The sequence below is a fragment of the Cajanus cajan genome, chromosome 9, assembly GCF_000230855.2.
Source record: "Cajanus cajan strain Asha chromosome 9, NIPB_CcT2T_4, whole genome shotgun sequence".
Lineage (NCBI taxonomy): Eukaryota > Viridiplantae > Streptophyta > Magnoliopsida > Fabales > Fabaceae > Cajanus > Cajanus cajan.
Window position 1 is genome coordinate 36,054,221 of NC_138525.1, and position 72,089 is coordinate 36,126,309.

Sequence of the window (72,089 nt, forward strand, 5' to 3'; positions counted from 1 at the left end):
CTTGGTGCTCTAGCAGAGTAGGGAAGCTAAACCCTTCATTTTTGAACCATTTCAACTTCAGGGTTTTGGGAGGGATGATTCTCCGACCCGCATACCACTTGAAGTAATATTCCTGGGTTTTCTCATCTGCAAACCATTTGGAAATAAGTTACCCTGAGGGCAGAGGACGCTTGCTCCCCCTCACTTCTAGCTTCTTGGGTCTTTTGGAGGAAGAAGCCATGGTTGGGTTTTGGTAGAGATGAAGAGAATGAGAAAGATGAAGAGGTTAGGGTTTTTGAGTTGAGAGAATGTGAGTATATGGAAAATTGAGAGGGTTTGGAGGTTCTTAAAGCCCTAACACGTTTCTGAGTGGGGAGAGGTTACTCAACTGAAGAATAATGGAAAGTTAAGGATTTGGCGCGAATAAAACCGTTCAAAATGCTTTTGGAAAACCAAAAATCACGTAAATAATTGATTATCCATACAAATAATCGATTATTTGTATTAGTAAAAACCTTTAAAAACCCTGTCTACACTTAATAATCGATTATTTTTGGAATAATCGATTATTCCAGAGGGTTGTTTTCCTCAACTTTGCCCAGATAATTGATTATTTCCAAGATAATCGATTATTCCAAAGGCTTTTCATATTCTGCTTCCCAGATAATCGATTATTGCCCCAAATAATCGATTATTACAGAGGCTCTTGGAATTCTTCATCTCCCAGATAATCGATTATTACCCAAATAATCGATTATTATTATGGGCTCACTTGAAATAATCTATTAAATTTTAAAATAATCGATTATTCCAGAGAAGTTTTTCTTCTCATAAATTTAACTTTTCAAACTACTCCAAATCTAATTCAATTCTTGAACACTCTCTTTTATACATCAATGTTTCACACTTATTCCAAACAATCACACAATCAATCTCAAATCACAATCAATTCAAGCAAGATTCATTGACTATTCCTAGTTCAATTCTTAATTGATTAAATCTTTCCCTTGGTAGAGGTTTTGTAAATATGTCAGCCAATTGCTTACTAGTTTCAAAAAACTCTACAACACAATCATTTCTTTGAACATGATCTCTCAAAAAGTGGTGTCTTATCTCTATGTGTTTTTTCCTAGAGTGCAAAATTGGATTTTTGGTCAGATTTATTGCACTTGTATTGTGACATCTCAGAGGTATTTTATTCAACTCAGTTCCATAGTCTCTTAGTTGTTGTTTCATCCAAAGAATTTGAGCACAACAACTCCCGGTAGCTATATATTCAGCCTCAGCTGTACTTAAGGCAACACAAGCTTGCTGTTTGCTATGCCATGAGACAAGTGCACTTCCTAGTAGGTGACAAGTGCCACTTGTGCTTTTTCTATCAAGTCTACACCCAACATAGACTGAATCTGAGTAGCCTATCAGACTTAGTGAGACTCCCTTTGGATACCACAAACCTACATTATTTGTACCTTTCAGATATTTAAGAATTCTCTTTACACATTTCAGTGACATTCTTTTGGATTTGCCTGAAATATTGCACACAAGCACACAACAAACTTTATATCAGGCCTACTAGCTATCAAATATAAGAGTGATCCAATGATACCTCTATACTTTGTGTTATCAACAGCTATGCCTTTCTCATCCAAGTCAAGATTGCATGTGTTTGATATTGGTGTTGCAGCCTCCTTACACCCTTCCGTACCAAACTTTTTCAATAATTCATTGCAATACTTGCTTTGACTTATGAATATACCATCACTCATTTGTTTGATTTGTAACCCCAAGAAGAATGTAAGCTCCCCCATCATTGACATTTCAAATTCTCCTTGCATGGTTTTAGCAAATTCTTTGCATAAAGAGACATTAGTAGATCCAAACACTATATCATCCACATAGATTTGGACATACATTGTATCATTTTTAAAGTTTTTCACAAACAATGTGTTATCTACTTTCCCTCTTACATAGTCATTTTCAATCAAAAATTTGCTCAACCTGTAATACCATGATCTTAGAGCTTGCTTCAAGCCATAAAGTGCCTTTTTAAGTTTGTACACATGATTAGGATTTTTAAAATCCACAAAACCTGGTGGTTGCTCCACATACACTTCTTCTTGTATCAACCCATTGAGAAAAGCACTTTTCACATCCATTTGATAAAGCTTGAAATTCATTATAGAAGAATAAGCAAGAAGTAATCTAATGGCTTCTATCCTTGCTACAGGGGAAAAAGTCTCATCATAATAAATTCCTTCTTCTTGATTATACCCCTTAGCCACTAGCCTTGCCTTATTTCTTATAATAATTCCTGACTCATCAAGCTTATTTCTAAAAACCCACTTGGTTCCTATAATTGGATAATCAGTTGGTAATGGCACTAAATCCCATACTTGATTTCTTTCAAACTGATTTAGTTCTTCTTGCATGGTCATTAACCATGTTCATCTTTTAGTGCTTCATCTATGCTCTTAGGTTCAACTTGTGACATAAAAGCCATAGTATTACAAATATTCTTAATGGCACTTCTAGTTGACACTCCCTTACCAATATTTCCAATAATATTATCCATTGATAAGTCCCTAGAAGTTTTTCATTCCTTAGGCAATTGTTCACATGTATCCTTAGTGGTTTCATGTGATTCACTCTCTTTAGGATTTTCATTAGGTTCACTCTCCAATAGAGGTTGATCAAGTAAATCAGTCAAGTCTTCTATTTCAGTTTGCTTTGTCTCTTGTTTGTTAGTCTCATCAAACACAACATGAATTGATTCTTCAACAACTAGAGTTCTCTTGTTATAGATTCTATAGGCTTTGCTATTTGTAGAATATCCTAAAAAGATTGTCTCATCAATCTTTGCATCAAATTTTCCAAGTTGCTCTTTCCCATTGTTCAGCACAAAGCACTTACACCCAAACACTCTAAAGTATGAAATGTTAGGCTTCCTTCCATTGTAAATTTCATAGGGTGTTTTCTTTAGTATGGGCCGGATCAGAACTTTGTTTAACACATGACAAGCTGTGTTAATGGCATCAGCCCAAAAATATTTTGGCAATTTTGTCTCATTTAACATAGTCCTATCTAGTTCCTCAAGAGACCTATTCTTCCTCTCAACAACCCCATTTTGTTGAGGTGTCCTAGGTGCTGAAAAATTATGGTTTATACCATGCTCCTCACAGAATTTTTGGAACAAAATGTTTTGGAAGTCACCTCCATGGTCACTTCTTATAGAGGTTATGTTTGAATTCTTTTCATTTTGAACAAGCTTGGCAAATTTCCTAAAGGCATTAAAAGCTTCATTCTTATTTGCAAGAAACATAACCCATGTGAATCTTGAATAGTCATCTACAATAACTAACCAATAGTAGTTCCCACCTAGACTCATGGTTCTTGAAGGACCAAACAAATCCATGTGAATCAATTGCAAAGGTCTAGTAGTGGAAATCTGATTTTTACTTTTAAAGCTAGCCTTCACTTGCTTGCCCTTTTGACAAGCATCACATAGTTTGTCCTTGCTAAACTTGAGTTTAGGTAATCCTACCACTAATTCCTTCCTACTCAGTTTATTTAAATGATCCATGTGAATATGTGCAGCTCTCCTATGCCAAAGCCAAATATTGTCTTCTTTGGTTATTAAGCACTTAGTATTTGAAATTGCTATGGAGTGTTCTAAGTCAAGCATATATATGTTGTCAATTCTTTTTCCAATGAATCTGATTTCCTTTGTCTTTTTTTCACATATCAAGCAACAAGTATTATCAAATTCAATTTTAAATCCTTTATCACTAAGTTGATTTATGCTCAGCAAATTATGTTTCAACCCTTCAACAAGCAATACATTCTCAATCAATGTTTGGGAGGAGGAGTTACCATTATTACCATCACCAAGAATTATCCCTTTGTTGTTGTCACCATAGGTAACATACCCTTCATTCTTCAATTTCAGACTTGAGAATTTTGAAGGATCTCCAGTCATATGCCTTGAGCAGCCACTATCAAGATACCATAGTAAGTTCTTGGCCCTCAAGCATTCCTACAACAAAGATTCAGAAAAAGGATTTAGGTACCCATGTGAAGGGTCCTTGTAGGTTAGTTCTCAGCTTTTGGCTCTTTTTAATCCAAACCATTTCTCCATTTGGAACTCCATATTTCCTAGAGTAGCAATTCCTTAATGTGTAACCTTTCTTACAACAATAATAGCAAGTTGTTTGTCTAGTGAAATTTCTTTTAAATTTTTTGAAATCTTGGTTTTTCTTAAAAACTCCTTTTTTTGACTTGAATGGCATGCCCATGCTTTGATTAAAACCAAGTCTACTCCTATCAAAAGTGTTTCTTTGTTTTCCCAAAAGAATATTCAAATTTGCATTTCCATTTGTGAACTTTGCAAGAGTGATTTTTAAATCAGCATTTTCCTTTTCAAAAGTCTTGCAATTTTCACAAAAACTTTTTGAGGAAGAGGAGGTTTCACAATGAGCTTCACTAAAGTTGAAAATAGTTTGAAGATTTTCATGCTCATGTTTCAAATCCTCAAGCTCTTGTTTAGCTTTAATTAAAGCATTTTCATACCATGACAACTTGTTTTTGAGCTTTGAATTTAAAGCATCTAAATTCACAGCCTCTTTATGAATTTTTATGAAAGCTTCGTGGAGTTGATCATAGTCTGGATTAGATTCAAGGTCAGAATCACTTACTATTGTGTCTTGTTCAGCTCCAGCCATCAAACACAAGTTGTTCTCTTCAAATTCAGATTCATCACTTGTTGTGCTTGAGTCATTGTGTTCCCAAGCAATGTAGGCTCTCTTCCCTTTGCCATTTTTCTTCATTTTCTTTTCCTCTTGTTGTTTCTTCAAGAGGTTTGGACATTCAACTTTTATATGTCCTGGTTTCCCACACTCAAAGCAATTGTAGGAGGATGTACTTGCTTCCTCTTTCTTGTTAGCCTTTTTATTGAACTTGTAGGGGGAATTCCTCTTTTTCCTTATGAATTTTCTGAACTTCTTCACCAGCAAGTTGAAGTTCTCAGCTTCGGAATCTTCAGAGCTTGATTCTTCACACACCTCTTTGCCTTTGGTTGATTTCAAGGCCTTTAGTGATACTCCCTTGGCCTTTTTTTCCTTCTGTTCATTTTCCTCAAATATATGCAGCTTTTGCTCATGCTCTCTTAGATTCCCAAAGAAAGCAGCAAGGGTTAATGAGGTCAAGTCCTTTGATTCTTCTATAGTTGTCACCTTTGCTTGCCATGATCTGTCCAAGCATTGCAGCACTTTCAAATTCAACTCTTCTTTTTCAAATTTCCTGCCAAGGTCAACAAGGTGATTTATCAAGTGTGTAAATCTCTTTTGAAAGTCAGAAATAGATTCACCATTGTTCATTCTTAACAATTCATATTCTCTTATAAGAGTATGCTTTCTAGATCTCTTTACATCACTTGTTCCTTCATGAGTGACTTGTAAAGTATCCAACATTTCTTTAGCAGATTTGCATTGTGATATTCTGAAAAATTTATCAATAAACAATGCAGATGTAATGATGTTTTTGGCTCTATAGTCATATTATCCCTTTTTCTTTCATCATCACTCCACTCACTCCAATGCTTTTCTCTCTTCTCATCATTATCTTTGGTCATAGGGATATAGGGTCCATTTTCAATTGCATCCCACACAGCAATGTTAATTGCTTCAATGAAAATTCTCATCCTAATTTTCCAGTAGACATAGTTTTCACCATTGAAAACAGGAGGTGTATGAATAGACACACCCGCACCATAGGGTAGGATGCTATTGACCATTTTTGAAATCTTGAATAACACTCAAGAACCTTGCTCTAGTTACCAATTGTTAGAAAAGAATGGCTCAATCCAAGAGGGAGGGTGAATTGGATTCTATGACACTTTAAAAATTTTCAAAGTTTTTAGGATCTTTATTTCAATTTAAACTTTTCTAAAATGAATTTTCAAAGAAGTTTCTCAAAGACTTGTTAATGAAGAATGAATCCTATATGTTTTCTTGATTACCCAATAATGACATTCAAAGTTAAGAACAATATGTAATAGTTTGATTCAGTTCAAACCAATGTTGCTCATGCAAACATATTAATCAAGAACAATCTTTTCAATATACAACCAAGATACTACACAAAGTAAAAGATAAGGGTAAGAGAAGATTGCACTAGTCTTTTATCCTGATTCAGCCACTCCACATGTGACCTACATCCAGTCCTCAATCATAACCTGATCAAGATTTGTTCCACTATCTTAATGAAGAAGTTTTACAAGCATACCACACATGCATACACTCCTACATTCAAGATAACCACTTTCTTGACCTCAAGAAAGCACCCGTTGTAGAAACCCACTACAAGAATTCCTTACCACTTGAGAAACCTACTCAATATTTACAAGTATTCACAAAGAATTAAGGAACGAATTCACCTAGAATTCATAAGCAAATCTTAATCTTTTTCCTTTCAAGAATGTGATGATGATGATCTTTTCTCAAAGTATTCCAAAGACGTTTCTCTTCTTGGTTTCACAAAGAAAACTCCCCAAGAATGTCACAAAGACTTCACAAACATGTTTTTCTAATTTTGATTCTCAATTCTATCTCTGTTTTGAATTTTCAAAATGTTCAAACTATTTATAAGTTTTTCAGAACCAGATAATCGATTATTTTAAAGAATAATTGATTATTTTGTTCTTCATGATTTCTGGAAATCAACCAGGAATAATTTAAGCGATTATTTTGCTGGATAATCGATTATTCTAGAGAGTCATTTCTGGGATAATTGATTATTTCACAAATAATCAATTATTGCAGCAAGGTATCATTTTTACCTGTTGCTAGAATAATCGATTATATTTAATGATAATCGATTATTTTGAGTTAGTTTTCAAAAATCTTATTTTAAGTCTCAAAATAACTTTTTAACCTTTTAAACTCATCATCATACACACCCCTAATCAGATTAGACAAAGATTAGCTCATGCACAAAGCACACACAAAAAATAAACTCAATCAAAGCAATCTATAAGCTACTCCTATTACATAACATTTTTCTTTGACTTTGTTTTTGACTTCTATGTTGTTGATGTCCTTGGTCAGCTTTGTTCCACACATTTGTTATCATCAAAACCTTTAATCTCCAGAGGTGATCTCAATAATCTCAATTTCCCCCAATCTCAACAGAAGTAACCATGCTCAAATGAGTGAGAATTATATGATTCTTAAGGTTGGTATAAAGAATCAAATTCAGATTAATTGGGTATTTGTAGTTGAAGACACAATGCTAAAAATAAGAAGGCTGATAGATTACAAGTGTGCATATGTTGTATTCATAACCAAAATGCTAGCTCATTACAATGTACCTCTAGAAGGAGAAGCTAGAGAATCAACAAGAGATATCTATGATATTAAGGATAAATCTTTAAAGATGATGAAACTAGTTAAGACCAATACAGGCTGATTATCTAGAGAAGACGCACCCAATTTGGAAGTTATAGTGAACCTTCTCAACTTGAAGCGAAACCACAAGTTGAAGCTGAAGAGCCTAAACCTCTGTTAGCATTTGAACTTGCAATGTTAGCTAAATTGGATGACATGAGGGAAGCTCAAAGGCGAGACTATCAAGAGCTCAAGCAATGATTTTAGTCTATTTTTGAGCACTTAGATGCAATGAACATCCCTTATCTAGATGAATAGCTCACTCACACACTCACTAGGAACTGCATTACATTTATGTTTTTGTTATGTTTCAATGTAATTTATGAACAATTTGAATTCTGGTTTATAATTTATTTTTAATTTGGTCTTATGTTGAACAATTTACATTTCAGTTTTTTAATGGTTAAGGTTTGGTATATCTTTTATATAGATGTTTTTTTTATGTTCTATATATCATTGATTTCTTCGAATTAACTTTTTTTTTTTGTTTGGTTAAGCCAAACAGGGGTAGAAAATTGATGATATAGATTTTGTGGTTATATATGTGATTATATATATGTTAAAAATTGATGATATATATGTGATTATATATATGTTCTGTTTTGTGATGAGAAAATTGATGATATAAACATGAAGACAATGGATGATATTTGATCTTTATGGTTAATGGATTATATTGGATTACGCAAGTAAAATTTGCATAATGCTTTGTATTGGAAGTATTTGTTAGCTCTGTTGGTTCAAGCAACACACAATGTCACACCCTCTACCCCGTATACCATAACACATAGATAACAAAATTTGAAGAACATAATCTTTCATAATTAAAATATCAAACGTGTTCAGATAGAGAGTACCACATGTAGACCCCTAAAATTGTCCGGGTCGGAAATAAAGCTTGAAGACTCTTGAGGACTGAAGAAAAGTCAGCCAGAAGGACTCATGGAAGGCCCTAGGAGGATTCTCTGTAGGTCTAGAGGTCTTGTAATAAGCTCAAAATAAGGAAGTGGAGGGAATGAAGCCCAATACGGCCTCCCAAAAGTTCAGTACGGCCGTATTGAACATTTTGAACTACAATACGGCCGCACTGAACTCAATACGACCGGATTGAAGTTCACTACGGCCGCACTGAACTCAATACGGCCGTATTGAGGTTTCTTGAACTTCAATACGGCCGCACTGAACTCAATACGGCTGTATTGAGGTTTCTTGAACTTCAATACGGCCGTACTGAATTCAATACGGCCGTATTGTAGTTCAAAAACTCAATACGGGCCGTATTGACCCCCAGAGGCCGTACTGCGCCTCATCCCTATAAATATGACGTCAATTGGACGTCATTTGACACTTTTACACTGAGTTTTAACCCTCTTCTTGAGTATTCTAGGTTTTTTTGAGCAGTGCTCTGCCTAGAAATCACTCGGAGAGTTGATCCGACAAAGTTCTCGAGTTCTGAGCTTTTTGCTTGAGTCTCGAACTGAGTCGAAGGGAAATCCTCCGGATTTCCATAGTTAAAATTTTCTAGGAGGGAGCGAGCGGGCTTGTAGAGCGAGGGAACGCCAAAAAGCTTCCCAGTTTTACTTGAATATAAAAGCACGCTTCAAAGGTTTCTTCTTAAGACCTTCCTTTTACTGCTTTCTGTGTGTATATTTAACTGTCATCATATAGATAGTTAAGTTATAATTGTTTAGAATAAATAGGGGTAATTTAGTAATTTCGCACTATTATTTTTAGAAATAATCTGTCATAGGGAACCCGAAAGGGGCGCTGTGGGGTGCTAACACCTTCCCCACGCGTAACCGACTCCCTTACCCGACTCTGGTTGTCATGGCCGAAGTCGATTTTTGAATCGATTGCCTTAAACTTCTTTTTCCAATGTTTTGAGTAAAACATTGGTGGCGACTCCATGAACCCTTCCTTTTTATGAAAACCGCTAATCCATGGAGGGTCCCGCTTGGGATTAACATGGATTGGTGAGCCTTTTAATAAAATTGCTCGTTTGACAAGGTCTCAGTTTGAGAATAAGTCATTCTAGCAATCCATATTTTTAAACAAATAAAAGAGTCCAACCATCCTTCGCGAATGCCGAAAGCCCGTTTCGGGCCGGTGGCGACAGATGGCGACTCTGCTGGGGAAGCCTCGAGAGTCAGTCCCATTTAGTGACAGATTATTTTTAACAAATAATAGTTAAAATTACTTCATTACCCCTTGTTTGTATGATAACATGCTTTATTTATATGGCTTTAATAACTGTTGTATGTTTAGTTTCTGCAATTGTTTGAAATATAAATTGCACACAAACCTTTGCACACAACAGTTCCCTCTATACCCGGGGGCATGAGTGGTAAGCCATAGGGAGTGGATGTTAGTACGGCCGGTTGTCGAATGGGTCTATAGGTGCCCGTAGACCGTTGTCGGAAAACATCACTCAAGGTGATAACCATGAACTCAAGTCCGACAGTGCGTTGGAGCTTTCCATCGACTTACGACGAGAGGAATTGGGTCCCTATAATGGGGGCACCTTGGGGGCCTCAGACCGGTGAGAACAGTTAGAACCACCTTGAATATGCACTTTTCTGCAGGATACCCCTACCTCGTGATTCGCTCGTGACTGTTCGTGGATGAGTGAATTGTTTGTGTAAATGCTTATGTGCAATTGTTTGTGCATTAATAAATAACCTCGTGATAAGGTCTAAGAATAAATCCCCATGCATGAAAATGCCATGACATGAGAGAAAAGACCATGTGTGAAAATATAATAAAAAACGAGGAGCATGTACATCATTGCCAATAAGACCTCATGCATCCTCATCAATTATTCATTTTAGGATCACCAATACCCTCTCGATGTGAGTAAAAGGGACCCATGACTATTGAGATTCTCCGTTGGGGAGAGATCATAGGCTAGGGAGGGTGATAAACCTTCATCTTAAAAAGGCAGCGCCTTAAAGATGGAGTCTTATCAAGCTCACATCGAGAGTGTATTCATACCATAAATAAAATTAGATTAAACATTCATTTTAGAAAGTGGCTGGTCATCTCTCTATCCTCACGCGCGCGCAGAAAATCAAGAAAATGGACGCGTTGGAGGAACAAAATAAGAAGCTTACAGCTGAGCTCTCACAGCTCAAGGAGCAAATGGCGCAAATGATGGAACTCATGCGTCACCACAACATACAAGGGGCTGAGCACAGTGACCATGAGTCCCATCATGTTGGAGGAAGAGTGGAACAAGAGCTGAAAAGTGGGAAGCTAGCTAAACCTTCCCAATCATTTAAAGCTAAGAAGACCTTTGGGAAGAAGAAGGAGAGAGGAGTCAGTGCCATAACCATTTCCTCATCTTCCTCTACTTCGAAGTCAGGAAAGTCGCAATACAACTCTGTGAAGAAGTTTGATAAACTTCCGACCACATATAGCGACCTCCTGCCGAAGCTAGTGGAAGCACGTCTTCTAGCTTACGTTCCACCAAGGAAGATCGACCCACCTTACCCCGATTGGTACAAGCCACAAGACAAATGTTTATACCATTCGGGGGCACCAGGGCATTCAACAGAGAACTGCCTAGCTCTCAAATACAAGGTCCAAAGCCTTATTGATGCTGGATGGGTCACTTTCGATTCGACAGCGCCCGACGTGAGCAAGAACCCTCTGCCAAAGCAGGAGTAGAGAGAAGGGCAAGCCACGATAGGACCCCTCCACATTTTTCTTTTCTCTTTTAGGGACTCATGATCAGTACCCGAGATCATGAGAACCTTTTCATGTAAATAAGGGTTTTTGCACAGTTTTAATACATATCAATAAAGAGGCATTTTTCACACATCACTCTCTCTTTTGTTCTTTTCTCTCTTTCCTCATTAACATTAATAATTCTAAACCTAAACAGAACCAATAAAATAATTATGTCTGTAATTGTTCGCTCTGACCGGGATCCGAAAGTTGAGGATGAATGGGTTGAGTCGGATAGCGATGAGGAGGCCATCTCTCCGGATCTGCAAAGACTACTAGAAAGAGAAGCTCGCCTACTCCAACTCGTCAAGAGAAATTGGAGACTGTGAATTTGGGGCATGGCCGAGAGATATAAGAGGTCAACATTGGGACCCATATCAGTGATGAAATAAGGACACATGTTTCCGCTATGATTATAATAAAATCATTCTTCATTGCTTCTTTTCTTGCTTATAATAAAATTCTAAACCACATTATTTTTAACCCTGTTTGAATAAACATGAATGAGGTTAAAATCATCTTAATAATAATAAACCCGCATCATTTTTTTATGTGGAAGTGTGTGTGACAACTTGGAGCACCTTCCCTTGGCCTCGACAAGTGCCATCATGGATAAAAATAAATCCTTTAAAATAAAAGAAGCTCGGCAGAAAACCCAAAAAGGGGGATGCGCAAAAATAAGAGCAAAGAACCCGCTAGGAATCCCACGAAAGGGTGACCTAGGCAAAAATTAGGGTTGCAAAATAAACAAAAAACAAAAGTCCGCTAAAACACCACAAAAGGGTGTTTCAGGCAAAAATAAAAAAAAATAAAAAAAAAACAAAAGAAATCCATGATGGTACCACGAGCCGAATTCAAGAAAGGTTCAAGGGAAGCTATCCAAGTTGTCGAATCACAACACGACTTTTTAACTTCATAAGTGTTTAATCAAACAAGCCTAAACACATAAGCCTACCTTGGCCATCCATTCTTACAAAAACCATTTTTGAAAAATAAATCCCCTCTAAAACACAAACTTCAGAACAAAAATATCTTTCTTTTCTTTTCTCTCTTGTCCCAAAAGATTTTAGGATAATCTAGTGGAAGCACGGAGAAATAAATCATCACTGATAATGGATCTAATCTGAACAACAAAATGGTGGAAGAACTGTGCCAAGAATTCAAGATCCAACACCATAACTCTTCCCCATATCGGCCAAAGATGAATGGGGCAGTCGAGGCAACCAATAAGAACATCAAGAAAATAGTGCAAAAGATGGTTGTCTCATTTAAAGACTGGCACGAGATGTTACCCTTCGCTTTCCATGGTTATAGGACTTCTGTACGCACATCTACAAGAGCTACTCCATTCTCCCTCGTCTATGGGATGGAGGCAGTGCTACCCGTCGAAGTCGAAATACCTTCCCTAAGGGTAATCATGGAAGCAAAACTTTCCGAAGCAGAATGGGTTCAAAGCCGGTATGACCAGTTGAACCTCATTGAAGAAAAACGGCTGAACGCCATATGCCATGGTCAAGCCTATCAGAGGAAGATCAAAAAGGCTTTTGACAAGAAAGTCCACCCTCGAGTCTACCATGAGGGAGAGTTGGTAATGAAGAAATTGCTACCAACTCAAAAGGACAAAATCGGAAAGTGTGCCCCAAATCACGGAGGACCATACGTGGTAAAACGAGCCTTCTCAGGAGGAGCACTGATCCTCACAGACATGGATGGAAAAGAACTTCGATACCCAGTCAACGCTGACGTGGTAAAGAAGTACTATGCTTGAAGACGTTGCTTGCATAGGCCCGCTAGGATGAAAACCCAAAAAGGGCGTCCTAGGCAAAAGTTAGGGCAAAATAAAAAGCCCGCCAGTACAAGGGTACTAGGCAAAACAAAGGCGAATTTATCCCAGCTAGGATATGTCCTAGGCAAAAATTAGGGGCAAAAGAATAAGATACAAAAACAAAGCAAGCAACGATCACTTGAATCGAAAACCGAAAGGCGGCTCAAGTGATTATCTTCTAGAAGCAAGCGTCTTGCAGCATCTACACTCCTGGCTCAGGCATCTCACCCGAAGCAACTAGGGGAATGTAAAGAGCAACAATTACAGATATAATTGTTAAGCCCAATGTATATAGCCTACCCTGGCCAGCCATTCTTTAGAAATTCCTTCTGTATATCTTTCTGTAAAAACACTTGTGAATATCAGTAAAATATCTATTCATTTTCTCTTCTCTCTTGACCATGTGATTATGCCTCTAAAATTGGTATTTCATAAAAATTGTACGAAATTCCTTTAATAATCAGTCAATAAAGAAAATTGGAGGGGTTCCTATAAAATCTGTAATCTCCTGCATAAAAGGCTCACAAAAATCCTCCCTCGCGTCTATGACAGAAACTCCTCCAAAGAAGAAGAGGATAGGGAGAGCCATTCATTTTCTAAAAAAAACATCAACAAAATTAACTTGCATTTTTGTGCATCACACACACATTAGTTGCACATTCAAAGACCTTATCATGAGGCAATTGCATAAAATAGAAAAAATAGAAAATTGCTTGTGTATGATAGCAGTCAACAAAGGCCAAAAAAAAAACGACAAAAAGGAAAAAATACAGAAAAAGCCAAAAAATCGACAAAAAAGGCAAAATACAGAAAAAGCCAAAAATCAACAAAAAAGGCAAAATACAGAAAACCCAACAAATTGTACAGAATAACTGAGCCTGGAGAGGCTTGCCGAAATAATACTCTCTCAGAATAATTGAGCCTGGAGAGGCTTGCAGAAACAATACTCCCTCTTAGAATAATTGAGCCTGGAGAGGCTCGCCGAAATAATACTCTCTCAGAATAACTGAGCCTGGAGAGGCTCGCAGAAATAATACTCCCCAGAGAAACCTCAGCTTAAGCTCATGGAACAAATCCCCAGCGAGAGCTATCAAAGCAAGATCGTCAAAATCCCCAATGGAAGCGCGATCATCCAAGCAAAATATTCAGTCAAAGGACTTGAAACTTCCTCAGTGGAAGATAGCTCTCTGACTCAAGCGCTGAGTGAGGCTAAGCCTGCAGAGGCTTCCTAAATAATACTCTGGGATACATAAGATCCCCAAATCCCCAGTCGCCTACTCAAGAGGCACCCCTACAAAAGGAGAAAAATAAAAAAATATCAATAAATATCCCCCAAGCGGAATTCGGCATCCAGCCAAAACACCGAACATCAAGATGATTTGCCTAACAGAAGAGGCCAGTCAAGAATTGAATGACAGAATCCCACAGCGGATAACAGCCTACACAGAGGCAGCAAAAATCAGAAAATCCAAAAGAGATACCCGAATAAGGATAACCGGGATACTCCACCAACGTCAAAGGATGTCACCCACACATAAGGCATCGCTCAATTCAAGAAGAGCATCTGTGTCTGCACCCCAAGGAGTCAGAAATTCCCCATGGGTACCAACTATGCAAATGCAAGTTGGGGCACAAGAACCTATGAATGACTGCACATCCCCTAGACGGATCCCTGCGTTATCCAGCCCTCAGTGGCACAAAATCAGAAAAACCATCGAAGCAGCATAGTGGACTGTGGAGACAAAAAATCATCTCAGATCCCTGGAGAGGGTAAACTCGCATTGCCGAAGTGATCAGAAGACACGGACGCAGACCCTGGAGAGGGCAAACTCAGTTGCCTAGGTCGTCAGAGACAACCGAAGCAAAGTCTGGAGAGACGGTACTCAAAGTCTGGAGAGACGGTACTCAGAGTCTGGAGAGACGGTACTCAGAGTCTGGAGAGACGGTACTCAGAGTCTGGAGAGACGGTACTCAGAGTCTGGAGAGACGGTACTCAGAGTCTGGAGAGACGGTACTCAGAGTCTGGAGAGACGGTACTCAGAGTCTGGAGAGACGGTACTCAGAGTCTGGAGAGACGGTACTCAGAGTCTGGAGAGACGGTACTCAGAGTCTGGAGAGACGGTACTCAGAGTCTGGAGAGACGGTACTCAAAGTCTGGAGAGACGGTACTCAGAGTCTGGAGAGACGGTACTCACAGTCTGGAGAGACGGTACTCAAAGTCTGGAGAGACGGTACTCAAAGTCTGGAGAGACGGTACTCAAAGTCTGGAGAGACGGTACTCAAAGTCTGGAGAGACGGTACTCAAAGTCTGGAGAGACGGTACTCAAAGTCTGGAGAGACGGTACTCAAAGTCTGGAGAGACGGTACTCAAGGTCTGGAGAGACGGTACTCAAGGTCTGGAGAGACAGTACTCAACCATCAGCGTCGTCAGAGGCACGTTGGTGTTCAACTTCCGGCTCAGGCGTCGAGTGAAGTTGACCCTGGAGAGGGTAAACTCAGCTACCGAGGTTGTCAGAAGCGCCGAGGTATGCAACAACCTGGAGAGGCTACTCAACAATTTTCCACCGGAAGACGCTACAAGTCAGAAGGTTGGCACATCACCCGGACAATTGGGTCAACTCCTTTACTTGTCAGCTGGTACACTAAAAAGCCGCTTGACTAAGTAAAGGGGGGGCAGCTGTAGACCCCTAAAATTGTCCGGGTCGGAAATAAAGCTTGAAGACTCTTGAGGACTGAAGGAAAGTCAGCCAGAAGGACTCATGGAAGGCCCTAGGAGGATTCTCTGTAGGTCTAGAGGTCTTGTAATAAGCTCAAAATAAGGAAGTGGAGGGAATGAAGCCCAATACGGCCTCCCAAAAGTTCAGTACGGCCGTATTGAACATTTTGAACTACAATACGGCCGCACTGAACTCAATACGACCGGATTGAAGTTTACTACGGCCGCACTGAACTCAATACGGCAGTATTGAGGTTTCTTGAACTTCAATACGGCCGCACTGAACTCAATACGGCTGTATTGAGGTTTCTTGAACTTCAATATGGCCGTACTGAATTCAATACGGCCGTATTGTAGTTCAAAAACTCAATACGGGCCGTATTGACCCCCAGAGGCCGTACTGCGCCTCATCCCTATAAATATGACGTCAATTGGACGTCATTTGACACTTTTACACTGAGTTTTAACCCTCTTCTTGAGTATTCTGGGTTTTTTTGAGCAGTGCTCTGCCTAGAAATCACTCGGAGAGTTGATCCGACAAAGTTCTCGAGTTCTGAGCTTTTTGCTTGAGTCTCGAACTGAGTCGAAGGGAAATCCTCCGGATTTCCATAGTTAAAATTTTCTAGGAGGGAGCGAGCGGGCTTGTAGAGCGAGGGAACGCCAAAAAGCTTCCCAGTTTTACTTGAATATAAAAGCACGCTTCAAAGGTTTCTTCTTAAGACCTTCCTTTTACTGCTTTCTGTGTGTATATTTAACTGTCATCATGTAGATAGTTAAGTTATAATTGTTTAGAATAAATAGGGGTAATTTAGTAATTTCGCACTATTATTTTTAGAAATAATCTGTCATAGGGAACCCGAAAGGGGCGCTGTGGGGTGCTAACACCTTCCCCACGCGTAACCGACTCCCTTACCCGACTCTGGTTGTCATGGCCGAAGTCGATTTTTGAATCGATTGCCTTAAACTTCTTTTTCCAATGTTTTGAGTAAAACATTGGTGGCGACTCCATGAACCCTTCCTTTTTATGAAAATCGCTAATCCATGGAGGGTCCCGCTTGGGATTAACATGGATTGGTGAGCCTTTTAATAAAATTGCTCGTTTGACAAGGTCTCAGTTTGAGAATAAGTCATTCTAGCAATCCATATTTTTAAACAAATAAAAGAGTCCAACCATCCTTCGCGAATGCCGAAAGCCCGTTTCGGGCCGGTGGCGACACCACACCCATGCACTACAAGAAATTTTAAAATTATAGACGACCAATTAAAATCCATGAGTAATCCAAAAATTCTGTGGGTAACACTTCATTTCCGACGGATTACAGATGGACAATAATCTGTCGGTAAATTGCTTGTCTGAAACATTTATCGACAGATTATAATTCGTGGGTACCTTTCCGATGGAATTACCCACGGATTTTATCTGTGGGTAATTACCCACGAATAAAATCTGTGGGTATTGTTGATAATATTTTAAAAAAATCATTTCGAAATTATATTAAATAACATCCTTATCTAGTGCAACATCCCTCATATCTCACCTTTTAGCAGTTCCACTCCACAACACTTCACACAACTCCAACCCGACAAATCAACATAAGACTTTTTAGCGTGCCTTATCGTCACTTGCACATTTTTCTTGAAAACTTCCCAGAAGGTCACCCATCCCTAAATTACTCCATGTCAAGAATGCTTAACTATGAAGTTCTTAAGGAATAAGCTATCAAAGACTAGATGCATCTCATTAGTATAAATACTATAAATTAATTCTTTTAAGTTATCTTTAACTATACAATATCATACATGTACAATCTTTGGATTCTCTCATTCCAGTATATTTCAAGAATTACAATAATACTATAAATTTTATCTAAATTAAAAAATATTAATATTTTAGTCTATGTATTTCACAAGTTATAATTTTATTATATATAATTAAAATTTATAATAAATTATATATAAAAATATATATTATGGATAAATCAATAAATCATATTTAAAATTTGTATAAACATATATTAAATGAAAATTAGTAACTAATCAAAGAATAATTAACTTCTATATATAAACCACAAATGTCTTTCTTGTGCCATAACGCTTTTAGAGACTTTTCTTTAACTAGGACAATTATATATATATTTTTTATTTTTTTACCTATTTTAGTTTTTATTTATCATTATTACTTATAAATTAATTTTATTATTATTAACATAAATTATTAATAAAAAATAATTACCCACGGATTTATTCGTGGGTAATTACCCACAAATTTATCCGTCGGTAATTATTCGTGGGTAATTTCGTGGCTAATTATCTAATTTAATTTTTATTTATTATAATTACTTATGAATTAATTTGATTATTTTTAAAATAAATTATTAATAAAAAAAAATAATTACCCATGGATATATCTGTCGGTAATAACGTGGTAATTTCATGAGTATTGTTGATAATATTTTTTAAAAAGCATTTGAAAATTGTATTAAATAATAATCTTGTTTTATTAAAAATAATAATTTCAAAATTGGTAAAATTATTATAAATGTTAAGAAATTATCTTTTAATTTTAGACTATCATGCATCAATATCATTTCACTAATTATATACTTCTCAATTTAAATAAAATTAGTTATATAATATTAAAATATATTGATAGTAAATTATTATTTTATATTATCATTTAATCATAAATTTTATATATATAATAATTGGTATGGTAAAGTAATTAGCATGAGTAAATTAGTTAAGTATTTAAGAATTTAATTTGTTAAACTTTTATCATTAAATTTTTTAAAGTTACCGACAAATTCTTTTTCATTTTCTACGAACAATGTTCTAGACAGATAATCTGTGGGAAATATCTGTTTGAAACATCATAATTTTTCCACGGAAAAAATCCGTGGGTAAAATCCATCTGAAATTTCAGACGGAAAAAATATGTGGGTAATATCTGTCGGAATCATTTATGTTTCGGACGGACACATATCCGTCAGAAAAATTCATCGGTAATGTCATTTTTCATACGGATATTTATCCGTGGGAAAAAGTCTGCCGGTAATAAGTGTCTTTTTTGTAGCGATGACTTAAACAAATAAAAAAATCAGCGGAAATTACAAAGAAATAATGCTAAGGTTTCCAAAATAATAAGAACAACATCCTATTCTAGTCCTATCTATGCCCCGATATCACATGTCCTATCAGAGCAAAGCCCAACATGTGACACCTTCTACCCCAACATACATATACAATAATTATAAAAATAAAATTCTTCATCATTAAAAACCAAATCTCCAACCACATAAGGGTAAAGAGTTCACATTCATAAACTTAATCCAAATCATATGTCAGTGAAATTACAAAGAAATAAAACTGAGTTTTTCAAATAGTTCAATGGAAACCACACCCTAAACTAGTCCTAACTACGCCCCGATTAGGGATGGCAAAAATACCCGCACCCGCGGGTATTTGCGGGTAAAATCTGCTACGGATAATAAATGGATAGGCTAATTGGGTACTCGCAGATAATGGGCACGGATAATATTTTACCCATTTATTGTGATACCCTCTACCCCATAAACCATAACACAAATAACAAAAATTGAATATTGTAACAGCCCAAAATCACTAGGCCAGAGGCCTAATTGATTTCCCGGAACGGGCCATTTCAAAAGTGAAACGAGCCGTTCCGAAACAAGAAAAATGCCCAAAATTGGAGAAGCAGAACGGGCCGTTTTGGTTTGGAGAAAGGGCCGTTCTAGTGGGAGAACGGGCCGTTCTGCTGGTTTTAAGAACGGGCCGTTCTGGTTTTGGAACGGGCCATTCCAGGTGAGAATTTTGCGTAATTTTGAAGGGCCCAGAACGGCCGTTCCACTTTTGGAACGGGCCGTTCCGGTAGGTGAGCCTGAAATCCTATAAATAGCGCCTTCACCTCTCATTTTCATACATCTCTCATTCTATCTTCCTATTATCTTCTGTTCTCTCTTCTTTCCCTCTTCTTCTCTCTGAAGACAAAGGGGCATTTAGAGGAGGAGACCAAGAGATTCTTGTTTTAGTTCAACTGCTATTTATCCAGGTACGGGGGAAAAGGGGATTATTTATATGTAGAGCTACATGAGGGAATTTGGTAGAGGAAGAATCCTTTAGGATTATGAGTAATTTTATAATTATTTCTATTTGGAGAATTATTAGTTCCATTAAGAATTATATATTGAGGTTTATGAATATGCTAATTTGTAAGAATGATGATCTGGGAGAGAGAAAGAAACTGTAGAAAAGTGCTGGTGAGCTAGGTTTTGGTATAATTAGAGATTTTACTATTTATGTTGATAATTCCATTGATTATTATTACATTTATGAATGTTATATTAAATTGGTAATTATATTGATTTAATATTGTATTAAACTGGAAAATTAATTGAGTTTTATATTATTGTTATATTATCGTTATAATGAGTATTCATGGTGAATTGCTTGATGGGTATGTGAATCGTCGCATTGTGTGAACTTATCAGTATGTAGTATAGAATTGTGATATGAGATGAGATGTTGTGTGGATATGATTATGATTGTGACTGTGGTACTTCACACTAATGACCAGGGATGAGACGAACCCTGGGAGGTGATGCTTCAGGGACGAGCGTGCCCCTGGCATGGTGTGAGATGAGTGAGACAATTAACATGCATCACTTATGTCAAATATGGAAGCCCTGGCATATAGTTAATTGCAAGAGATTGTGTGGATTGTAATGTGATTATGGTTCCTCGCACTAATGACCAGGGATGATACGAACCTTGGGTAAGTGATGCTACAAGGACGAGCGTACCCCTGGCATGGTGTGGGATAAGTGAGGCAATTAACTCGTATCACTTGTGTTAGTTGTGGCGTGGTCTTGACATAGTGTTAATTGTAAGATTTATGTGGATTGTGATGGATTGATGTGAATGAGATATGATTGTGGTTCTTCACACCTATGACCAAGGGTGAGCACGACCCGAGATTGTTATATGAGTATCGTGACCTTGGTTAACATGTCAGGGGTGAGCACGGCCCTAGGTTAGGGGTAACATGACCTTGGCACAGTGTTATATCAGAGGTGAGCACGACTCTGGATTGTTATGTGGGTATTGTGACCTTGGTTAACATGTCAGGGGTGAGCACGGCCCTAGGTTAGGGGTAACGTGACCTTGGCACAGTGTTATATCAGGGGTGAACACGGCCTTGGGTTGTTAATTGGGTAGCGTGACCTTGGCATAGTGTGAAGCACAAGATTTTTGATGAATGGTGTGATTGAGAATTATAACTTGATGATGATGCATGATTGATTGAAATAAGATATGTTGAAATATTTATGAGTATTAGTTATAATGAGATAATATGTCGTGTTTTCTCATGTGCTATATATATAGATGTTTTCTTTTCTCACCGTGCGATTTGTGGAGGTTTTAGGTGAGAAGATCCGACTGCGAGTGGCATCTGGAATGCCAACAGTTAAATTAGGGGTAAGCTCTGATATTGTGACATCGGGGCAGAGGACTTTTAGGACAGAATTTGTATATGGATTTGGAATTGTAAATATCATTTTGAAAATAATTTGTAAACTCTTGTGTTTCATTTTCTAAATACTTATTATTGTGGTCATTCAAGAACATTTTTTAAAGTTTCATCTCATGTGAACCCTTTTACCGAAATTTAAAACATTTATTTGTAAAGTTACAATATGTGTTGGGGTAGTAAGGGTGTCACATTTAGTGGTATCAGAGCAGGTCGATCCAATCGACCGTGAGTTATGAGTCTACTATGCTTGTTCGGTAGATGAATGATAGAATGAATTGATTGTGGAGTTTATTGATATGTTGGTATGATGATTGATTTTGTTGATTGCTATTTAATTGTGTGTACTCTATCAATGTTTTGTATTATGAGAAGGATAATGATGATGTTTCCCTTGTGTTGTTGGTGTTGTGTTTAGTTGTGTATTACTTTTTTCAGAATTTGGCTGAAAGACATGATATTGCTTAGTTGATGTTATTCATGATTACTCATTGGTTTTGATACTTCTTACTTACGTAAGAAGTAGTGGATGAATGTTATCGCTGGTATTACGAGCATATGTGCCAGTAGTAGTGGATGAATCCTTGCTAATCAACTAGAAATTATTGGGACCTTAGATTTGGGTGAGACATTGATTTGTCGAGAGTTTACGGTTAATGGAATTTCTTGAATCTATAGTGGTAGCGATTGAAGCCAAGGAGGTTGTATATGAGAATTAGATTTTTGATATTTTGATGAGAGGTTGGAACGTTGGAAATTTCCTTAAGTATTGGTGCTTACATATTAACCTTTTTATGGTTTAGGTAGCATGTGAATTTTATTCTCTAAGTCTTTTGTACCGAATATGTGAGCTGTTAGGATTGTAGTGAAAAGCTTGAATATGAGTTTAAGGTGGAGATAAGTGAGTTTGGAATGGTTGAGGTATTTTGTGGAATGTTAGTACACTATCGCTATATGGTATAGGGAATATTTTCGCTGCAGTTTTGTTGTGCCAATATGAGTATCGTATTGACAGAATTAGATTTTGTGGTCTTCATTAAAGTGGTGGCTTTGGATATTATCTTCGCAATGGAACTGGAATAAGATAAAACAGAGGTCTATAACTTTCGTTATAACTGCTTTGGTGATCAAAAGTCTAGTTGTAAGCGCTGAATATATTTGTTATGGTTTTTGAATTTTTAGCTAAGAAGATGATTTTTTTTAGAGTCTTATGACTTCATAAGAGTTATAACTTATTCCCTTAGATTTCTTTTGAAATAGGTTTAAGATCATTTTGATGAGTATAACTCTTTGTGTGTCATTTGCTTTGACATTGTTGAAGGGAGGTATATGTTGTTATGCTGTTATGATCTTCGAGGAAGGTGATTAGGTTTGGCTTCACCTTAGAAAGGAAATTTTTCCACAACAAAGGAAGTCCAAACTTAGTCCTAGAGGAGATGGCCCCTTTCAAGTCCTACAATGTATCAATGATAATGCTTATAGGCTTGATTTACCCTCTAATTATGGTGTTATCCCTACTTTTAATGTAAGTGATTTAAAACCTTTTGTAAGTGCTAGTGATGATGAGGATGAGTCTTTAGCTTCGAGGAAAAATCCTTTTCAAGAGGGAGGGGATGATGGAAGAGCATGGACCAAGGGTCTAACCACTAGAGTAATGGCTAGAAGACTACTTGAAGATTTGACTGCTTCAGAGCTTAGTGGGCCCAATAGGCATGGTAGGCCTAGGGTGTTTTTCACTTGGGCTTTACATGAGTGACCACCACTTTATTGCATATTAGTAGTGTAGGAATTTACATTGATTTGGTCTTGTATTTTGGACCCTAGATTAGAATTTTGGGTTTTAGGCTTATTGGGCCTAGTTTTGGGCTTCATGGGCCTTTGGGCTTTTGATACCCAATATTGGGCTCATTTTCATTCTTGTAATTTTTCCTTTTCATTGTATTTGATTTGCCATTATATTTAGGCCATTAGACTAGGCATTTTAAGGGAAGACATAATAGGCATGGATGATTAAGATGTTAATTACATTTAAGAGTCATTAGGGTTGCGTTTGAGTCACATGTTTTGTGCCAAGGGTGGCTGCACATTGACTAAAAAAATGAACCCTAAATGCATCCTAAATGTAATTAAGCATCTAGAAGGGGACGGCCACATGGATGACATGGCTTGGACATGCCATTTGAATTCAAATTTCAAAATTTGAATTCAAAATTGGCGCCAACATGTGTCTTTGAATGTGGCACCAATTTCATTACTTCCGTGACCTATATATGCATCATTCCTTCTAAATTGTAGTCAATTTTGAATATATAGAGAATTTCTGAAAAATTGTTTAGCCTATTCTCTCTCAAAGGTCACCGGATTGCCTTCAACCTAGCCTAGGAACCTTACCATTCCTACACTTGAAGTGAGCAATCCTTTGAGTCTTAAGCTCGGATGCTTCCATCCATAGTTTAGGAGGTTCTAACCATTGAATTCCTTGCATTTACTCCTTCATTTCAATCAGATCTCCAAGCGCAAAGAAGAAGATCTTGTGTTGAATGAAAGCTAAGGAAGATCATCCATTCACTTCTCCATTTTCACCATCATAAAGTGATGCTCTAGGTACATCACTGGCTTCACCTCCGTGGAGAAGGTGTGAGCGTAGTAGTGGCTTCGCGCATGTCAGCGGGGATGATCACAGTTGCAGCATCTCCAGCTTGTGCGGCCATTATAGTGGATGAAGAGGTTTTTGAGAGATTTAGGGTTTGTGAATTCAGAGAGAGAGCTTAAGATTTCTAAGTCTTGAGAATATGAATTGTAAGGAGTAAGCTAATGAGTACAAGGAAAGATATATGGTTTTTGAAAATAGAAAAATATTTCTGTTTTTATTTTATTATTATGACGTGCCATCCTTTTGTCTTCCTCGTGTAGAGTGACATGCAGCTTGCATTTAATTTAGGGTAAAGGATCTGTCTTTTCAGATAAAAACCCCAAACGATGGTTTTGTCATTTATTAATTTAAATGTTTTAACCTTTAAATGCGGAGAATGGTTGTCTCCGACTGCACTACGTTTAATGATGAAGGTCATTTATTAAGAATATGCTAGACTGAATTTTCATATGCAGGGACTAAATATTCAGACTCAGGGAAAACTATCTAGACACTTCATCAGACGAAGATTTTTAGATGCAGTAATTTCTTACTGCACTCTGAGGGATATCCAGACGTAGTGGTTTGCTGCGTTTGTTTTCCTACTGTGTTTTAGACTAAACTAGATGGTGAATATATTAATATTCCAATGTATCAGATGTGATCTACTTTTATAACATATAGAACATGCTTCATTGAAGTAGATGAGTTGATATCTGTTTTACTTATACCAGTTGTTCATCCTTCTTGCTTTTCGACTTCTCATTTGTCCTTCGTTCTTCCATGGATCGTATTCTACCCCTTCAATGTTCATTTTTTAACCCAAGGGGTCACGCTCTGATACCAATTGAAGTTAGATGAAAAACATATTGCGTGAAGTCTTCTTTGTCTTGTTAGCAGCAATGTCTGACTTTAGCTGAAACCTAGAAACTTTTTGTCCTTTTCCGGTCATTGTAATTGCAGAGCGTTGTCCTTATCTAAAAAAGTAATGTACTTTTTCTGACACATGCATGTTTTTACTTTTGGTGTGCTTTCCTTCTTCTTCTTTTCGTCCTTTAATCATGCGATCACGTTGAGAGATTTTATATGATCATAAAGGATGCTTGATTTGTCCCTTGAGACTTTATTCTTCAAATCCTTGTATGGTAGTCTTCGTCTATGTTTGATAGTCCATGTGCATCTCAAGTCTTGATCTTCTTCTGAGCATTAGTCATTAATGCTTTAACTTTCTATGGTCTGGTTAATCATTGTAGATGGACAAACTTTTTTCTATCTAGAATACTTTTCAGCCTGTGCTATCCTTCGTCTGATATGTTGTTGACTTTCTTTTGATGTTTGACCAGCCTTCGTTTGAGTTCTTGTATTGCGCTCTAGGTTGTCCTTGATACACCTTCGTTTGATATTCGATTCATTATCGTCTGGCGCACATCTATCATTTGTTTAGTCTATCATTTGTCTTTGTTGCATTTGATCCTTGAAGTATTTAGCCACTTTTGTCTTGTTTGATACTTGTTTTGGCCTTCCATTTGGTACTTCAAGACTTCGACTGGTAGTATGCTTCATCTTGTATTTTCTGTCTTTTCGTCTGGCTTGAAGCTTTTCTTCCTTTCTCTTGGCACATGCACATTCTCTATTCTTCAACTTGCTTGTACTTATGTTTTTCTAAAACACTAACACACTTGTTAGAAATAACAATATGTATTATATTTGTCTCATTCAAAACCTTGTTGGGAATTGCTTCGTCAGACTTAACAACGTTTTAAAAAAAAAATTTATTTGTTTCAATTTGACTGTCATTTTAAAATATCAATGTAACATTAAACATATTTGTTCTATCATGCCCTTAACCATTATTATTGCATTATTTAATTTTTGTGGAAATCCAAAAGTTAAGAACATTGAGAAGTTATATAATTTAGAGTAAATTTTACTTCCTTCTCTAAGACATACAAATATTACATTATTCTCTACTCTTAGGTTTTACATTGCTCTCTCCTATTGGGTTAAAAGTTACAAGATCTTTCATTGACAGACTTTAATATATAATATTTTATCTATTTTTTTTAAATTTCTCGTTAAAGTTTCTTTAACTTTCGTTAAAATTTTTTTATTACCAAAACACCTTTTACACTAATATCTCCTATTGAATATAAATATTACACCACTCTCTTTTTTTATGCAAAAAATAGACTTTTCACTTAAATAAATTTAAATATATTACACTTTAATAATTTATCTCTTAATTTACATATTTAAATATTATTTTAATTTTTTTAACAAATTTTGATAAATTAATTATATATTTAAAAAATTAATCTTTAATTACTAATTTTACAAAATATTTTAATGTTATATGTCGCAACCCGAAAATTTTCGACCTCGCGACATATGGTTTAGACATCCTTTTAAAAGTCTCATTAATTAAGGAATGCTCGGACACCAGACTAATTCTTAATTAATGGTTTTGAAAATAGGTTTATGGAGTCGCCACCAATATTTTACTCAAAAACATTGGAAAAAGAAAAGGTTTTTAAAGATCCAACAATGGCCTTGATAACTAGAATTGGGTTCGGGGGTCGGTTACGTGTAGGGAAGATATTAAACACCCCTACAACGCCCTTAATCGGTACCCTATGATAAAGTTAACATGATAAGAATTAATAAATTAAATATTGAATCCCCTTTATTATTATTTATTTACATATTTAAAATTTAAATTATACGACTAACCCTAAAATATCTACATGATTGCGTTTGTTATAAACAAAAGATAGAGATAAAGATGAGAAATAAAGGATATAGAAGAAGATTGACTGAAATACCTCTTGAACGAGCTCTATTGAATCTTCAAATATGGAGAAGGTGCTTTGTGGCGACCTTTCACACTACAGTATGCCTCACAAATATCAAGAAATACAATAGGAGGGAGAGAAAAGATAGAGATGCGACACAAATCTCAAGAAATACAATAGAGGGGAGAGATATAGAGAATTTTCATGCTCAAAGGAGTCTTATTCAAAATTTCTCTGGCTGTCTTGAGAACTGTGCCCGAGGCTTCTATTTATAGGAATTAGAAGGGGGCCAGAACGGCCTGTTCCAGATTCGGAACGGCTCGTTCTGGCCCAATCGTTATGTGCAAATTACGTACCCTGGAACGGCCCATTCTGAAAATAGAACGGCCCGTTCCAGAGTGGAAATTAACACAAAATTTCCTTTTCTAGAACGACGCATTCCAAATTTAACTTGTTTGGAATGGCCCGTTCTGGTATTGGAACAACCCATTCCACCCAAGACTCTTTAGGTGTTTTAGTTACGTTGGAACGACCCATTCCGATTTTGGCCTTTAGGCCTTCTGATGTCCAGTCTTGTTGTTTGCCTGCTTCGGAAGCTCCTTCCCTTCATAACGGAGGTCCATTTCCTTGTTTGTGTGCCCCCGGATGAAATTGGGTGTCTAAAACTACCCCTCTTTACTTGTCTTTTGGAGTAGCTATGTGTTGCTTTTCCAAAGGCAAGTAAATACGTAGAAATTTTGTCTGGGTCTCCTCCTCTTCTCTTTGGTGTTGGCGCTTCTACGTTCCTTCTCTTGGATAGGTGTATTTGCTCGTGTCCTCGTCCTTTAGAAGAGTTGAGTGTTGGTTGCATACTCTATTGGGTAACAAGGCTGACGAACTGTACACCTGATCTTCGATCTTCAAGTAGATGCTCCATTGTTTCTCTTGTGATAGTGCATTCTTTTATTTGTAGCTTGTTGAAGAGGGAGTATTTTCGTAGCTCAGCTTCCCTCACGGCTTTGTCATATACCGGATTGGGAGATGACTACAGTCTCTCCAAACCTTTCCCTCACGGCTTTGTCGTATACCAGATTGGGATGCAAGTACAGTCTCTCCAGACCTTTCCCTCACGACTTTGTCATATACCAGATTGGGATGTGAGTTCCCTCATGACTTTGTCATATACCAGATTGGGATGTGAGTACAGTCTCTCCAGACCTTTCCCTCACGACTTTGTCATATACTGGATTGGTATGTAAGTACAGTCTCTCCAGACTTTTCCCTCACGGCTTTGTCATGTACCAGATTGGGATGTAAGTACAGTCTCTCCAGACCTTTCCCTCATAGCTTTGTTGTGTACCGGATTGGGATGTGAGTATAGTCTCTCCAGACCTTTCCCTCACGGCTTTGTCGTATACCAGATTGGGAGGTGAGTACAGTCTCTCTAGACCTTTCCTTCACGGCTTTGTCATATACCGGATTAGGAGGTGAGTATAGTCTCTCCAGACCTTTCCCTCACGGCTCTGTCGTATACTAGATTGGGAGGTGAGTACAGTCTCTCTAGACCTTTGTTGTATTTTGAGGAAACTGTAAGTGCCCTCATTGATTTGCTTGACTTATGGTAGATATTGCCCCAAGGATGTTGGGCAGGAGGTGTGTCGTAATGCCTCTAATTTCCTTTTTGGCTTTTCTTGTTGGTGTTGTGGGATGAAAGACTGCCCCTAGGTGGATGGGCAGGAGATGTTTGATGTGCCCTTGTGTTTGTGGGCAGAGAAATGGATGGCTAGTAGGGATTCCAGTGTTCCCCCTATCACGTGAGTATTGTGATGCCTTTCCAGGCGCTTGTTGCGGAGTCCTTTTGATTCATTGATGATTGATTCATTGTTGATGGATGGTTGTGGATGCCCCATGGTGAGCATGGATGCATGGATGCACATGAAAATGCAAGACAGGAATGGATTGGATTTTTTTATTATATTTATTTTATTATTATTATAATTTTTTTTATAAAGTGAAGTTATACCCTTTTGTGCACACTTGTGCCCTATGCATGCTATGCAATGATGCCTCTATGCTAATGCTTAAATGCAGATTGATTTTACTTTCAAGAAATTAATCTATGTGCATTGATCAATGACATGGATTGTTAGCCTTTTAGCAGTGTCACATTTAATGTTGCTTTTTTGAACCTGAGGTTTGTGTAGTTCGGCCCTCTCGCTTGTACCGAATATGATATGTTAGCCCTTAGATCAGGTGTACCTAGACTCTGTTCTAGGACACCTCCATCTTTTCCTTGTGAGTGTTCACTGTGCATATTCCGTGTATCTCTCAAATTTATCTTAATACCATGTAGGTCAAGAGGAATGAGAGGAAGGGGATATATACATATATTTTTTGTAAAAGTTTTGTTAGAAAGGATTTTTTTCAAAAAAGGTTTATAGAAGAATGGCTGGCCGAGGTAGGCTAGTGGTTTAGGCTGATGAACAAGCACATTCAAAGTGAGGAAATCATTTTCCGCATTAGCTTATTATTTCCTTCAGAGTTAAGCGATGACTTGGGATTTCATATTGATTAAATGATCTTCTCGAGCTGCCTTTCGGTTTTCAGCTCGGGATGCTGCTTTGTCCTAACTTTTACCGAGGTTACTTGAGATGTGTTCCCTAGCGGACATTTTCTTTTTTCTTTGATCCTTACTTTTTCCTAAGCTACCCTTTTTGTTTGTGGGTCTCCTAGCGGACCTTGCCCTAATTTTTGCGCAGCCCCCTTAGTGGGTTTCTTGCCATGCTTTTTTCTTTGCAACATTTGTGATCATCTTTCATTCTTTCATTAAAGGGGGATGCATCTTGCACTGATTTCAACAAACATTGCTTCTCGATTTTTATTTTATTTTATTTTTTGCCTAGAATACCCTTTGCAAGTTTTCATTCTAGCAACTTCTTAACAAGTAATGCTTCTCTCTTGTTAAAATCATCTTTCAAGAAAGCTCTATTCATTGACTCAGTGTTTGAGGGATTCGTCCTCCTCAAGTTCTATTCCGCTTGGATTTCACGGTTGTACGACACGACTTTATCCTTTTAGGGCAAGAGTTAGCATCTTGATGATTGTGAATTTCTTTATCCTAAACTCTTTATACATGGCTCACTTTCCATTACTTCCGATTAACGCACATAGGTTGATTTCTCTTTTTATTCTTATTTATTCTTTTTTTTTCAAGAAGGATATGTTTTAAATGAATGCAATGCAGAATGAAGTGAAAGTTAAGAATAATAAATATCAGTCTCATTCATTTGTTTATTTGTGAATGCTCAAATAGATTTTGACAGTATTAACATATCAAAGCAAAGACCCAACCATAGTATTTTTTTAGATCGATTTGGACTTTGTCGTATATTAGAGCATTCACTTTTCTTAACTTTCTCTATATGTTGCTAATACCTAATCTTAACCTAGAATGCATGCCATTTTTGTTTTTGCCTAAACTTTATCATGTTTTGATTAACTATGAGATATGATGCATGATACGAATATACATATATTTTTTAAAGGTATTATACATATATTTTTTTTTTAAAGGAAACTACTTATATGATGCTATATATGATATGATGACCTAAGAATGTACAAAAGGGGTATAAATTTCTCTATTTTTTTTATATTTTTATTACCAGTTTGCTTGTTTAAAAAATTAATCCACTCTTATTAGAACAAATAATGCAAACAAATGCACACACACATGCTCAATCAACATACACCCGCAAACAGTCACGTTTAAATCCTTGGTCTGTGGTCCCTGCAAGAAAAGTGCATTGTATAGGACAGTTCTAATCTCACTGGTCTTAAGGCCCCCAAGGTGCCCCCATTATAGGGACCCGGTATCTCTGTCACCGTCACCTGGCAAACTCTAAGGCCTATCGCAGTATTTCGAGCTAGAGTAACCGGTTATCAACTTGAGTGTGATTTCGGACAAGGCTTGCAGGCTCCAAGGCCAAACTTGGGCCGGTCGTACGTCAACCACTCCCTATGTTTAATACCCTCATGCCTCCGGGTGTAGGGGGAACTGTTGTGTGCAAAGGTTTGTGTGCAATTTATTTCAAACATATGCATAATTTAAACAGGAAAACCGATATTAAAGTCAAACAAATAAAGCAAACAAAATAAAGGGGAAAAATATTTAAATTAATATTTTTATTTTATTAACTTCATCAATTAAATGGGTCTGACCTGATTTAAACATCCCTAGTGGAGTCGCCATCTGTCGCAACCCGAAAATTTCCGATCTCACAACATATGGTTTAGACATCCTTTTAAAAGTCTCATTAATTAAGGAATGTCCGGACACCAGACTAATTCTTAATTAATGATTTTGAAAATAGGTTCATGGAGTCGCCACCAATATTTTACTCAAAAACATTGGAAAAAGAAAAGGATTTTAAAGAGCCAACAATGGCCTTGATAACCAGAATTGGGTTCGGGGGTCGGTTACGTGTAAAGAAGGTATTAAGCACCCCTACAACGCCCTTAATCGGTACCCTATGATGAAGTTAACATGATAAGAATTAATAAATTAAATATTGAATCCCCTTTATTATTATTTATTTACATATATACGACTAACCCTAAAATATCTACATGATTGTGTTTGTTATAAATAAAAGATAGAGATAAAGATGAGAAATAAACGATATAGAAGAGGATTGATTGAAATACCTCTTGAACAAGTTCTATTGAATCTTCAAATATGAAGAACGTGCTTTGTGGCGACCTTTCACACTACAGTATGTCTCACAAATCTCAAGAAATACAATAGGAGGGAGAGAGAAGATAGAGATGCGACACAAATCTCAAGAAATACAATAGAGGGGAGAGATATAGAGAATTTTCATGCTCAAAGGAGTCTTATTCAAAATTTCTCTGTCTGCCTTGAGAATTGTGCCCGAGGCTTCTATTTATAGGAATCAGAAGGGGGCTAGTGTAACACCTCAATTTCCTTAAAAGGATATTTTTATTAGTAATGGCATTTTCGTAATTATTGATGGCATTTTCGTAATTTTAATAAAGGGACAAGGGTATTTCTGGGTTTCGGAACGGGCCGTTCCAAATGCAGAACGGGCCGTTCCAAAAGAGCGAATATGCTATTTTTTTCAAGTTCCAGAACGGGCCTGGAACGGGCCGTTCTGGTATGGAGAACGGGCCGTTCTGGTATGGAGAACGGGCCGTTCTAGAAACAAAACGGGCCGTTCTGCTGAATCTCAGAACGGGTCGTTCCGGTTTTGGAACGGGCCGTTCCAGTTGAGAAATTTGCCCACGTTTGAAGGATCCGGAACGGGCCATTCCGAAATCAGTACGGCCGTTCCGGTTGCGCCAGGAGGCCTATAAATAGGGGCAGGGGGTTGAAAATTTGGTACAGAGGAGAAGAAGTGAAAATTTTAGAGAGAGAAAGAAAAGAGAAAGAGAGAGAGAGAGAAGAGAAAGAGAGAGAAAGAAAGAAAGAGAGAGAGAGGGAAAGAAAAAGAGGGGATCCAGAGGAGGAGACCCTGCCCAAGTTCCAACTCCGCCTATCCAGGTAAGGGGGGGGAGTGAGAACCTCGCTCAAGGGTGTGGGGATAATTGTTGGATAGTTGTTTGTCGGATTGGCCCCCAATCCTTTGTCGTTATTCTGTTTAATTTTTATTTACTCTACTTTGCTTTTTGTTGAAGGTGCCGTTGTTCTGTCTAAATTTCTATTTACTCTACTTTGCTTTTTGTTGAAGGTGCCGTTGTTCTGTCCAATTTTCTATTTATTCTACTTTGTTTTTGTTGAAAGTGCCGTTGTTCTGTCTGATTTTCTATTTACTCTACCTTTTTCTTTGTTGAAGTAATAAATGAATATGAAATTAATGTTAATAATAAATGAGGTTTAATATGAATAAGAATGCTCTCTGAATCTCTGTGAATACCTATGCGGACCTTATGAGGAGTATTGATGACATGACCATGTGAAATATGGACAAATGACATGAGACCTAAGAATTGACTATTGAGACAAACTATGATTATGAGACTATGACAAATGAGGACATGATGTACTAAATGAAATTATGTAACAAGTTAAATATTGAGTCAATGAGATTATGATGGTATGACATGCATCATACGCATATATTATTCCAGGTGTGCCGCTGAGGCCGCATACCAGTGATGTAACCAGGTGTACTTTAGGGTCACCGACAGTTGATGATATGCTAACCAGGTGTACCTTAGGGTCACCGACAGTTGATGATATGCTAACCAGGTGTACCTTAGGGTCACCGATAGTTGATGATATGCTAACCAGGTGTACCTTAGGGTCACCGACAGTTGATGATATGCTAACCAGGTGTACTTTAGGGTCACCGACAGTTGATGATATGCTAACCAGGTGTACCTTAGGGTCACCGACAGTTGTGCAGGTGTGCCTTAGGGTCACCAGTGATGATATGTGAAACTTCCTTATGGCGCCACATGCATGTATTTATGAGTTGAGTTCATGACATCATAGCATGATAAATGAGTATATATGTGATATTGATTATTTATGTGTATTATTTACATATGACTTGTATTTGTTGTGTGTGTGTGTGCTATCTAACCTTTATTTCTGCATCTGAAACTGAGTGAGATGTTTCTCACTCCCTTGTTGTTTTTGTATATGTTTTAAATTATGTTGCAGATGATCAGCATCATGAGGATGTTGGTGATGAGGCTTAAAGGCTTCAATTGGGCACGCTCTGATAGGATGTGACATCGAGGCATGGTTATTTTTAGTTTAATATGTTATTGTTTTAATAACTTTAGTTTCTCTTCTTTGTAATTTCTAACGAAGAGATAACGTAGATAAAGTTTATAATTCAAGGAAAATGTATGTTAAGAATTGTAATTTGAACGTTCTTGATAAAAGACCAGAATGAATATCCTTGTTATATTTTATTACATGATTTGGAAAATATAAATTGATTCCTAACTAGGAGGCACTGCCACCTTTACCGGAGTTAATTTATATTTCCTTTATTATTATTTGTATATATATGATTTCTTGTTTTACACTAAATTGTATTGAAAATCTTAACTTCTTCTCTTTTATAATTTTTACACTGGAGTTATGATTTATGAGTTACGAATGTGAATCTTCTACCTTGTTATATTTGAAATATTTGTCAACTATGAAAGATTTTATTTACCCAAAAAGAAGAAAAGGAATATTTTATTGTTACATTTGTTGTATATTAATAATGGGGTAGAGGGTGTCACAGCTAGAATGGCCTGTTCCGGATTCAGAACGGCCCGTTCTAGCCCAATCATTATGTGCAAATTACGTACCCTAGAACAGCCCGTTCTGAAAACGGAACGGTCCATTCCAGAGTAGAAATTAACACAAAATTTCCCTTTCCAGAACGGCCCATTCCAAATTTGAATTGTTTGGAACGGCCCGTTCTGCTATTGGAACGACCGATTCCACCCAAGACTCTTTAGGTGTTTTAGTTACGTTGGAACGGCCCGTTCCGATTTTGGAACAACCCGGGCTACTAAAACTACCTTATTTGGCCTTTAGGCCTTCTGATATATTGTCTTGTTTGTCTGCTTCGGAAGCTCATTCCCTTCATAACAGAGGTCCATTTCCTTGTTTGTGTGCCCCCGAACGAAATTGGGTGTCTACATTGTATATCAATATATATATATATATATATATATTTATATTTATATATATATATATAAGTATAATAAAATGGAACAGAAATTTAAAATAATATTTAATCAATGTAGGTAATGCAATATTTTTATAAATATTTAAATAAAATAGTATTTTCATTATATAGTATTACAGGGATCGAGGCACTTCGTGCTTCTATTAAAGATAAAATAAAAATTAAGTGATAAATATATGTTGATCTAGTCTTATGATTAGTCTATTAATTATAAGATTTTGATTTTGATAAAAAAAATATTATTTTTAAAATTTTTTAAAATGAAAGGGTGCAGTGTTCAACAAAATGTGGAGACTATGGTAGTTACTAAAATGAATATTCCTTTTATATATTAGTATATATATATATATATATATATATATATATATATATATATATATATATATATATATATATAAGGTAATGTATAAGTATTAAAGATATTATTTAATTGATATTTTTAATAAAGTATTTATAATTACTTAATAAAATTTTGAAATTAAAACTATATCTTTAAATAAAATATAATTTTCACAAAATATAATACTTATATATATAATAATAATTTATATTTTTATAGTTATATATTTATATCGATATATATATATATATATATATATATATATATATATTAATTAAAAGTATATTCTTGATGAATGATTATTAAATTAAAAATATATTTTAAAATGATGATTAATCTTTACTGATATTAAGTTAAATACTGAAAATTAATGTAATAGGAAAATACTAATATAATACTCTAAGAGATAAAAATATAATTAACATAATATTTTAATATATAAAATATGGATAATATAATACTTACATAACATTAAGTTAAAAGGACTAAAATATATATTTTAACATTACAAAGATAAATAGTGGAATATTCACATTTCTTAAAAAAATAACATAATTTACTCTAACATTTATTTAATTTATTTTTAAATCAGACATATTAATTATATTTATTAAATGTGGTATTAAAATCTTAAACAGTGAAATAAAATAGAAAAGAGTAAATAATAAGATCCGGAAGAAGTGAATTATTTGTTTAAGCTTTAACAAATTCAGTTTGAAAATGGTTTCACTAGTCAACGCATTAAATATACTCGTTAACTCTCCCACACGTTAACTTTCAGTTTCCCTTTTCTTTACCAATGCACTGTCAATGTCATCGCAGGTTTATCGCAGGTTTACCTGTAACGTCCACATTTGCATGTTTAAGGGTACATACAAAATAACAATAAGTCAAACACAAGAGTTTTGGTTCCGAATACACAGCCAAATACGTGTGTTCAAAATTCAAATCAGTGTTTTGTGACAACCAAAAGAAAAAAAAAAAATTGTCTTGTAGTATAGTACAACAATTAAGCCTTTTTCTTTTCTTTTTCCTTTATTACACTTTGTAGTACCGCACACTTCCACTTTGTATTGTACTACAATGTAAGTTGGTGAAGTGTTAATGATTTGGCATGTACTTTTTTTTTTTTTTTTTTTCCTTTTTTGGCAGTTGCTGGCATAAATATCGGACTGTGTTGCAAATTTTTGCTTGTGCAGTCTCTTTTCTGAGATTGCTCCTGACAAGATTTTCAAAGCCCTTGGTGGGTTTGTGAGATTCTAATCTCACCTTATATTGAGTTTCTGCGACCCATCACTTGGTTTTCACCGAAACCTGCAAGCACAACAAAAAAAATCCCGTGTTTGTAGGTTCTTAACAGCATTTGGAGGTTTTGGATTCTATAGTTGGAGAAGGGGATGCATGTCAATCTTTTTCTTTTCTGATACATTGGGGGATTGAGGTTTTGCAAAGATATTGGTTCCAATTTGAATTCCCCAGTTATTGAGCTCCATTCTCCTATAACCCAAAAGGAAAATAAAATTTGAGGTACGATATTTGATTTAGTTTATTTTTATAAAATATTTGTCATATTGTTTGGTAGCTTCTTGAGATTTTTTTTAAAAAAAAAATTCTATTTCCAGACATGTGTGTCTATATGGCATAAAAGAAAATAACTTTTTCTCATTCGTTTTGTTTTCTATCACTTTGGATTTTACGATGAACTTTTGTAATCTTTGTCTTGATGGGTGACACGTGACTCAAATCTACACTTGCCAATTTTACCCACTTTGGATCCTTCTTAAAATAGAGATTCCAACAGAGGAAAGAACTCCTTCTCATTCCTTTTGTTTTCTAGCGCTTGAGATTTTATAATGAAGTTAAATTTACAAATTGTAACTTGTTATCCGGTGTGGAGTACAAGTTCTCTCCTTTCAATTGGACACTTTTTAAAATAGTGATGGCTAGTGAGATGTAACAATGGAGAGGTTTAGCTAGGTTTAGCTATCCTTGAATATAATTGTTTCCTTTCTAACAGTGTTACTTTACTCATTTGATTTTCTTGGAAGATTGATTCAATGGGCACTACAAACAGTGAAAATCTGGAAGAGATTCAGAGTTGTGACAATGAAGACATTGAAAAAGCAGGACTTGGGGAGCCAGAGGGGCAGAGCACTATGGCATCATGGACAAGACAAATCACGATTAGAGCACTGATAACTAGCTTCCTCATTGGTATCATTTATAGTGTGATTGTGATGAAGCTGAACCTCACAACCGGGCTTGTTCCCAACCTGAATGTTTCAGCTGCTCTCCTTGGTTATGTGCTCATTCGAGCTTGGACTATGCTGCTTGAGAAATCTAATGTTGTTTCAACACCTTTCACTAGACAGGAAAATACCCTCATTCAGACTTGTGCTGTTGCTTGCTATAGCACTGCTTTCGGAGGTGGGACTTCTCTTAAATCTCTATGTTTACAATTTAATCTGAATTCCTTAATTTGTGAGAAATCTAGGGACACTTACTAACACTTTCTCGCTAATACTCTTTTTATTATTGGTTGAAAATAACAAATTTTAGTGAGTCCTACCACTAAATCAAAAGAGTGACTCATTAAATAAAATGTGATACCCACAAAATTTATAATTTCCAATAAGTTTCGGCCAATAAAGAAGAGTGTTAGAAAAAGAGTAATAGAGAGTGTCACTAACATTCTTCTGAGTTGTTTATGTATATATAAATAAATAACTGAGAGTGTTTGTTCATGTGGTTTTTGAATTTTTACTTGTTTATTTTTAGGTGGTTTTGGGTCCCACCTTTTGGGTTTGAATAGGAAGACATATGAGAGAGTAGGAGCTGATACACCGGGGAATACTCCTATCACCAAGGAGCCTGGAATTGGATGGATGACAGCCTTTCTCTTTGTGACATACTTCGTCGGACTATCAGCTTTGGTTCCCCTTAGGAAGGTAGTTCATAAAAGTTCTTCTATGATTTTCACTTGATTAATTGAGTATATTTGGTTATTCAAAGATTGTTATTCTTGAAGTTTATTAGTATAAGGGTCTATTTGGGTAAACTTCTCTGGAAACACTTCTAGGAGAGAAAATATAGGAAGGAAAAATAAAATAAATTTCTTCATAAGTTAAAATTAGTTTATGTATAAACTAATTTGTAGATGTTTTCTCCTATTAGTTTCTCTAAAATTTTATTTTTAACTCATGCATAAATTAATTTATATCATGGAAAAACTTTAATTTTCTTCGAATTTTTCTCTTCTATTAGTGTTTCTGGAGAAGGTTAGACAAACAAGTCCTAATATATTAATGCTAATGTAGATATGATGAAAATGTCAATTTCAGATGAATTTGGTTGAGAGTAACTTGAATTGTGTTGCTGCCTGAATCCTGATGTAATGTATGTTATTTAACAGATGATGATCATAGACTACAAATTGACTTATCCAAGTGGAACTGCTACAGCCGTTCTTATAAATGGGTTCCATACTCCTAAAGGAGATGGCATGGCCAAGTATGAATTGGGTTTTCTTGTCATTTTGTCCTTTTCAAGTTAAATTAGTTATCTTTTTCATGTTAAGCGAATCGGTATATAATATAAAACTTGTTTACATTGTGCACAGGAAGCAGGTCCGTGGTTTCATGAAATTCTTCTCATTCAGTTTCCTTTGGTCTTTCTTCCAATGGTTTTATTCTGGTGGAGAACAATGTGGATTTGTTCAGTTTCCTACTTTTGGATTGAAAGCATGGAAAAATACGTGCGTGCTTTGATTTCATCTTTCTTCTACTGTTGCGAGTCCGAACCATCAAACAATTGTGCATCATTGATTGAAATATTTGAATTTTGCAGATTTTACTTTGACTTCAGCATGACTTATGTTGGAGCAGGAATGATTTGTTCCCATCTCGTCAACTTATCCTTGCTTCTCGGTGCTGTTCTCTCATGGGGCATTATGTGGCCATTGATCAGGGGACTAGAAGGACAATGGTTCCCTAAGAGTTTACCAGAAAGTAGTATGAAGAGTCTTAATGGTTATAAGGTATATAATGAGCCACAATGAAGGACTCTTTCATAGCTAATTTGATTATTCAAGTTCTTCCAATTTAAACATTAAGTAACCTTCTATTTTCTTGATGCAGGTTTTTGTTTCCATTGCCTTAATCCTTGGTGACGGATTATACAATTTTTTAAAAATTATAGTTTTTACTGCCACAAATATTCATTCCAGCATGGAAAGGAGGAATCACAGATCAGGTAAATAACTTTCCTCTTATCAATTTTCCAGCTTTTTGGATATGTTCTTCTCAGTTCTATCACTTCTGTGTTACACCTCATACCACTACTACTTTGAGGACAATGTGAGTAAGGGACAGAAGGGCAATTTGGACTATAAAAGGTTGTAACAACCTTGGCTAAATGAAAAAGAGTGTGGGAAAATGAGGGAAGGGGGGGGGGGGGGGAGCATCTGGGAGAGGTACACAAGAGTAGAGTAAGGTGGAAATGTTTTGGTGGGTTAGGATATTGTGTGTTTGCTTGTAAGGAGTGTAGCTCTAATTCTAATTTCATTTTTCATTTTTCGGTTTAATCAACTAGGCACATGTTTGGTTATGCTTAAATGTTTAATCAAAATAGTTTTTCAGCCATTTAGCTCTGCAACATTTTTTGATTATATAGGCTGCTTTGAACATAAAATAGGCCCATTCAACATTTCCCAAATAGTGGTTTCTAATATCAATGAGTCATATTTGATGTTTAACCAACCAAAAGTGATCTGAGCTGAAGAATGGTTTGTAATATCAGTGAGTCACATTTCTGAGTAATATCCACTGCAGTTTCAATTTCTGATAGCCAGAGCCAGCAGCAGCAGCCTCCTGACGATCTTAAACGGAATGCAGTGTTTGTGAGAGAAAGCATTCCAATATGGTTAGCATTTACAGGTTACATACTGTTCTCTGCCATTTCTATCACAATCATCCCTTTGATTTTCCCTGAGGTGAAGTGGTACTATGTGGTGGTTGCCTATCTGCTTGCACCCACTCTCAGCTTCTGCAATGCCTATGGCTCCGGCTTAACTGACATGAACATGGCCTACAACTATGGGAAGGTGGCTCTCTTTGTGCTCGCTGCCTTGGGCGGTAAAAGCCACGGCGTGGTGGCCGGACTTGTTGGATGCGGTGTGATCAAGTCTCTTGTTTCCACCTCATCTGATCTGATGCAGGACTTCAAGACAGGCCATCTGACCCTCACTTCTCCTCGGTCGATGCTTGTTAGTCAAGCTATTGGAACAGCAGTAGGATGTGTGATTGGTCCTCTCACATTCTTCCTTTTCTACAAGGCTTTTGATGTGGGGAATCCATATGGTGAATACAAAGCACCATATGCCATCATATATAGAAACATGGCAATTCTTGGTGTTGAAGGCTTTTCTGCTCTCCCACGCCACTGCTTGCAGCTCTGCTGTGGGTTCTTTGCATTTGCTGTTGCAGCCAACTTGGTGAGAGATTTGAGCCCCCAAAGCATTGGGAGATGGATTCCACTTCCAATGGCAATGGCTGTGCCCTTTGTGGTAGGTGGATACTTTGCAATTGACATGTGTATGGGTAGTTTGCTTGTGTATTTGTGGCACACACTGAAAAGAAATGATGCAAGTTTGATGATACCAGCTGTGGCTTCTGGTTTGATTTGTGGAGATGGACTCTGGATTCTCCCTTCTTCTGTTCTTGCTTTGTTTAAGGTTCAGCCCCCAATCTGTATGAGATTCTTGTCAAACAAGTAGAACTTCACTTGCAGAGATGTAGTCAAATTATGTGAATCACACACATAATTAGTCTAGGACTTTAGATGCATAGGGAAGAATAAGTTTGAAAATGTTAGACAAATGTTGGAGACAGATTTTTGGCATTTGAACAGAGTGAATAACCCAAATCGTATAAACTTCCCATCACACCATGTAATTGATGTAAATAGCTTTGTTAGCCTTCTCATAGTGTTAATGATCTTAGAAACTCTCAAAACTATGCCTATGACTCTAATTTATTGGTTTTACCAATAACATTGCGCATGAGTTTTTTTTTTTTTTTTTGGTTGTCTTTTTTTCTAAGTGCAGGAGGTTAAAATATTAAATGTGGTATGTTAATTTTCATTTAAATTTTAAAACTCTAAAATATATTTAAAATCAGGTAAAGCATCTTCTTACTATTTTTCTCACTAAATGAGGAAAATATATTTTTTTTAAAATTAAATAAGGTATCAAATACTTTTTATAAATAAAATATTAAATGTATTTACTTTGAGTTTCAAGTATTAAAAATGGGCGAATTTCACACCATCCTTGAACTTGGGAGGGTTTTGATACCCCTTAATTGGTGTAAAATCTATTAGGCACAAGTAAAATATACATGCAACCCCTCGGGTCAATGTGTCCTACCTTTCGTTTGAATAATATTCATTATTGTTATCATCATTGTTATTGTCATCACTTTTATCATTGTTGTTGTCATGTGACAATGACAGGATAATAGTGAATATAACAGTTGTGATAGTAATATCCATCACATCAAAGGATTATTAGTTGAAAATACACACATACGTTACATGGTTGTTAGTTGAAAATACACACGACAAAGGATGCACTCATGTAGCTTATCTTATGAGAACACACATGAAAATGACCTTCTTATATGAGAATAAGAATGATCATTTTCAATGCTTAAATCACAATAAACTACTTACATTAAAAGACTAACTTAAATTCACAAAGAAAAAATTCAAAATTACTATTGTTAACATCACAACCAATGCCATTACAATGAGGAGGCGAGTGTGGAGAAATTAGGAACAAACCTCCTATAGAAGCTAGCCAACCCATGGATGCTCCTAATATCTCCAACACTCTTAGGAGTGGGCCATTCTTGGATGGCCTTGATTTTCTCGGGGTCCACATGAACCTTTTTTTACTAATAATAAAACCTAAGAAAACAACATTATCTACACAAAAGGTACATTTTTCTAGATTTCCAAAAAATTGGTTTTTTCTAAGAATTTTAAAGACTTGCCTTAAGTTTCCTATGTGATCACTTAGGAACCTACTATATATAAGGATGTCATCAAAATAAACTACAACAAACTTACCCATACAATCCCTTAAGACATGATTCATGAGACGCATAAAGGTGCTAGAAGCATTAGTAAGCCCAAAAGGCATTACTAACCATTCATATAATCCAAACTTAGTCTTAAAAGCGGTCTTCCATTCATCTCCTTCTTTGCTTCTAATTTGATTGTACCCACTTTTAGATCAACTTTAGAAAATATAATGGTTGCATGAAGTTCGTCTAGCATGTCATCAAGCCTAGTGATAGGATGTCTATATTTTACAGTTATGTTGCTGATGGCTTTACTATTACAACACATTCTCCATTTCCCATCCTTCTCAGGGACTAAGAACACAGGTACATCATAAGGACTTAAGCTCTTTCGAACCCAGCCCTTCTCCAACAACTCTTGAACTTGAGACTTTATTTCTTTAGTCTCTTGGGGGTTGGTCCTATAGGCTAGTCTATTGGGTAGGTTAGCACCAGGCACCAGATCAATTTGATGTTCTATCCCTCTTAAAGGAGGAAGGCCCATTGGACCCTCGGGAGGAAATAGATCATCAAATTCTTTCAAAAGAGTTTTGACCCCTTTAGGTAGAGTCTCATGTCCACTAGATGTGGTAGTGCAAGTTAGAGTTCCTGTACACAGAAGGATAAAAGAGGGTTGTTTGATCAAGAGGTTTTGTTTAGAAATTTCTTTCTCTTGATCAACAACTTCTAGGGAGGGAACTCCTTTCTCCCTAGATTTCTCTTTAGTCCTAGTTTTCATGGACTTTTTTTTCCTCTATTTTCTTTTCTTTTGAAACCTTTTCTCATTTTCTCTTTTGAGTTTCATTTATGTTTGATCCTCAGCCACCAGTTGAGGAGAAAGAGGATGAAGCACAAATTTCTTCTCCTTATGTGTAAAGGTTATCTCGTTAGTAAGGCCATTATGCATGGTTTTCTTATCATATTGTCATGGCCTTCCTAATAAGATATGAAAATCTTCCATTGGTACTACATCACATAGTACCTCATCTTCATAATTCCCAATGGAACCTATCTAGGATCTTTCCTTCTTGTACTAGCCTAATCAATTCCTTTGTTCATCTAAAATTGTCTACTCTTCTACTCTACTCTTGTCTTGGTTATCTCTATATTGTCTTGGCTGTTTGTACCTAACATTAGACTCAAAGTGTGGCCTAGTTTTGACCTAGTCTATTTCAATAGAAACTAGTTCTACAAGGGTCATCAAAAGAGGACTAAGATAAGGAGGAGGAAAGGTGACAAAGGAGACCATTTCGGGTGGCTGCTAAAAAAAACACCAAACACTTAAAGTTGCTGGAAATTTTTGTGGTTGTTGCACCTTACAAAGCTGTGAAGATCCATTGGAGAAATAAATCAAATTGTATTGATTTAAAAAAAATAGAGTATTAGTGACGAATTTAGAAACCAATTTTCCATCACTAATTTGAATTTTCCTTACAAAAGTGGTCTCTAATTTCATCACTAAACTTGGTGGCTGTTTTTGTTTCATTGAAAGCCACTTGTTTACTTTTCTGTCCAGCATTTATTTCATTTGTAATTGGCCATTTTTGGAGTGTCTTGTGAGTGTCTTTGGTACACAACCATCTCTCCTTTAAGAACCCTAATTTTCGCTAGACTTGGTGGAAGTGGTCCTTGATTGGTCGTCTTTGGTACCTCTCAAGCTTTCACCTTAGGGATCCGTTAGATAGTTTTAAATTCTTGCAAGTTGTTTTGTCTTTAATTACTTACTTCGTCTAGCTTATTCATCACATCAAAATCATAAAATTATTTTCATTGAAAAAGGTTTTAGGTGAGGATTAACTACAAGGGGGATTAATAATTTTTACTTGAAGAAGCTTGGTTATTAAGTGGCTCTTAGTAGCTCACCTCCATCCAAAGTTCAAATTGTATACTTAGTCCTCCAAGTACTTAGTCTTAACCTTTAAAAATTGCTTTCAAAAAGTCTTTCATAAAACAAAATCTTTCACCTATAATGGAAGAATTTTCTACTCCTCATAGTGATAGTAATTCAAGTGACTACAATGACATTTCAAAGGTAGCACATGAATTAAGATCACTAAAGATTTGGAAAGAGTAAGAGGCTAAACATAGACTTAAATAAAAAATTGAAAGAAAGGCTCAACTTTCTCTTTTGGAAGAGGAAATTCGTCTATTAAAGGAAAAAGAAGAAAAATTGCACAATAGACATCGAAGTAGACATAGCTCTCAAGTTCATAGTTCAACCATAGGAGAATCCATGCATGATGATAGCCTAGCCTTAGGAGATCATTTTCAACTACCTCCTAGAAGAGTACATAGGACCCTCAAAGCTAGGGAATCTAGGGTAGATCTCCCTTACTTTCATGGCAAGGATGATGTGGAGGGGTACCTTGATTGGGAAATGAAGGTTGAACAAATCTTCACTTGCCATCAAGTGAGTGAAGAAAGAAAAGTGTCTCTTGCCACCATGAGCTTCCAAGGCCACGCCATGTATTGGTGGACATCCCTTGTTAGGGATAGGCGCCTCCATAATGACCCTCCAATTCAATATTGGAATGAGTTAAGGAGTGCTTTGAGAAGGAGACACATTCCCTCAGACTACACTAGGGAGCTTATCAATAAGCTCCAAAAACTCCATCAAAAGAACATGACTATTGAGGAATATAGACAAACCATAGAGTTATATTTGATGAGTGTTGGCATTAGAGCAGAAGAGGACATTACCATTGCTAGATTTTTTAGTGGCCTCACTTTTGAAATAAGAGATAAGGTTGAGCTTTTACCTTATAGGGATTTGAATGATTTGGTTCAACTTTGCATCAAGGTTGAACTGCCATTCCTAGGACTAATCTTTTGTGTGCTAGCTTTTGAAATTAGCCTTTATTTGTTGTTTTGTGTCTTCTTGGATCTCTTTGTTTTGTCACATTAATTCCTACAAGAGTGTAGCCTTTTCTAAATTTTGCTTTTCAGTTTTCACTTCTTGGCCTCTACTCTCTCTTGTTTGGTTGTTAAGCCTTGGTGAGACATAATACTTTTCAAGCCATCACACTTGGAAGGAAGGACTAATTGAGACATATTGGCTAATCTCAAAGGGGTCTACACTTGAAGGAGATTGAGGTACAAATAACCTGAGTGAAACACCTTGGAAAGGCTCACTTGTTTGTTATTTTTGCAGCCAAGACTTGTTTTGATTTTTATGTCAAAGTTAGATACGGATTTTGGAAGAAAATTAGTGACGGATTTTTGAGAACTTGGTGACGGTTTTGGAACACTTAAAGAAGGAGTGGTGGAGACCAATTTGGGACGTTTCACATGACTCCAAGGCTGTCCAAGCTTGCCTCCAAACACCCTTGGTGGAATTTCTTCAAGCATCCTTGATTAGTTTTGTTTCCATTGTTTTGTAACTTCTTAACCCTACCTTGGGTTAACTTTTGGTTTTCTTTGTTAACACAAACCTACATTTAGGAGTGGTTGTTTGGGAAATTGTTTAAGTCCCACCACTTCCTAAATAGTATTAAATAAAGCTTCTTAGACACGTTTAGTACTTGTGGAAGGGTCCCCAAAGGCTTTAAGTGCCATTTGGGCTTCCACTAGGACACGCCTAGTTTTACTAGCTTTCATACTACGTATAGAACTTGTGGAAGTGTACCAAAAGACTTCAAGTGTCACTTAGACTTCCACCCTAGGACCCTACGACTAGTATATGCTCTACTTGCTTTCCTTTTACTTGTTTAATTTCTAAGTTCGTTTAGAAGGCTTCCTTTGCCTACTAGGGGTTTCGTGCACACACACACAACTACTTGACTTGCTTGTGTGAAAAATTTGTTTTGTAAGAAAAGTATAAGGGGGTTTAGTAATTTCCACTTGAAAAGGCTTGGTTATTAAGTGGCTCCTTGTAGCTCACCTCCCTTGATAGTGCAACTTGTATACTTAGACCTCCAAGTACTTAGTATTACACCAAAAAAATAGAAAATCTTTTGTGAAAATATTTATCACTCACTTTGCAAAATTCTTTAAGATTTGTGAAAACCTTTCTCTTGCAAAAATGAGTGATCATTCTCATGAGAGTAGTGTGCATGGTCATCATTCTCCTAGGAGTCATAAAAGCACTAAAGATGAACTTAGAGAACTTAGGAATTATATTAGAAAAAAAAGAGATAGAAAATGAAAAGAATAATGAAACTATAAAAGAGTTGTTGAATAAGCTTGTGGTGGTGGGTGAGACTAGCAAACCCCATGCCAATGAGGGTCATGGGCCTTCTAAGCCCAAATGACATGATGGTGAGGGGCCTTCTAGGTCCCATAGGCCTAAACATGAAGAAGGATCATCTAGGTCCAATAGTCACCATTCACACACTCACACATCCTCAAGTGAAGGGTTTTATAGTAGTCACCATGATGATGGCTACTATCAAAGACCCCCTAGGCACCATAGGCCTAGGCATGATACAACCTCTTCTAGAGAACCTAGGTTTGACCTTCCTCCCTTCTATGGAAAAGACAATGTGGATGATTATCTAGATTGGGAGATGAAGGTTGAATAACTCTTCACTTGCCACAATGTGAGTGAAGAGAGAAAGGTTCCCATGGCTACCTTAAGCTTTCAAGGGTATGCCATGTATTGGTGGACTTCCCTTGAAAGGGAAAGAAGAACTCATCATGAGCCTCCAATTCAATATTGGAATGAGCTTATAAGTGCCTTAAGGAGAAGGCACATTCCTCCATATTTTGAGAGGGAGTTGATGGACAAGCTCCAAAGACTCCAACAAAGAAATCTTAGTGTTGAGGAATATAGGCAACAAATGGAATTGCTTATGATGAGGGCTGGCATTAGAGAGGAAGAGAGAACCACCATAGCTAGGTTTCAAAGTGGCCTAAACCTATAGATTAGGGATAAAGTTGAACTACTACCCTATAGAGATCTAAATGAGCTAGTTCAACTTTGTGTGAGAGTAGAACAACAAGTTAGGAGAAAGCCTACCCTTAGGAAGGAATCTACCTCATACCCTAGAAAGGACTTTAAGAAGGAGGATCAACCCTCCTATTCAAAAGAAAGGCCACCAAAAGAAAAACTAAAAGAAAAACCTTCCGATGATACTAGAACTAGTTCTATTAAGTGTTTTAAGTGCTTAGGGAGGGGACACATAGCTTCCTAATGCCCCACAAAAAAGACCATGATCATTAGGCGCAATGAGATCCTAAGTGAGGAAAGCACTTCATCTTCTTCATCCTCCTCAAATGAAGAAGATGAAAGCCTTAGTTCTAGTGAGGAAGCACCATGTGAAGGTGACCTATTCATTGCTCAAAGGTTACTTACCAACCAACCCAATGATCAAGACCAATCACAAAGAGGGAACCTTTTCCATTCTAGATGCAAAATTTTCAAGAAAACTTGTTCTCTCATTGTTGATAGTGGATCTTGTAATAACTTTGTAAGCCAAAGGTTGGTTGATAAGCTTAACCTAACTACTATAGCCCATCCAAAATCTTATAAACTTCAATGGCTTAATGAGGATGGACCTATAGAAGTTAAGGATCAAGTAAATGTTCCTTTCTCCATTGGAAAATATAAAGATGAAATTTTATGTGATATAATTCCAATGGATGCAAGCCAGATTTTACTTGGAAGGCCTTGGCAACATGATAGGAAGGCCATTCATGATGGTGTTACAAACAAAATTCGCCTAGTCCACCTAGGCAAGAAACACACCCTAACTCCTCTTTCACCTTCACAAGTGTTGGAGGATCAAGTATTTATGAAATCAAAAAAAAGCAAAGAGGAAAAAAAGAAGAAGGTTCTAGAGGTGGAGGGTAGTGTCTCCTCCAAGGAAGTTGTTCCTAGAAGTCAATTTTTAATAGAACATTCTATTAAAAAATGTCTTCTAGTTGAACAACCTCTTTACCTTCTCAATGCTAAAAAGACACTACTGTTGGAAAAGAGTAAGGAGGATAGTGTCTCCTCCAAAAATCTTGTGATAAAGGAATGCCACTTTTCTATTAAAAATGATTGCAAAAAGACTTTTCTTCTTCACCAAGATTTTAGCTCTTTTTCTATTGCTGCCACGGACTTAGAGCTTAAGATCCACAACCTAAATAATTTTGAAAATAAAGGATCTCAAGTTCTTAGTCTAGTGAAGAAGAAGTGGACTTCACCTAGTTCTACTTCTTATGCTACTACTTTGGTGGTGCCCAAAGTAGACAGCCATTGTCTTTTTAGGACTTCTCTTACTTTAGTTATTCTAATAAAGCACCCAATCTTTGGTTTATATTGTTTATTAGATACATCTCATGGTGTTTTATTTTCTATTTTTGATCTTAAGGGAAGTTCAAAATTCTTTGAACTTAACTTGACTACTTCCCTTCAAGACCAAATTAGATTCTATGACTCTTTTAAACTCTTTACACCCTCATCCATGATGTATCTAACATATAATATGATCAAGGGTTGTCTAGGTAGTTTCCTTATTATATTCACTTTGTTTTCTTGTAGAAGCCTAGGTTACTACATAGGGTACTTTAGGCAAGATATCTTGGTATATAGGACTACTTCATTAGTTTGTTTTAGTTTTAGCACTTTCACATTTTTAGGATTTAGTTTTACACTTAGAATACACTATAGTGAGGATCCTATTCTTATGCTTAAAGAACCCATGCTTCCTAGTCTAAGGACCCTTACTAGGACTATAGAAGGAATTCCTCATAGGGTGCACTTTCCATATATGTTATATGAATATGTCATCCCTAATGCTTTGTTTTTTGTTTTCATTGTAGGTAATGATATCTTTGTGGAAGGACCACTGGACTTGAGGACAAATCCTTTCGAAGGGGGAGGGTATGATGGAAATCTAATCCCCAAGGATCCCTTTGGAAGAGGTAAGACCAAGAAGGGTGAAGGTTGATCTAAGGAGTCTCCATTGTACATACTTGTATATTTGATTTCTTGTACCTTGAAAACCATTTGTGAAAACCTTTTTATCACTCATTCTTTGTGAAAATGATGGAAATCTAATCCCCAAGGATCTCTTTGGAAGAGGTAAGACCAAGAAGGGTGAAGGTTGATCCAAGGAGGCTCACACTTGAAGACCATTGGGCCTTTAACTAGGTCCATGGTTAGGAGGCTAGAGGAGGCTTCTAGAGAGGAGATGCTTCTTAGACCTATGCTCAATATGAGTATTGAGTATGATTCCTCTTTGTAGTCTCATAGTCTCTATTGTACATACATTGTATAGTTTGATTTCTTGTACCTTGTATATAGTAGATACTTGTATAGGTGTATTTTTGCCTTTGTATTTGAGAGGCACTTTATTTCCTTTTAGTAGCTATTGTATATTGTTTCTAGGGTAGGTTACTTGGGCACTTTGACTCCATTTAACATAACCTAGAAATACACTCTTTTCTTAGTTTTCTAGTAGTAGGATTGAGAGTGGCATTAGCAAGCTAGAGAGTGCCATTAGCAAGCTAGAGAGTGTTACTAGCAATTTAGCCAAAAGGTGGTCTTAGGCTAAAATTTACATATAGGACTCATTTTACTCCTAATTTTTCATAGATTTGATTTAGCTAGGTTCCATTCACATTGGGTGAACCTAACTAAAACAAATTATCAATTTCAAAACCGGTTGGAGTAAATTAAGTCCAAAGAGCTGCCCACCTAGATGTGTTCACACTTTGTAGACCCCTAAAATTGTCCGGGTCGGAAATAAAGCTTGAAGACTCTCGAAGACTGAAGGAAGATCAGCCAGAAGGACTTCCAGAAGGCCCAAGGAGGGTTCTCTATAGGTCTAGAGGTCTTAGGATAGCTAAAATAAGAAAAGTGGGAGGAATGAAGCCCAATACGGCCTCCCAGAGGTTCAGTACGACCGTATTGAACATTTTGAACCTCAATACGGCCGCACTGAACTCAATACGGCCGTATTGAAGTTTCTGGATTTCAATACGGCTGCATTGAATTCAATACGGCTGCACTGAACTTCAATACGGCCGCACTGAACTTCAATACGGCCGTATTGAGGTTTTTTGAACTTCAATACGGCCGTATTGAATTCAATACGGTCGTATTAGTTCAAAATTTCAATGTTGACCGTATTGACCCTCATAAACCGTATTGAGCCTCTTCCCTATAAATATGACGTCAATGGGACGTCATTTCACACTTTTACACTGAGTTTTAACCCTCTTCTTGAGTATTCTGGGTTTTTTTGAGCAGTGCTCTGCCCAGAAATCACTCGGAGAGTTGATCCGACAAAGTTCTCGAGTTCTGAGCTTTTTGCTTGAGTCTCGAACTGAGTCGAAGGGAAATCCTCCGGATTTCCATAGTTAAAATTTTCTAGGAGGGAGCGAGTGGGCTTGTAGAGCGAGGGAACGCCAAAAAGCTTCCCAGTTTTACTTGAATATAAAAGCACGCTTCAAAGGTTTCTTCTTAAGTCCTTCCTTTTACTGCTTTCTGTGTGTATATTTAACTGTCATCATGTAGATAGTTAAGTTATAATTGTTTAGAATAAATAGGGGTAATTTAGTAATTTCGCACTATTATTTTTAGAAATAATCTGTCATAGGGAACCCAAAAGGGGCGCTGTGGGGTGCTAACACCTTCCCCACGCGTAACCGACTCCCTTACCCGACTCTGGTTGTCATGGCCGAAGTCGATTTTTGAATCGATTGCCTTAAACTTCTTTTTCCAATGTTTTGAGTAAAACATTGGTGGCGACTCCACGAACCCTTCCTTTTTATGAAAACCGCTAATCTATGGAGGGTCCCGCTTGGGATTAACATGGATTGGTGAACCTTTTAATAAAATTGCTCGTTTGACAAGGTCTCAGTTTGAGAATAAGTCATTCTAGCAATCCATATATTTAAACAAATAAAAGAGTCCAACCATCCTTCGCGAATGCCGAAAGCCCGTTTCGGGCCGGTGGCGACAGATGGCGACTCCGCTGGGGAAGCTTCGAGAGTCAGTCCCATTTAGTGACAGATTATTTTTAACAAATAATAGTTAAAATTACTTTATTACCCCTTGTTTGTATGATAACATGCTTTATTTATATGGCTTTAATAACTGTTGTATGTTTAAATTCTCGCAATTGTTTGAAATATAAATTGCACACAAACCTTTGCACACAACAGTTCCCTCTATACCCGGGGGCATGAGTGGTAAGCCATAGGGAGTGGATGTTAGTACGGCCGGTTGTCGAATGGGTCTATAGGTGCCCGTAGACCGTTGTCGGAAAACATCACTCAAGGTGATAACCATGAACTCGAGTCCGACAGTGCGTTGGAGCTTTCCATCGGCTTACGACGAGAGGAATTGGGTCCCTATAATGGGGGCACCTTGGGGGCCTCAGACCGGTGAGAACAGTTAGATCCACCTTGAAATATGCACTTTTCTGCAGGATACCCCTACCTCGTGATTCGCTCGTGACTGTTCGTGGATGAGTGAATTGTTTGTGCATTGTTTATGTGAAATTGTTTGAGCATACATTGCATTTCTTTAAACATATAACATTCCTTTTTAAAAATTAAAAATAAATAGGAATAAGAATCTTCCATTGCATGGTGTTAACATCTACCTTCATCACATTCATGTAGGTAGTTTCCCTTTTCACCCAAAAAATATACAAAAAATATATAAAATAAAAAATACCCAAAAAAGAAAAAAGGGTTATTTATCCAAACCAAGCAATATCATGCATCATCTTAGGAACATCCCGAAAACATGATAATGCCTAGTTCAATAAACACAATGCATGCATATTCAACATCATCATCTCATATCATGCATATAGATCATGGAGGGATCTAGGAGTCATTCATTTCATACATCTCTCCTAGTAATCCATTAATAACAGTAATAAAAAGAAAGAATTAAGCGATGCGTATGTTCAAAAGATGGATCGCACGCCGTTCGTTATTAAATGCAAGCCAACAACCGCGCCAAGCGAACACACGTCAACTCCGTTGTTGGTAATCAAGACGAATAAAGGGGAAGGTCCAACACCATTAAGGATCACTGCTCCAAGACCTTTCCCCTACGAATCAAATAAGGCTGTGCCGTGGATATACGACATCCATTCTTCTGCCTACAGCGATATCTCTAACATCGCTGGACTTGGGGGCATGGCTAGGAGTGGCAGGATCTACACTCCCGATGATCTGCACGACAAAGCTCCCAAAAATAAAGGAAAAGAAGAAAAGAAAACCGAGGAAAAAGAATCCGAGGAGGAGACAGACGAGCTGTTAAAGTTTATCCGACAGAGCGAGTACTCCATCGTGGATCAACTTCATAGGACGCCAGCAAGGATTACGCTGTTGTCGTTGATCCTAAGTTCCGAACCGCATCGGCAAGCTCTGTCGAAAGTCTTGAACGAGGCATATGTGTCGCACACTATCTCCCAAGACAAGTTTGAGGGGATTGTTAGTCACATCACGGCTAGTGATCACCTCACCTTCACCGATGAAGAAATCCCCGCTGGGGGACCGAATCATAACAAGCCCTTGCACATCTCTGTAAAGTGCAAGGAGTATCACATCGCTAAAGTCTTGGTAGATAATGGATCTTCCTTGAATGTGATGCCAAAAAGAACGCTCAAGCAATTGGCAATCAAGGGAGTCCAAATGCGCCCGAGCAACATGATCGTTCGAGCCTTCGATGGTTCTAAAAGAGAAGTGGTGGGAGAGATCAATCTTCCAATCCAAATTGGGCCCACTATCTTTAATGTCGAATTCCAAGTAATGGATATTACTCCTGCATACAGCTGTCTCCTCGGCCGACCTTGGATTCATGATGCAAAAGCTGTACCCTCTACGCTCCACCAGAAAGTCAAGTTCATAGTGGGTGACAAACTGGTGACTGTACAAGCTGAAGATGACATACTCATCAGCAAACCATCCACCATACCTTACGTGGATGCAGCGGAGGAAGCTTTAGAAACCGCCTTCCAAGCATTGGAAATCGCCAATGTCGAAACGTTTCCCCGAGAAATGAAGAAGGTAGCCTCCATGCTCACCAAGAACGGATACTTGCCAGGACAAGGATTAGGCAAGGACTCCCAAGGAATCCCGGAGCTACCCATTATCAAGGATAATCCGGGGAAACAAGGGTTAGGATACAACCCTTATAAAGATCAAAGGACGAAGAGAAACCAAGATCCTTCTCGACGTTCTTTAAGCCAAAACTTTAGGAAGGCCGGTTCACAAGCGTTAAGGCCGGTCGTCGTCGTCAAGTGTTTTTCTCCTTCCGATAGGGATGTATAGACCTGATGACTATTAGAGATTACTCCTCGGGGACAGCCCGACCCCCGAGCCTCGATAGGGCACATGTTTCCATTATGATTATAATAAAATCATTCTTTATTAATTCTTTATTGCTTCTTTTCTTGCTTGCAATAAAAATTCTAAACCACATTATTTAACCCTGTTTGAATGAACATAAGTGAGGTTAAAATCGTCTTAATAAAAATAAACCCGCATCTTTTTTATGTGGAAGTGTGTGACAACTTGGAGCACCTTTCCTTGGCTTCAATAAGTGCCATCATGGATAAAAAGAAATCCATTCAGGACAAAAATCCTAAAAATAAAAAGAAAGCTCGGCAGGAAACCCAAAAAGGGGACTGCGCAAAAATAAGAGCAAAAGACCCGCTAGGAATCCCACAAGAGGGTGACCTAGGCAAAAATTAGGGTTACAAAATAATGAACAAAAACAAAAGCCCGCTAAAACTCCACAAATGGGTGTTTTAGGCAAAAGTTAGGGCAATCGAAAAACAGAATAAATCCATGATGGTACCACCCACTGAATTCAACAAAGGGGCTCAAGAAAAGCTATCCAAGTTGTCAAATCACAAATGTTAATAACCAAGACGTGCTTAACTTCATAAGTGTTTAATCAAACAAGCCTAAACACTTAAGCCTACCATTGGCCAAGCCATTCTTACAAAATCCATTTTTCAAAAAATAAATAATCCCCTCTAAAACACAAACTTTCAAAAAAAAATATATCCTTTCCTTCTTTTCTCTCTTGTCCCAAACGATTTTTGAATAATCTAGTGGAAACATGGAGATATAGTAGTCAATAGGAGGGTTGACACATCTTCTAAAGGAAAGGAAAATCATTTGGTTGATGACACCAAATCTCAATATAACATGCATCATTCCTCGGTTACAGAAATCGGCAGCACACAGCCCGTCTAGAGGAATGGCAAAAATCCAAACACAGAAACGCATCGGTTAATTCTTTTGAAAAGTGAATCAAATAGAATTAGGTGCATCATACTGCATACATGCATACAGATGATAGGTGTAATGGAAGATCACTTATTCTCTGTTTATTGAAAAAAAAAAAAAAAAAAAAAAAACTTCAGAAAAACAATACGCCCGTATCATGTTCAGTACGCCCGTACCAAAATTAGGGTTATGAACAAATTTTCAATACAATACGGGCATACTGAAATGAATAACGGCCGTATTGGCAATAACAGAAATCCTCCCTCACGTCGATGACAAAATTCCTCCAAGAAGAAGAGGATAGGGGGAGCCATTCATTTTTTCTAAAAAACAACAAATTAATAAAATAATTAAACTTGCATTTTGTGCATCACGCACACATTCAAAGACCTTATCAAGAGGCAATTGCATAAAAATAGAAAAAAATAGAAAATTGCTTGTGTATGACAGCAGTCAACAAAAGCCGAAAACGAAAAAAGGCAAGGATACAAACAATACTCCTCAGTTTGTACAGAATAATTGAGCCTGGAGAGGCTTGCTGAAAAAATACTTCCTCAGAATAATTAAGCCTGGAGAGGCTTGCAGAAACAATACTCTCTCACCATACAGAATAATTGAGCCTGGAGAGGCTTGCCGAAATAATACTCCTTCAGAATAACTAAGCCTGGAGAGGCTTGCCGAAATAATACTCCTTCAGAATAACTCCCACAAAATAATTGAGCCTGGAGAGGCTCGCCGAAATAATACTCTCTCAGAATAACTGAGCCTGAAGAGGCTTGCCAAAATAATACTCCTCAGAGACATTTCTGTATAGAAAAAGCCGAAATCAACAAAAAAGGCAAAAACACAGAAAAAGCCAAAATCAACAAAAAAGGCAAAAACACAGAAAAAGCCAAAATCAACAAAAAAGGCAAAAACACAGAAAAAGCCAAAATCAACAAAAAGGCAAAATACCAAAAATCCAACAAATTATACAGAATAAATGAGCCTGGAGAGGCTTGCCAAAATAATACTCTCCAAAAGACGTCTCAGCTCGCATTCTCGGGCTGAACAAAAAACAATTCATCATACAGAATAATTGAGCCTGGAGAGGCTTGCTGAAATAATACTCTCTCAGAATAAATTGAGCCTGGAGAGGCTCGCCGAAATAATACTCCCTCATCAGAATAATTGAGCCTGGAGAGGCTTGCCGAAATAATACTCCTTCAGAATAATTGAGCCTGGAGAGGCTTGCCGAAATAATACTCCCTCATCAGAATAACTGAGCCTGGAGAGGCTTGCCAAAATAATACTCTCACAAAATAATTGAGCCTGGAGAGGCTTGCTGAAATAATACTCCCACAGAATAATTAAGCCTGGAGAGGCTTGCCAAAATAATACTCTCACAAAATAATTGAGCCTGGAGAGGCTTGCTGAAATAATACTCCCACAGAATAATTGAGCCTGGAGAGGCTCGCCGAAATAATACTCTCTCAGAATAACTGAGCCTGGAGAGGCTCGCCTAAATAATACTCTATCAGAATAATTGAGCCTGGAGAGGCTCGCCGAAATAATACTCCCCAGAGATATCTCAGCTTCCACTCACGGGCCAAATTCCCCAGTGAAAGCTATCAAAGCAAGATCGACAAAATTCCCAATGGAAGCACGATCACCCAAGCAGTATATCTAGTCAAAGGACTTAGACTTCCTCAGTGGAAGGTAGCTTTCCAACTCAAGCGATGAGTGAAGCTAAGCCTGAAGAGGCTTTCTAAATAATACTCTGGGATATATAAACTTTAAATCCCCACTCGCCTACTCAGAGGCATTCCTACAAAAAGCAAAAATCCAAAAGATCAATAACAATTCCCCAAGCGGAATCTGGCTTTTCAGCCAAACATCAAGCGTCAAGATGATCTGCCTAACAGAAGAGGCTAATCAAAATCAACGACAAAATCCCCAGCGGATAATAGCCTACACAGAGGCAACAAAACCAGGAAAACAAAAAGAGTCACCCGAATAAGGATAACCGGGATACTCCACCATCGTCGAAAGGACGTCAACCAATCATAAGGCACCGCTCATCTCAGAAAGAGCATCTTCGTGTCTACACCCCAGGGAAACAGAAATTCCTCAATGGGCACCAACTATGCAAAGGAAAGTTGGGACACAAGAACCTATGAGTAACTGCACATCCCCTAGACGGATCCCTGCGTTATCCAGCCCTCAGTGGCACAAAAATCAAAAACAATTGTCAAAGCAGCATCGTGGACTGTGGAGACAAAATCAAAATCAACATCCAGAATACCCTCAGTGGATAATAGCCTACACAGAGGCTACAAAAATCAGAAAAATCAAAGAGAGACACCCGAATAAAGATAACCGGGATACTCCACAACGTCAAAGGACGTCAGCTAAACATAAGGCATCGCTCAACTCAGAGAGAGAGCATCTGTGTCTACACCCCAAGGAGTCAGAAATTCCCCATGGGTACCAACAATGCAATGCAAGTTGGGGCACAGGAACCTATGAATGACTGCACATCCCCTAGACGGATCCCTGCGTTATCCAGCCCTCAGCGGCACAAAATCAGAAAAAACGTCGAAGCAGCATTGTGGACTGTGGAGACAAAAATCATCTCAAAACCCTGGAGAGGGTAAACTCACACTGCCGAATGTTAAGAGGCAGGGCCTGGAGAGGCGATACTCAACTGCCGAATGTTAAGAGGCAGGGCCTGGAGAGGCGGTACTCAACTGCTGAATGTTAAGAGGCAGGGCCTGGAGAGGCAATACTCAACTGCTGAATGTTAAGAGGCAGGGCCTGGAGAGGCAATACTCAACTGCTGAATGTTAAGAGGCAGGGCCTGGAGAGGCGATACTCAACTACCTCATGTTGAGAGGCAGGGCCTGGAGAGGCAGTACTCAACCATCAGCGTCGTCAAAGGCACGTTGGTGTTCAACTTCCGGCTCGGGCGTCGAGTGAAGTTGACCCTGGAGAGGGTAAACTTAGCTGCCTAGGTCGTCAGAAACAACCGAAGCAGAGCCTGGAGAGGCAGTACTCAATCATCGGTGATGTTAACACTGGTGTCTAGCTTCCGGCTCGGGCGTCGAGTGAGGCTAGGCCTGGAGAGGTGGTACTCAACCATCAGCGTTGTCAGAGGCACGTTGGTGTTCAACTTCCGGCTCGGGCGTCGAGTGAAGTTGACCCTGGAGAGGGTAAACTTAGCTACCAAGGTTGTCAGAAACGCCGAGGTATGCAACAACCTGGAGAGGCTACTCAACAATTTTCCACCGGAAGACGCTACAAGTCAGAAGGTTGGCACATCACCCGGACAATTGGGTCAACTCCTTTACTTGTCAGCCGGTACACCAAAAGGCCGTCCGACTAAGTAAAGGGGGGGCAGCTGTAGACCCCTAAAATTGTCCGGGTCGGAAATAAAGCTTGAAGACTCTCGAAGACTGAAGGAAGATCAGCCAGAAGGACTTCCAGAAGGCCCAAGGAGGGTTCTCTATAGGTCTAGAGGTCTTAGGATAGCTAAAATAAGAAAAGTGGGAGGAATGAAGCCCAATACGGCCTCCCAGAGGTTCAGTACGGCCGTATTGAACATTTTGAACCTCAATACGACCGCACTGAACTCAATACGGCCGTATTGAAGTTTCTGGACTTCAATACGGCTGCATTGAATTCAATACGGCTGCACTGAACTTCAATACGGCCGCACTGAACTTCAATACGGCCGTATTGAGGTTTTTTGAACTTCAATACGGCCGTATTGAATTCAATACGGCCGTATTAGTTCAAAATTTCAATGTTGACCGTATTGACCCTCATAAACCGTATTGAGCCTCTTCCCTATAAATATGACGTCAATGGGACGTCATTTCACACTTTTACACTGAGTTTTAACCCTCTTCTTGAGTATTCTGGGTTTTTTTGAGCAGTGCTCTGCCCAGAAATCACTCGGAGAGTTGATCCGACAAAGTTCTCGAGTTCTGAGCTTTTTGCTTGAGTCTCGAACTGAGTCGAAGGGAAATCCTCCGGATTTCCATAGTTAAAATTTTCTAGGAGGGAGCGAGTGGGCTTGTAGAGCGAGGGAACGCCAAAAAGCTTCCCAGTTTCACTTGAATATAAAAGCACGCTTCAAAGGTTTCTTCTTAAGTCCTTCCTTTTACTGCTTTCTGTGTGTATATTTAACTGTCATCATGTAGATAGTTAAGTTATAATTGTTTAGAATAAATAGGGGTAATTTAGTAATTTCGCACTATTATTTTTAGAAATAATCTGTCATAGGGAACCCAAAAGGGGCGCTGTGGGGTGCTAACACCTTCCCCACGCGTAACCGACTCCCTTACCCGACTTTGGTTGTCATGGCCGAAGTCGATTTTTGAATCGATTGCCTTAAACTTCTTTTTCCAATGTTTTGAGTAAAACATTGGTGGCGACTCCACGAACCCTTCCTTTTTATGAAAACCGCTAATCTATGGAGGGTCCCGCTTGGGATTAACATGGATTGGTGAACCTTTTAATAAAATTGCTCGTTTGACAAGGTCTCAGTTTGAGAATAAGTCATTCTAGCAATCCATATATTTAAACAAATAAAAGAGTCCAACCATCCTTCGCGAATGCCGAAAGCCCGTTTCGGGCCGGTGGCGACACACTTGTGTTCACACTTGGCCGAATAACTTGGTTCTTCTCAAGCTTGGAAGCTTGAAGCACAAGCTTCTCCTTAGCTAGCTTACCAAGCAAGTTAAGTGAGAAGCTTGCCCTCCAAGCCTCTTGACCTTGGACGGATTAGTTAGTCCTTACCGTGGTTCCTAGTGAACCATGGTTAAGGCTAGCTTGCTCTCTAAGCTTCCTACTCCTATATACTTGTAATCCTTTCATTGTAAGACACTTTTGGATGTATTGAGATTTATTTTCTGAAGATTGTGCAGATTTCTCTCATTTAAAAGTCCTAAACCTCTTTGATATTCATCCAATTCTCTTATCCCTTCACTAGAAGAGTGTGGTGAGAATTGAAGAGACTTATCTCTTCATCAAGGAGTGGCGTCTCTTGGGAGAGTTCTCCACCAAACCGTGGTGGTTCTAAGGTCTCCTCCTCCATTGGAGACCTTAGCAAAGCTTAGGAAGAATCAAGGAGCCGAAGATCTAGGGAGGAACTTGAAGAGGATTCACATCAATCCAGATTCTCCAACAAGTTTTCCATCATTATGATTAGAAGAGGAGCCTATTTCTACTTTTAGGGAGTCTAATTTTGATAGTTTATTTTTCTTTATTAGGCTAGATAGAAGGACTCCTCTTAGGATTTATGAAAATTTCATCTCTTATCCATTGTATGTTGTACATGTAGGTGTTGATTTTTCTTCCATGCATCCTCGAGATTTGAGGACAAATCCTTTTCAAGAGGGAGGGGATGATGGAATCATGCTTTGGAATGCAAGAGGTGACATACTCAAAGATCCAAGAGGAGAGGGCTAGACATGGAGGTTTGGGCCAGTCAAGGCCCAATGGGCCCGATGGGCTTGGAAGGCCCAAGTCAAGCTTCTCATGGGCCTATCTTGACATGTCTATTCTTCTTATATTTTATTACTATAGTTTACATATATTTTGGTCTTGTATTTTGGACCTCTTAGAGTATCATTTTTTAGCTTTAGGCTTTTGGGCCTTGTTTTGGGCTTCATGGGCTTTTGGGCTTTTGGTACCCAATATTGGGCTCATTTTCTTTCTTGTAATTTTTCCTATTTCATTGTATTACTTTGACCATTGTATTTAGGTCATTAGTCTAGGAATTAAGAGGAAAACTTGTTAAATAGGATTAGGTTAAACTAGGTTTAATTTAGCTTGCATTTAAGTTACATTTGGAGTCACATGGATGGCGCCACCTTGGCTGCACATGTGTGACCCAAATGTAACCCTAAATTCAAGTTAAATCAAACCTTAAATGCACTTAGCAACTATGTGGCTGGTGACATACATGTGGTGTGAGATTTGAATTCAAATTTTCAAATTTGAATTCAAATCTTGGCGCCACATGTGAACCTTTCACATTGGCGCCAAGAAGCCTTCAAATACGGTCCTATTTATAGCTTCCCTCCAACCCTTTGTAAACACTTTTGAATATATTGAATTTTCTGAATCATTCTTCAGCAAATTCCTCAAGAGTCACTGAAATAGAGAGAAAGAGAGAGAGCTTTCACTTTAGGAACCCTACTAGGTTTTCCTCCTCTTTGAAGTGAGCTTTCCCTTGAACCTTAAGCTTGGATGCTTCCATCCAAGGCTTAGGCCTTACTCCATCCGAGAATCCTTCTTCCTTCAAGTGTTCATAGCTTCGGTTTCAAGTCTCCTTGAAGAAGATCCGAGCATAGGAGAAGCTAAGGAGAAGAACTTCATTCACTCCTCCTTTCTTTCTCCATCACCTCCTCTAGCTTCCTAACCATGGACCTAGTTAAAGGCCCAATGGTCTTCATGGGTGAGCCTCCTTGGATCAACCTTCACCCTTCTGGGTCTTAACTCTTCCAAAAGGATCCTTAGGGATTAGATTTCCATCATGAAGAGAGCCAACAAGAAAACCCAAAACACCATCCGCCCTTCATTTCTCATATTCGCCCAAGCCATCACCATCTATGCCGACCTTCCTTTTTGCCTCACCCTTGAAGGACATCCACCCCCTAAGGTCACTATCTTGGCCTTGGAAAGGAGCTCCTCTTCACCATTGACATTTGTTCATCCCCTTGGTGGAAGGAGTCCATCACTTCCTTGAAGATCTTGACCTTCACAAAGAACAAACTATTTCCAAAAGTTAAAGGCTACCTCACAATGGAAAGGAAAGATCACTCTTGTGAAGGATGTTTAGAAGGTTTTTAGAAGATAATTTTTGAATGCTCTCCAAAACTGCCTAGCCTTAGAGCTCTTATGCTTCCTCTAGGATTTATGAGTCAATGTTTGCTCCTTCTTCAAAATTTTGATGCAACTTCTAGCCAAGAGTCCAAGAAGAAAAATAGAAAATGCGCAATTAGGAAAGCTAAACCGATAAGAATTAAGAAATGACAAAGTCAAGAATTCCAATCAAGACTAAAAGACAAAATTAAGACTCACCTAAAAGTTGGCACACAAAGAGGAAAGTCTTAGATTGGCTCTAGATTAGATTAACAAAACCAAAATCAAAGAATGAAAGAAAGAACTAAATTGAATCTCTCAAACTTTATCAATCCAGTTGCAATTAAGTAGCAAAGTTCAATGTATTTTTGTTTCTCCTTTGGCTTTTCTATTTGATTTTTTTTTAAATCTTTTCTTTTCCAATTCTTTTCTTGAATCTTTAAGGATTATATTACCTTTTTCCAGAAAATTTTCCAGCCACTATAGATAAAGAAAGCAAGTCCGGATTGATTCAAAATTTTCAGCTACAAGTAGTTCAAATTTGAATGAAATTTTGGTGCAAATTCTTATCTCCAATGAACTTCTTTCAACTTTTTATTTCAATTTTTTTTCAATTCAATTCTATTTTTCCTCTGTTTTCACAAGTAATTTTCCAGATTTCATGGATCACAAATTATGCACCAAACTGAACTACTTCACCGAGTCAACAATCCAATCAATTTGAACACAAATTTTTTTGTTTAAGAAGATTTTCTTGGAATCAAAACAATACAAACAAAGATGACACAATGGAAACCTAACTCTAAGAATCCATCAATGAAATAATGATGAATATGAACTCAAAATTGCAAAGGTAAAAGAACATAAGCATAGCACCACAATTATAGCTTTCGGCCAAAGCAAATTCACGTAGAATTAGATCAAAACAAAATAGGTTTAACTAAGCACATCTTGAATTGTTGACATTCAAATCACTACACATGACTTCTATAAAATTATAAGATTTAAAAAATAAATTCACATGCAAGACTCAAAGAATGACCGAATCAAAACAAAATCAAGACTCAAAAAAATCAAACTGCACAAGTTGAACACCTAGACGCCTAGTGATTATGAAATGAACAAAAATACAATCACTCACTTGGATCGATAAAATTTGAGTAGAAAATTTAGATCCAATCGAAAAGAACACAAGATGAGACAATTAAAGACACAAACACATAATTTTAATCAGTGAAAGTGAAGCACTTAACCTCAAGTGAAGAACCTAAGCTCTTGATACCAAAAATGATGGCAAATCCTAGTGAAGAAGATGGATGATCTTCACTCTTGAATTGCTCGGCCTTGTGATCACTCCCTCAAGTTCTTGAAGATATGGATTGAACATGGAAGGAATGAAGAAGATGAAGATGTAATAAGAAGGAAGTACTTGAGCTAAAGGAGCAAAGGATTGCTCACAAATGTTTGACCTAATTTCCTAGAAGGAAAGCTAAGAAACTTTTGGCCAAGGTGAATTTGAGGGAGAGAGTTGCTAAAGGAATTTTCAGAATTCTCATATATTATTCAAAGTGATTAAAATTGAGTGAAGACAACAATATATAGGGACGTATGGCTAGCTAGTGGCGCCAATCCAAGTAAGCAAGTCTAGGTGCCAAAATTTGAATTTCAAATGGAATTTGAAATTCAAATTTTGAATCTCCCATGTTCTTAGCCATGAATGATGCTCCTAACCTTCATCTAGATTTAATTTAGGATGTATTTGATGTGAATTTAGGCGCACATGTTCAGCACTAACAAGGCTTAAACCATGTGAACCAAATTAAAGTCAAATGACTCCTAAATTAAATTTAGACTAAGCCTATTAGTCCTCTAATTGAATTCCTCTTATAATCCTAATCTAATGGCCTAAATACAATGGCCAATCAAATACAATATAAAGGAAAAATTACAAGGATTAAAATGAGCCCAATATTGGGTACCAAAATCCCAAAGGCCTATGAAGCCCAAAACTAGGCCCAATAAGCCTAAAGCCCAAAAAGTCCTATATTGTGGTCCATAATACAAGACCAAGCAAAATGAAATCCTACACTACTCAATATGCAATAAAAGTGGTCAATCATGTAAAGCCCAAGCGAAGAGAACCCTAGGCCCACCAAGCCTATTGGACCTACTAAGCTCTGAAGCAGTCAAATTTTCAGGTAGTCTCCTAGCCATAGCTCTAGTGGTTGGACCTCATGTCCATGCTCTTCCATCACACTCGAAACACCTTAGACTGTAGAGATGAATACAATGATACATTATAGATTTGACTATGAAGAATCGATCTATGATTTCTCTGTTTTTCTTTTGGGCTTCATATTACTTTTGGTGCTTTATGCTTAAAAGCCCAAGGCAATGTCTATAGTCATTCTTTCATTGCTTCTTGCTAGACTTTTTCGGTTTGAGATTATTGCAAACTTATAGGCCTGTAAAATTTTCCCATTGCATATGTCCGTTGAAGCTGATATAGTCGTTCATGACTAGTTTAATCCTTTCATTTAATGCATTTGACCTTGCAATAAATGCTGCTTCCTATTTTTAGACATTGCATGTATTCTTCTCTATCCTATTGGTAGCAGTATTTGACTTTATCTGAGACCTAGGAATTGTTTGTCTTTTTCTGGTCATGCGGCAATATAGTCATTGTCCTTATCTAAAAAAGTAATGCACTTTTTTGGACACATGAATACTTTTGGTTTTGTGTGCTTCTCTTCTTCTTCGTTTCTTCATTTATATCACGGGTTTTACGTTGAAAGCTTTTATGTGGTCATAGACAATGCCTTGGTTTGTCTCTTGAGACTTCATTCTTTAATTACTTGCATGGCAGTCTTTGTATTCATCTGTTTGTTCTGTGCATCTCAATCTTGCCCTTCATCTCAGGGTCTAAGTTTAATGCTTTGACTTTTCTTTGATCTGGTCAACAATGTGAATAGAGAGACATTATTTTTTTTCTGGAGTGTCTCTCCGTCTGTGTTGCACTGGAGGTTGTTCTTGACACACATCCATCTGATATGGACTCATAGTCGTCTGGTGCACATATTATACTTTGTCTATTCAATTAGCTTGAATTGTCTGGTTCTCATGATGTGCTTTACCTTAACTGTTCTTTTAATAGAGTTGACTATCTGGCTTCATCTAATGTTCGACATAACTTTTCTTGTTCCAGGTTTGGTCTTGTTTTGGATATTCTTTTGATACTTCAACGTCTCTTTATTGTAGTAGCCCTCATCTAGTGCTTGTTGAATGTTCTTCCATCCGTTAACAAACCTAGTTTTGATGCTTGACTAGCCATCAACTGATTCTCTTGTATAGTTTGCATAGGCTTCATGGATTCTTGCATTTAATGCATCTAATGTTGCATTAAATGTTTTCTTGCTGAATTTGCATTTCAAGAAGTCTTTTGTACTTTTTGTTTGCTTCTATATCTAACATTAATCATGACCTAGATATCTCTGTACTTTCCTGGTATTGTAGCTACAGATGCGTTGTCCTTTGTTAACTAGTAGGTGTACTTTCTCTGACAAATGCAGCTTTGATTTGTGGATAAGCACTAGTCCATTTTTCTCTTCTCTCTTCTTCTATTTTGATGACTTCATATGTTATTTTGAGAGTGTGGATGCTAGGTAGTTCTTCTTGATGGAAGACTTGCTTTGGAACCGGATTGATGTTGATTCGTCTTCAAGTTTCTCCCTAGATCTTTGGCTCCTTGATTCTTCTCAAGCTTCTCCAAGACTTCCAATGGAGGAGAAGCCTTGGATTCACCACGGTTTGGTGAAGAACGCCCTTCAAGAGGCGCCACTCCTTGGAAGAAAGACAAGCCCCTTCAATCATCACCACACTCTTTTATGAAAAGGATAAGAGGATTGGATGAATATCAAAGAGGTTAAAGACTTTTGGAAGAGAGAATTTTCGTGAAAATTCTGATCTCACTCAAAAATATCATCCAAAGTGATTACAAAAGTAAGAAAAAGGTTTATATTGGGTGGGGAAACTTATGGTGCAAGCTAGGCTAACTATGGTTCAAGATAACCATGGTTAGCTTAGCTTGACCGTCCTAGATGGTTTAGGAGGCTTGTAAAGCAAGGTTCTAACTTAGAAGCTTGGGAAGCAAGCTAAGTTGGAAGCTTGTAGCACAAGCTTCTCAAGTGTACAAGTCAACTAAGCAATTTAGCCAAAGGACGACAAGCTAGGCGGGGACTTATTTTTCCATATTTAATCCAATCCAAAAACTTGGAGTTGGTTTAGTTGGGTTCACCATATGATGGTGAAACCTAGCTAAATCAATTCCTTAGAAAATATGGAGCAAAATAAGCTCAATATAAAAAATTTGGCCTAGGCCCAATTCTAGCCCAATTACTAGTTGCACCTACTCACCTTGTTATTTGTCACCCCACTTCTATACTGAAAAATACAAAAAGTGAATGACTTTTAATACAAGGTAAAATGGAGCAAATGTTTCTAAGTAACATACCCTAAATTCCTAAAGGATAACCTAAAATAAAAGAAAGAAAGTGCCTCACAAATACAAAGGCAAAATATACCTATACAAGGTACAAGAAATCAAACTATACAATGTATGTAAAATAGAGATTATGAAACTAAAAATAGGAATCATACTCAATACTCATATTGAGCATAGGTCTAAGAAGCACCTCCTCTGTAGAAGCCTCCTCTAGCCTCCTAACCATGGACCTAGTTAAAGGCCCAATGGTCTTCAAGTGTGAGCCTCCTTGGATCAACCTTCACCCTTTTTGGTCTTACCTCTTCCAAAGGGATCATTGGGGATTAGCTAAATCAATTCCTTGTAAAATATGGAGCAAAACAAGCCCAGTATGTAAATTTTGGCCTAGGCCCAATTTTGGCCCAATTACTAGTTGCACCTACTCACCTTGCTATTTGTCACCCCACTTCTACTATTGAAAAGTACAAAAATGAATGACTATTAATACAAGGTCAAATAGAGCAAAAGTCTCCAAGTAACATACCCTAAATTCCTAAAGGATAACCTAAAATAAAAGCAAGAAAATGCCTCACAAATACAAAGGAAAAATACACGTATACAAGGTACAAGAAATCAAACTATACAATGTATGTACAATAGAGACTATGAAACTAAAAAGAGGAATCATACTCAATAGTCATATTGAGCATAGGTCTAAGAAGCATCTCCTTTGTAAAAGCCTCCTCTAGCCTCCTAACCATGGACCTAGTTAAAGGCCCAATGGTCTTCAAGTGTGAGCCTCCTTGGATCAACCTTCACCCTTCTTGGTCTTACCTCTTCCAAAGGGATCCTTGGGGATTAGATTTGCATCATACCCTCCCCTTTCAAAAGTATTTGTCCTCAAGTCCAGTGGTCCTTCCACAAAGATAGCATCACCTACAATGAAAACAAGAAACAAATCATTAGGGATGATATATTCATATAACATATGTGGAAAGTGCACCCTATGAGGAATTCCTTCTATAGTCCTAATAAGGGTCCTTAGACTAGGAAGGATGGGTTCTCTAAGCATAAGAATAGGATTCTCACTATAGTGTAGTCTAAGTGTAAAAGTAAATCCTATAAATGTTAAAGTACTAAAACTATAAGAAACTAATGAAGTACTCCTACATACTAAGGTATATTGCCTAAAGTACCCTATGTAGTAACCTAGGAGCCTACAAGAAAAAAAAAGTGAATATAATAAGGAAACTACCTAGACAACCCTTGATCTTATTATTTGTTAGATATAACATGGAAGAGGGCATAAAGATTTTAAAAGATTCATATAGTCTAATTTGGTATTAAAAGGAAGTAGTCAAATTAAGTTCAAAGAAGTTTGAACTTCCCTTAAGATCAAAAATAGAAAATAAGACACCATGAGATGTATCTAATAAACAATATAAACCAAAGGTTGGGTCCTTTATTAGAACAACTAAAGTAATAAAAGTCCTAAAGAGATAATGGCTGTCTACTTTGAGCACCACCAAAGTAGTAGCATAAGAAGTAGAACTAGGTGAAGTCCACTTCTTCTTCACTAGACTAAGAACTTGAGATCCTTTCTTTCCAAAAATATTTTGGTTGTGGATCTTAAGCTCTAAGTCTATGGCAGTAGTAGAAAAAGAGAAAAAATCTTTGTGAAGAAGAAAAGTCCTTTTACAATCATTTTGAATTAAAAAGTAACTTTCCTTTTTCACAAGATTTTTGGAGGAGAAACTATCCTCCTTTCTCTTTTCCAAGAGTAGTGTCTTTTTAGTATTGAGTGTAGACCCCTAAAATTGTCCGGGTCGGAAATAAGACTCGAAGACTCTCAAAGACCGAAGGAAAGTCAGCCGGAAGGACTCCTGGAAGACCCTGGAAGACCCTAGGATGATTATTCGTAGGTTTAGAAGTCTTAGAGTAGCTTAAATTATTCATCATGTAGATATCTTGTTCATAGTCGTTTCTAATAAATAGGGGTAATTTAGTAATTTTACACTGTTATTTATGAAATAATCCGTCATAGCGAACCCGAAAGGGGCGTTGTGGGGTGCTAACACCTTCCCCGCACGTAACCGACTCCCTTACCCAACTCTGGTTGTAATGGCCAAGGTTGATTTGCGAAAATCAATTGCCTTATCCCTTTTTCCAAAGTTTTGAGTAAAACATTGGTGGCGACTCCAAGAACCCTTCTTTTGGCGAAAACCACTAATCCATGGAGGGTCCCGCTTGGGATTAACATGGATTGGTGAATCATTTAATAAAATTGTTAGTTCGATGAGGTCTCAGTTTGAGAATAATTCGTTCTAACAATCCATCATTTTTCAAAACTTAAAAAGAGTCCGACCATCGTCGCGAATGCCAAGGTCCGTTTCGGCGGGTGGCGACAGATGGCGACTTCACTGGGGAAGCCTCGAGAGTCAGTCCCATTTAGTGATGGATTATTTCTAAAATAATAGTTTAAAATTACTTCGTTACCCCTAGCTTGTATGATAATATGTTTTATCTATGTGGTTTTTAATAACTGTTGTATGTTTAAATTTTCGCAATTGTTTGAAATAAAAACTGCACATAAACCTTTGCACACAACAGTTCCCTCTATACCCGGGGGCATGAGTGGAAAGCCATAGGGAGTGGATGTTAGTACGGCCGGTTGTCGAATGGGTCTATAGGTGCCCGTAGACCGTTGTCGGAAAACATCACTCAAGGTGATAACCATGAACTCGAGTCCGACAGTGCGTTGGAGCTTTCCATCGACTTACGACGAGAGGAATTGGGTCCCTATAATGGGGGCACCTTGGGGGCCTCAGACCAGTGAGAACAGTTAGAACCTCCTTGAATATGCACTTTTCTGCAGGATACCCCTACCTCGTGATTCGCTCGTGATTGTTCGTGGATGAGTGAATTGTTTGTGCATTGTTTATGTGACATTGTTTGAGCATACATTGCATTATTTAAACATACAACATTCCCCTTTTAAAATAAGAGTAAATAGGAATAAGAATCTTCCATTACATGGTGTTAACATCTACCTTCATCACATTCATTTAGGTAGTTTCCATTTTTTCACCCAAAAAAAAAAAAAACAAAAACAAAATACCCAAAGAAAAATAAAGAAAAAGATATTTATCCAAACCAAGCAATATCATGCATCATCTTAGGAGCATCCCGAAAACATGATAATGCTTAGTTGAATAAACACAATGCATGCATATTCAATGTCATTCATCTCATATCATGCATTCTTATCAAAGATCATGGAGGGATCTAGGTTTACATTTCATACATCCCTCCTAGTAATTCATTAATAAACATTAAATAAAAAAGAAAGGATTAATCGATGCGTAGAATGGATCGCACGCCGTTTGTTATTAAAAGCAAGCCAACAACCGCACCAAGCGAACGCACATCAACTCCGTTGTTGGTAATCAAGACGAATAAAGGGGAAGGTCCGACACCGTTAGGGATCACTGCTCCAAGACCTTTCCCCTACGAATCAAATAAGGTTGTGCCGTGGATATACGACATCCATTCTTCTGCCGACAGCGATATCTCTAACATCGCTGGACTTGGGGGCATGACTAGGAGTGGCAGGATCTACACTCCCGAAGATCTTCATGATAAAGCTCCCAAGAATAAAGGAAAAGAAAAGAAAAAAAAAATGAGGAAAATAAAGAATCCGAGGATAAAGATCAAAGGACGAAGAGGAACCAAGATCCTCCTCGACGTTCTTTAAGCCAGATCTTTAGGAAGGCCGGTTCACAAGCGTCAAGGCCGGTCATCGTCGTCAAGTGTTTTTCTCCTTCCGATAGGGATGTATAGACCTGATGACAGTTAGATGTAGACCCCTAAAATTGTCCGGGTCGGAAATAAAGCTTGAAGACTCTTGAGGACTGAAGGAAAGTCAACCAGAAGGACTCATGGAAGGCCCTAGGAGGATTCTCTGCAGGTCTAGAGGTCTTGTAATAAGCTCAAAATAAGGAAGTGGAGGGAATGAAGCCCAATACGGCCTTGTCGCCACCGGCCCGAAACGGGCTTTCGGCATTCGCGAAGGATGGTTGGACTCGTTTATTTGTTTAAAAATATGGATTGCTAGAATGACGTATTCTCAAACTGAGACCTTGTCAAACGAGCAATTTTATTAAATGATTCACCAATCCATATTAATCCCAAGCGGGACCCTCCATGGATTAGTGGTTTTCGCAAAAGGAGGGGTTCGTGGAGTCGCCACCAATGTTTTACTCAAAACATTGGAAAAAGAGATAAGGCAATTGATTTTTCAAATCAACTTTGGCCATTACAACCAGAGTTGGGTAAGGGAGTCGGTTACGCGTGGGGAAGGTGTTAGCACCCCACAGCGCCCGTTTCGGGTTCCCTATGACATATTATTTTATAAAATAACAGTGTAAAATTACTAAATTACCCCTATTTATTATAAGCGATTATAAATTAACTATCTACATGATGACAGTTAAATATACAAACAGAAAGCAGTAAAAGGAAGGATTTTAAGAAGAAAACCTTTGAAGCGTGCTTTTATATATTTCGTAAAACTGGGAAGCTTTTTGGCGTTCCCTCGCTCTACAAGCCCGCTCGCTCCCTCCTATAAAATTTTGACTACGGAAATCCGGAGGATTTCCCTTCGACTAGGTTCGAATCTCCAAGCTAAGTGCTCGGAATTCCAGAACTTCGTCGGATCGACTCCCAGAGAGATTTCTAGGGCAGAACACTGCTCAAAAACCCCAGAATTCTCAAGGAGGGAGTCAAAACTGAGTGAAAAAGTGTCAAATGACGTCCAATTGACGTCATATTTATAGGGAATAGGCGCAATACGGCCTACAGGGCCAATACGGCCGTATTGAAATTTTTGAACTTCAATACGGTCGTATTGGAGTTCAATACGGTCGTATTGAAAGTCAGAAATTTCAATACGCCCGTATTGAGTTCGCAGCGGTCGTATTGAAGTGTCAATACGGTCGTACTGACTTCAGTACGGCCGTATTGAAGCTTCAATACGGCCGTATTAAGTTCAGTACGGCCGTATTGGGCTTTTTCCCTCCACTTCCTTATTTTTAGCTATTCTAAGACCTCTAGACCTACAGAGAACCCTCCTAGGGCTTTCCAGGAGTCCTTCTGGCTGATTATCCTTCAGTCTTCGAGAGTCTTCAAGCTTTATTTCCGACCCGGACAATTTTAGGGGTCTACAGCTACCCCCCCTTTACTTAGTCGGACGGCCTTTTGGTGTATCGGCTGACAAGTAAAGGAGTTGACCCCATTGTCCGGGTATTGTGCCGACCTTCTGACTTGTAGCGTCTTCCGGTGGAAAAATGTTGAGTAGCCTCTCCAGGTGGGTGCATACCTCGGCGCTTTTGACATCCTCGGTAGCTGAGTTTACCTTCTCTAAGGTCAACTTCACTCGACGCTCGAGCCGGAAGTTGGACATCAACGCGCCTCTGATGACGCTGATGGTTGAGTACCGCCTCTCTAGGCTTAGCTTCACTCTTTGTTCGAGCCGGAAGCTAAGTATCCTTGTGACGACGGTGAGCAGTGTGAGTTTTGCCTCTCCAGGCCTTGCTTTGCTTGTTGCCCAAGCTGGAAGCTGTAAGTACCGTCTCTCCAGGCTTAGCTTCACTCTTTGTCCGAGCCGGAAGCTAAGTACCCTTGTGACAACGGTAAGCAGTGTGAGTTTCGCCTCTCCAGGCCTCGCTTTGCTTGTTGCCCAAGCTGGAAGCTGTAAGTACCGTCTCTCCAGGCTTAGCTTCACTCTTTGTCCGAGCCGGAAGCTAAGTACCCTTGTGACAACGGTAAGCAGTGTGAGTTTCGCCTCTCCAGGCCTCGCTTTGCTTGTTGCCCAAGCTGGAAGCTGTAAGTACCGTCTCTCCAGGCTTAGCTTCACTCTTTGTCCGAGCCGGAAGCTAAGTACCCTTGTGACAACGGTAAGCAGTGTGAGTTTCGCCTCTCCAGGCCTCGCTTTGCTTGTTGCCCAAGCTGGAAGCTGTAAGTACCGTCTCTCCAGGCTTAGCTTTACTCTTTGTTTGAGCCGGAAGCTAAGTACCCTTGTGACAACGGTAAGCAGTGTGTACCCCTTTTCCAGAGATAGCTTCGCTCATTGCCCGAGCCGGAAGCTGCATACCTCCGTGTTTGTGACGACGGGGTAGCGTGAATATCTCCTTTCCAGGGATTTGTGATGATTTTGTCTCCACAGTCCACGATGCTGCTTCGACGGTTATTTTTTTGATTTTGTGCCACTAAGGGCTGGATAACGCAGGGATCCGTCTAGGGGATGTGCAGTTACTCATAGGTTCTTGTGTCCCAACTTTTCATTGCGTAGTTGGTTCCCACTGGGGAATTTCTGATTCCTTTGGGTGCAGACACAAAGATGCTCTTTCTGATGTGAGCGGTGCCTTATGATTGGCTGACGTCCTTTCGACGTTGGTGGAGTATCCCGGTTTATCCTTATTCGGGTAACTCTTTTTGATTTTCTGATTTTGTAGCCTCTGTGTAGGCTGTTATCCGCTAGGGGATTTTGTCATTGGTTGTGATTAGCCTCTTCTGTTAGGCGTATCGGCTTGACGTTCGATGTTTGGCTAAGAGCCGGATTCCACTTGGGGAATACTTATTGATCTTTTTATGATATTTGCTTTTTGAAGGAAGTGCCTCTGAGTAGGCGAATTATCTTGATGTTTGATGATTGGCTGAAAAGCCAAATTCCGCTTGGGGAATTGTTATTGA

The 72,089-nt window shown here is 37.9% G+C and overlaps 1 protein-coding gene and 1 long non-coding RNA gene across 2 annotated transcripts; both read left to right on the top strand.

The window, feature by feature from the left end:
• The first annotated feature begins 32,139 nt into the window (after positions 1 to 32,139).
• Positions 32,140 to 33,579, top strand: LOC145951820 (uncharacterized). The gene is made up of 2 exons (XR_014429754.1): positions 32,140 to 32,199; positions 33,325 to 33,579. It is a non-coding gene; the product is annotated as an uncharacterized LOC145951820 (long non-coding RNA).
• Positions 33,580 to 35,874: 2,295 nt separating this feature from the next.
• Positions 35,875 to 40,770, top strand: LOC109799696 (metal-nicotianamine transporter YSL3). The gene is made up of 8 exons (XM_020360305.3): positions 35,875 to 36,224; positions 36,746 to 37,124; positions 37,476 to 37,645; positions 38,110 to 38,207; positions 38,317 to 38,451; positions 38,544 to 38,733; positions 38,834 to 38,948; positions 39,527 to 40,770. Exons 2-8 carry the CDS (start codon positions 36,755 to 36,757, stop codon positions 40,468 to 40,470), a joined length of 2,022 nt encoding a protein of 673 aa, XP_020215894.1. The 5' UTR covers positions 35,875 to 36,224; positions 36,746 to 36,754; the 3' UTR covers positions 40,471 to 40,770.
• The last annotated feature ends 31,319 nt before the right edge of the window (positions 40,771 to 72,089 follow it).

Coding starts and splice junctions, on each gene's coding strand:
- LOC109799696 (XM_020360305.3), top strand. CDS start 36,755: ATGGGCACTACAAACAGTGAAAATCTGGAAGAGATTCAGAGTTGTGAC. Junction 38,452..38,543: donor TTGAAAGCATGGAAAAATAC/GTGCGTGCTTTG, acceptor TGAATTTTGCAG/ATTTTACTTTGACTTCAGCA. Junction 38,734..38,833: donor AGAGTCTTAATGGTTATAAG/GTATATAATGAG, acceptor TTCTTGATGCAG/GTTTTTGTTTCCATTGCCTT.